This window comes from Sceloporus undulatus, chromosome 2 (genome assembly GCF_019175285.1).
Source record: "Sceloporus undulatus isolate JIND9_A2432 ecotype Alabama chromosome 2, SceUnd_v1.1, whole genome shotgun sequence".
In the NCBI taxonomy this organism is placed as follows: domain Eukaryota; kingdom Metazoa; phylum Chordata; class Lepidosauria; order Squamata; family Phrynosomatidae; genus Sceloporus; species Sceloporus undulatus.
The window spans coordinates 258,266,666-258,338,754 of NC_056523.1; the positions used below are offsets into that span (position 1 = coordinate 258,266,666).

Sequence of the window (72,089 nt, forward strand, 5' to 3'; positions counted from 1 at the left end):
GTCCCCAATATTTTAAAAAATAAAATCCAGCTGTTACTCAAACCAACACCATCCTTAGGCAAAACAAATGGGTTCTCACTATATATGGGTAAAAACATGAACACATTGATGTCAGTTGTAAAAATGTTAGATCCGGGGTAGAGTTCATACTCGTATGTGTCATCTGGTAGTGTACTTTTTATACCATAAAACATACAGTATTATACTGTTTACAGTTTACTCTTAATACCATAAACTTTTGTTTTCATAAGCATCTTTCATTGTAGCATTCAATAACATCTGGAGGGCTGTACAATTTGTATTCCTGGCTTAAATTCAATTTTTAGTCACACCTAGAGTAGCTCTACTTATGTGAATCAATTGGATTTACGTAAGTATTGGCCTAACATTCAGCAACCGAAGCAATCAATTTACTCTAGTTCAATAAAGCAGCTGGATTTAGGTTTGTATCTTTGCCATAGTAGTGCAAGCACACACTTATGCTATTGCATCTAGCATAAGAATTATTCTAGCTAGGGAGTGGAACGATATCCAATTGTAGTTTATTTGATTTTTAAAACCAATATAAGTGTTTTTAAATTATATTAACAGATTGCTGGTCAAATGGAAAAGTTGTTCCTCTGCACTTTGCCAGTCCTTCAGATTTATTCAAGTTCCTTTTGTATTTCTATACAAGAAAATATAGTTTAATCTTCCATTTGCCTTTCCATTGTCTTGACCTAATTTATTTGGAAGTACTTTTTGTTGCTTGATTGTTCTTTTTCAAAGTTGACCACATGAGGGCAGAATGAGACTACTGACAGTAATTCTTTGGCTATCTTTGTCTCTCAAAATCTCTATGGATATGTTAACTTAACAGGGCAGACTGAAAAAAGGCCATATGAGAAGAGCAAGTCTTCTCACTGAGGACACTTCAGATGGTTACAGAAAAAAACAGGTTACTGTTTTTGTTTGTTTGTGGCTTTGCATATGTGCTCCTGTATGTGTGTATCTTTTGTGATTTTGCTATCGGTTTACAGGTGCTTCAGACAAATCTCGGAACTATGGTCAATCGAAGAACATTGTGCTGTTTTATCTTTTTATCTTGTTCTGTTCCATCTTAATGGATTATTTTGCAGAAAGAAAGAAAAAAGACTGAAGAAACAGTAGGAAACTGGGAGGAGGAGATTACAAATAAAAGATGAGTCCTTCTAGAAAGTCTGTAAAATGGGACAGAACCCTTGTGCATCAAAAGCCTTGGAGCTCCCATCAAATATTACAGGGATGATGTTCTCGCTGCCCACAGGGAAAACAAGAAGGTCCACAGACATCTTTTGTATAATGTGAAATGGCTATTAAGGATGATTGGCTCCTTTGGGGTTTTAGTTATTGGTGGGTTGAAAGGACATTAATGAATTATATTTTTGTGGGTTTTTCAGGCTATGAGGCTGTGTTCTAGAAGAGTTTATTCCTGACATTTCATCAGCAGCTGTGGCTGGCATCTTCAGAGAATGCTGGCATGAATGAAAGTGGGGTATATATATATACTGTTGGTTGAGAGGAGGCGATTTGCATGTTAATCTGTGTATTGTTCTGTTGCTGAATGGCAAGGTCTCAGGGTGTCTATTTAATTAATGTTCGATTGTCTGCTGGGAAACCTCCCTCACCCTGGGTGGCTTTAATTTGCACTTGCTGGGTTTTGATTTTGGTGTTTTTCAGGACCCAGCAAATGCAAATGAAAACCACCCAGGGTGAGGGAGGTTTCCCAACAGACAACAATTCATTAATTAAATAGACACCCGGAGGCCTTGCCATTCAGCAACAGAACAATACACAGATTAACATGCAAATCGCTTCTTCTCAACCAACAGTTTATATACCCCACTCTCTTCCATGCCAACATTCGCTGAAGATGCCAGCCACAGTTGCTGTCGAAATATCAGGCCTTTAATCTGCCCTTTTTGTGTGCCTTCCAGTTGTTTCCAATTTATGGTGACCCTAACCTATCATGGGGTTTCTTGGTAAGATTTGTTCAGTGGAGGTTTGTCTTTGCCTTCCTCTGAGGCTGAAAGTGTATGACTTGTCCAAGGTCACTTCCTGAGTTTCCATGGCCGAGTGGGGACTCAAACTCTGGTCTCTAAAGTTGTGGTCAAACTACTACACCAGGCAGGTTCAATTTCTTCAGAGACATGCTTCAAAAATCAGAATTATAAGTTAAACCCAAGTTGACTTTCCAGTGACCAGTGATAAAATAAAACATGCTAAATGCATGATAGATAAGGAAAATAATGTGCCAGGATAAACAGTCATTATTTACTCCTTGTGGCAGAAACTTTGCATAGAATGGGATCATAATGTTTTCTCATTTAATCCTATTACAACAATCATGTAGATTACTACTATACCCTATGACCTATAACAATTTGTAATTCTGAAGCTGTGTTACAAGTTATTTAAACAGAAGTTTCCTGGTATTATCAGATTTCAAAGTATACGGGGACCTCAGTGTTCGCATGCTGGACTCCCCTGCGGATACAAAAATCCGTGGATGCTCAAGCCCTGTTGTCCCCAGTGGTGGCACATGTATGTAGCCGTGCCACCATTTAGGGACAAAGGAACATCAGGTAAGCTTCCATTGTCCCTATTGGCAGCATGGCCATGTGCACTTGCCACCATTGGGGACAACGTGGGTTTGCCATCTGCAAATGCTTGAATCTGTGGATGGCAAGTCCACGGATACCTAGGTCAATTGTATCTCTAATTTTTATATAGGCTACATCCGCACTTCAGAAATAATCCACTTTGATATCACTTTAACTGCCATGGTTAATGCTGTGGAATACTATGAATTGTAGTTTGTTTTGGCACTAGAGCCCTCTGACAGAGAAGGCTCTATGTCTCACCAAACTACGAAGCCTCGAATTCCATAGCATTGAGCCATGGCTTGTTAAAGCGGTGTCAAACTGCAGTGCATATGCAGCCATAGTTAGTTTGTTGGATCAAAATCAGAGCCCTTAAGGAATCAAAAATGACAGCCTAACAGATTCAACTTACAATCTGAATAACTGTAAGTTTTGGTACTTTATTATATCAACAATAGCACTTTGTGGGCATGTAACCAGTGACTGCTTGCATAAAAATGACTACAGTGGTGCCTCGGGTTACGAAATTAATTCGTTCCGTGGCACCGTTCGTAACCCGAAAAGCCTTCGTAAGCCGAATTGCCATAGGCGCTAATGGGGAAAAGCCGCGATTCCGTGCGAAAAAGCCGAAAAAAAGCACCAAAAGTTTTTTCGTAACCCGAAAAAACATTCGTAACCCGGAACAATGTTTTCCTATGGGATTTTTTCGTATCCCGAAAATTTCGTAACCTGGGTATTTCGTATCCCGAGGTACCACTGTAATTGAAATTTTTTGCTGTGCCTTCTTAAGCTGATTCCTGATACACTCTGGAAGTACAGCAGCATTTCTGAGGATTTTGTACTACCCTTGGGAGACTGGCACAAACCTGTCTAGATGGACTTATTTAATTGGACCTTTTAGAATTATTATTCTACCAACCATCTACTTGAAGTTGCTGATACTGGTTGCTTGCCAGCACACAATTAGGGTTCCATTCCTATACATATTTATTTGGGATTAAGTCCCGCTGAATTTATTGGGGCTAACTTTTGCAGGCACATAACAGGATGGCATTGTAAGTGTGCCTCAGAGCATATCCACATAGTTTCAATTTTGGCAATTAGGTGGGGAAATAGGGCAAGAGGGACCAAAGATTTTACATAACCCCTGACAAAATTGTATTGGTTGTACTGTATTTTAAATAACGCTTATTTATTGTGCTTGTACATCATCTCTCAGCTTGCTAGGCCTCCACAGATGACACTTAATGAATTAGAACATTTTAAGCTATACATAGGTAAAACCTTTTAAAAACAAAGAAAAGGTATGCCTTAAAAATATTCTAAAGTCAAAACATTTAAAACAGCAAGAGCAGTTTCAAGGACCAAAGGCCATCAAAAAAAATGGAGCAAGTGTAACTTCCCTTGGTACATTGTTGTGACTAACTGCCCACAATTTATAGTTTTTTGTTGGGTTTTCGGGCTATGTGGCCATGTTCTAACAGAGTTTCTTTCTGATGTTTCGCCAGCATTTGTGGCTGGATTTGGGCCACCTTAGATGGCCATGGCACGGCTTTGGCCCAGTCCAGGGGTGCGCATCATCTGAGTGCCATGCCCCCAGATTGGTCCAAAGGCAGCGCTTTTGGTCCATCTATTGGGCCTGGGACATTTAAAAAGCCATTGAAAAAGTGAAACAATAGATTAATTGGGACTATCCCTGCCAGATCATAGTTGAGGCGTGAGTGGCTATTGCACCTCATCAATACTCAGCCTGACATTCCAGTAGACAAAAGCATGAATTTGACTTAGCTAAAAGTGGTAGATGTACACACATCCTTTGGGACTTAGTGGCACATAAGATACTATCCCATTCCCCAGTTTATGGGGTCCAGCTGTGATAACCTGGGCTTTTCTGCCATAAATATTTGCTGCATTAATAAAACACCAATAAATCTGCTTTGATATGCACAGATTTGTCTCATCATATCATCCTTGAATCTGTTTTGGTGGATAGCCCAGATTAGGACCTGCTCCATTTCACCTGTTTTAGAAGCTTTTTATAATGAATCCTGAGCTTTTGGCTTAACTGACTTCCTGCTGTTCAGTTATACTCTTGTGCCACTATGGAGATTAAACCGCTCCTGGATATTCTGTACACAACATTTGGCAATCAACTAACACAACCATGTATTAGACAAAATGTCCTTAATATGCCAGAACAATTATGGACTTACCAAATAAATAAAATAATTTTGCAGTACCCAATATCCACTTATGTGCTACACATTTATTATTATTCACTATGATAAGTAAGTGAAATAACATATAAATTGAAGCTGCTGGGAATAAAATGATGAATAGGACCCATTCAAAATCCAATGGCTCTTCTGAATGTGGATGAGGGGAACTCTGCAAAAGGCTACTCTCAATACCCTTGACATTTGACAAGTGCTGCTGTAGTAAAAAAAAAATGCTATTCTTTAGCATTCACTAGATAAGGGTTGGGAAAAATTGCTGAGGGTCAGAATTCCCCCCTTCTTTTAGTCAAAATTCCTCCAGCAACTTCTAGGGAATGGGTGAGCAACTGCAAGTCTGAAGGCCAGGCTTATGTCCTGGGACTACTGACAAATAAAACAAAAGCTGAAAGTGGCTGGAAGTCCACTTCTGGTTGAGTATATTTTATCATGTTAAACAGTACTTGGAGGGGTTGCAACCTATTTAAAAGATAAACTGTAGCAGTTAGCGGCTTACAAAAGTAGCAATTCAGTGTTGTTTGGGTGAGAAAAAGGTTGGTTGGGGGATTCTGGAGGTGCTGAGGGATACAAAAGCATCCCACATGCTACCTAGGGTCACACTTTTTGAATTCCTACTTTAAGAAGTGTAATGTCCATTCAGCCATCTTTCTATTGCCCCCAGGTCTGAAGGAGGCCTTGTTAAACACCAGAGCTGACTACAAGCACCTTTTGCTCTTATTTTGTACCACTGTTGGCTCTGCCATAGAGTTGGAAGACACCCTGAGGGTCACCCCCTGCCATGCAGGAACTCTCAATCAAAGCACTCCTGAAAGATAGCCATCCTATATCTGTTTGAAGACCTCCAAAGAAGGAGACTTCACCACTCTCTGAGAGAGTATATTCCACTTCCAAACAGCCCTTACTATCAGGAAGCTCTGCCTAACGCTGAAGTGGAATTTCTTTTCCTGTAGCTTGAAACCATTGCCCCATTCTCTGGTCTCTGGAGTAGCAGAAAACAAGCTTGCTCCATGATCAATATGACATTCCTTCAAATATCTACAGTGCTATATAAACAAACAAACAAAGCTATCATTTCACCTCATTCAGCACTTCAAAACAGAGTTGCCAGAGTAAAAATGGGAGAGGGTTCTTGCTCCTTTAATGGTTGTGTAGAAGAGGGAATTTCAGCAGGTGTGGCTTGTCATAGATGAAAAAAAATCACCTGCTGAAATTGCTCCTTCTATACAACCATTAAATGTACAGGAACCCTCTTCAGTTTTCACTCTGGTAAAACTACTTCAAAATATCTACCTTATATGTCTTAAAACAGGGTTGGAAAACATGCAGCTCTCCAGATGTTATTGTACAGCAATTTCCATCAGGCTTGATGGACATAATCAATAGTAATGGACAATGAAAATTGCAATCCAACAACTTTGTGGAAGGCTACATATTCCCCATTCCTGTCTTAATTTAATTGGGAGCTATGCACATCTGTGACATTTTCAAATAAAAGAAACCAATCTTCTCTCCAGACATACATATACTGCAGAAAGAAGGCTAGTATGCCTTTTCTGTTTTGTGAAGCCGTGGAAACTGCTTGAGTTAGTAAATCACTACATAATGAAAAGATTGTTTGTTCTGTCTCAGTAAAGGACAGCTCTGTCTTGCAAAAAAAAAGTCCCCATATTGACCACTGGTTTGGTTTAGAATATTAATTCTTGTGTTCTTTCAGTGACTCTGAAAAGTAGAAATGAAAGGCTATGACTGTGACTAGTCTGAAGTTGCATTGGAAGATGCATACCTAAGTGACTGTGAGACTTTAGCCCCCACTGTGAGACACAATGCCTTTACAACCAACATCAACTGAGGTTTTTTCCCCCCTCAGTACAGTATCTGCTGAAAAATGAAGGCACTTTAGTTTTAAATAATATTTGTGATTCTACAGGAAAAGAGTGCACTTTGGAATAAGCTGTTCAGTGAACTGCAGTGAAAGAGGTTGCAACCTCTCCTCTTGCCTCAGATTGCCAAAGTGAAAATTGCAGGACAAACAGTTTCCGCATTTATCTTTCTGGAGCAATTTTCCCAAGTGATTGGGTAAAACAAGCTTTCTTTGAAAATCAACTGTACATTTCCTTCTATATCTCTACATAACATTTGAAAAGTGAATTTTAAAATTGTCTTTCTTCATCATGTGCCAGGGGAAGACTACTGTGCTTTTAACAGAACCTCAAGATCCAGCTACTGATGGCTGATGCAAAGACAGACCCTTAGAATTAAAGATATCCTGAAACTCATGGTCCTCTGCAAATAAAAAAAAGAAGAAGAAGCATTCCTATTTATCCCAAACTTACTTCATTTCATCAGTAACATTTAGGGCAGTGAGCAACTATAGCCCTTTGCATATTTTTGGTTTACAACTCTCATCATCCCTAGCCAGGATTATGGAGTTGCAGTCTAAAAAGCCCTGGAGGACTACAGTTGCCCAACCCTGATTTAAGGCAAGAACCATTATTTTGCTGCTGTTCTTATACAATCTATTGCAAATCAGCTAGAAATAATGATGAAGAAGAGGTGGACCATCCTGATGATTTAAACTTAAATTCAATTGCGAGTTCCAACTATAATAGACCCACTGAACCCATCAGAATGATACATGGACACTGAATTAAATTCTGTTGTTTTGATGGTCCACTCTAGTTGGGACTATAATTGGACTTAAACTTTATTGTATTATTACATGTATGCCATGTGATATAATAAAATTTCTAAGCAATCCGTAGATCCAAATCTACCCTCAACTCAGCTATGAATTTTAAAAAGGTCCCAGTACACTTTAGAAGATATGTTTCTATATAAGATCATTCTTAAGCGAAAATACCAGTAACAAATTTAGCCTTCCAAAATGGTAACTACAATGCTCTGATCCCAGGTGTAGTAAGCCAAGATACTGTGGAGGGGTACAACAAATATTCAGAGGACTGTTCAGACCAAGTGATTTGATGATTATAAAATTACAATCTGATTACACCAATTGCTGTACCACTTTGATTACTGGCTGCTAAGTGCAGTTTTAGAGACACATTTCCCCCATGATTTAAGTTAGACAGTCTGACAGTGTAATCCTAAATATGGATGTAAGGAAAACCTACTGAGTAGCCTCAAATTAAATATCTAAAGCTGGGTGAGGGGTTCTCAGTGTATCAGACAAGCCTATATTTCTAGGTGTTTTAAATTGCTTTGCCCTTTATTTGTTTATTTATTTGATAAAACCTCTCTCTGCTACTCACTATTGCAAGAATACAGGGTAGCATATAATCAAAAACAATATAAAAAGTTTAAAACAATTCCAGATAAAAGTAGCAGAATAATTTAATTAGGACAAAAGCATATTAAATAAATAAACAGGTTAAAAAAGCAGAAAAGGATAAAACAGTTAAAACCCTGTACATGTATACTTTGCAAAGTAATAGGAAAAACAATGCTTTAAATAAAAAGCCATGTTTTAATGTGGCATCTAAAAGAGACCAGTGTTGGTGCCAGCTGGCCTTCTAAAGGGTGTCCACTCCACCCAAGGGGAGAGTATTCCTTAACGATGGTCACCTCATCACCCACCATCATTTGGAAAGTCTTCTTGTAGCTGACAACTGACAACACAGCTGGGATGCCAACATGATTTCCAATCACTGAAAGGCCTTGAACTGTAGAGGAGTCCTCTTCAAGGCACAGCTGGATGTGAGCAGTTCAGGGCTGAAGCTAACAGGCATAATCCCACTCTCCCCCATTGTACAGCATTTATAGAATATAAAAGAAGAATCCTTGCACAGTGATATGTTATCCAGGCTGCATGATCAATAGTGCAAGTGGAGCAAATGTGGCTAGGTGCTACACACACACACACACACACACACTTTGACATTTTAAAAAGAGAAATATTACCGAGTAGAAGGATGCCTGTGGATAATGCTCTCTTCTGTTTACCTCAAGGATTGATAGTATTTACCACTCACCCTGATCTCATTTACCATCTGTGGAGTGAGTGGAGAGGTGAGAGGGCACATTGAGGTTGCTGTGAGACTATGGCTTTAGTCAAGCCAGTTGAAATGGAACGGTGGAAGGAGGATACCCATAATGCCACCTCCAGGGTCTGAAAGGACTGACTCTGGCCTCAGGGAAAGACCCTCTTGGCCTGGCAGCACTGCCAAGCATAATCAATACAGAATAAAGCTGTCCCTCCAATGTAGGAGTGTGAGCACAAAGTGGGGCTATTTTTGGAACTGCTACAGGGGCTCAACAACCTTAATCTGGTCTTGGTACCATCACCTACTGGGGAATCTTTAGGAACATTCAGCAGTAATAAGGTTGTACTTTATGCATTGCCAAGAAAGAGGACATGCATCACTAGAATGGAAAAGGACTAAAGGACTAAAGCATAGAGTTGCATAAAATTTGCATATGTTAATTTAATACAGGCAAATATGGAAATATTGTCAAATGTATTTCACACTATCAGAGAAGGATGTGAGCTGGTGACTTGAGTGCCTGTTCAGTCTGCTGGTAATAGTTGATGGGTAACCTCAGGACTCACACTTCTTGTGATTATTAAATATGTTTTCACTGGACTTTGGCCTACACATGTCATAGTTTGTGTTTCCCATAGAGGACTATAAAGGAAAACATCTTTCCACCATAGCAACAACCAGTCTTCAAAAATCAGGTTGCACCCCTCTCCCCTCCCTGTTTAAAATTCTTGCAAAGAATACAAAGGCTGTTCATTTTAAAGATAGTTTTAGAGGAGTTTTGTTATTGTTTGATCTGGGGTTGGGTTTTTTTTTCTTTGTTTTTAATACCGGGTCATGATGATGGGATGAAATTGCAATGAGAATCCACTCAATCTATGATACCCCTTTTCTGTCTTCATGAGGATTCAGTTATGGAGTATCAGCACCTTTGTGTATGATATTCACAGGTCATTTATAGTGATTAAGGTTGTATGGGGGTTGTTGATATGATTTACAGCACTTTCCAGTAAGGTCAGATGTTGAAAAGAAAATCGGTTCAGTAAGTGAAAGTAACTAGCATCTCCCTGACACTACCTCCTTCACTGACAGAGAAGTGAACAGGAAAAAACCCTCCTCTAGAGATTTGGAAAGGAGACAGGTAATTATCTCAGAGTTAGACATCTCTGTGCTGTTTCTAAAGTGGGAGTTAAAGCACTTGCTATAAGAAGCGTCCTTGAAAAAGTACCCTCACTTTTTGCAACACAGTTTTCATTGCATATTCTAGCAAGATCTTGCAAATGAGGCTCTTTTGTGCAGATGCAAAATTGAGAAATTTACGCCGATTAGGGCTACCTCTCTCAAATTACCTATTCTGAAGTGCTTGGGTGTAAGTAAAATGGGACAATTTCTATAGCATGCTATTGGTGATTTTAAAACACATTTCTATACCTTTTCCTTTGAACTAATGTAAAGCTGGATGGCTTGGGTGTTCGGAAATTCCTAATCTTCTTCTCAGTCATACCCCAACCCTTGGCATAGAGCTGGGCACAGTGCAGACTGACTGGGCCTTGGGTCAATCAGCAAGCAATTTCTGATTCTTCAAATTCAATTTTGAAGGGCAAAGAGATGGGAGACAATGACAGCAGTTATACAAGATCAAGTGTGTGGGATGATTGGTGCTGACATTTGCACTTACTGGGATGGAACAGTATTAGGTGTTTCTTTCCATAGTCTCAAGGCATACACTCAAGACATATATATTGGATCTTTGCCCTTCCTGTCTTATTAAAGCAGTCACAAAGGGAGAGGCTGAGTTGGTAAGCAAAGTGGTGACTGCCTCAAGCAGCAGCAAGACAGGATTCCGTCTTGCATGGAGGAAGTTGAGATGAAGGCTTTCCTAAAAAATAACAAACAAACAAAAAACCCTTTCTAAATCCCACCTTATTAGACAATTATTGGCCTGTCTCCAATATCCCCTTTTTGGGTAATGTTCTGGAGCATGTGGTAGCCTCCCAGCTCCAGAGATTCCAGGATTAAATCGACTATCTGGATCTATTTCAATCAGACCTGGCCATGGGACAGAGACAGCTTTAGTTGCCGTGGTGAATGACCTGCGTAGTGAACTAGATAAGGGGAATGTGTAACTGTTGATTCTACTGCACCTCTCAGCAGCTTTCACTGCCCTTGACCATGTTATCCTTCTGGGCCACCTCTCTGAGGTAGAACTTTGGAAACTATTCAGATACTTCAGCAGGTTCAAAATGCTGCATCTAGACTGCTGACTGGATGAATAATAGGAAGCATATAACTCCCTTGCTGAAACAGCTTCACTGGCTGCTGGTCTGTGTCCAAACATAATTCAAAGTGTTCATTATGACCTATGAAGCCCTATATAGTTTATGTCCAGACTATCTAAAAGCCCATTATCTTTCCATATGAACCTGTCTTAGTATTTTCAGGGGAAGGCTTTCTCTTCATCCCACCACACTTCCATACTTAGCTGGTAAGGACATGGGAGATCTTGGTGGCTGTTTTTAGTCTTTGGAACTCCTTCCCAAGGGAGGTTCAATTTGCCCCCTTTGTTGTCTTTTTGCCTGCAGGCAAAGATTTTCATGTTTGGCTGGTCATTGTGGAGTGATATGAAACTGGATATGCTGTTTTAAATTGCAAAGTGTATTTTAAGTTTTTAAAAAGTGTTTACTGTTTTAAAACCAATGTTTTACTTGAATGTAGTATTTAATGTTTTTAAAAGTTTTCTAATTCCTATGATTTTAGATACTCTCTTTTATTTATACTGTAAGCCACTTTGAACCTCATGCTTGGTAAAAGTGGGATATAAAATAGACAAATAAATAAAATAAATAAATAAATGCAAAGTACCTGTTAAGTTTCCAAAAGAAAAGTATTAGCAGCATGCTTAAGTTCCTCTGTCTGTTCTAAGGCCAGACTGTTTTGAATAAAGTGATAGTTGTCTATATCTCTTTATAGACAATGTCATAGAACCTGTTATCTGAGTTCTGGACTTCGTGTCCATGACAGAGTAGTACATTTTGATGTGCAGGTGCTCATAAGGACAGTTCTGCAGACATAGCCCAAAGGAGAGTCTACAAACATAAACTTCTGTGTTCTTATCTATACATATTTCTCCATTTGTATGTAGGTTTGCCTAGATACAGAGAGTGCATGCACAGAAGTATATAGCATAATATCTCATCTATTAGGATCAATTAGCAATGACAGATCAGTGAGTTGACAGCAGTGTAGTAGTTAGCATGCTGGATTTGGGCTGCAAGGGCCTTAGATTGCATAAGAAAGGGTAAGTGTGAGACCATAATCTTGAGAGTTTCCTATACTAATACAGTAAGAAGGAGAAATGCTTTATATTGCAGTGATATGTTTAGTAGAGCTCCAAAAAAGGCACAAAAACCCCTCTGTTCAATCTTCAAAAAAACCCTCTGTGCAATCTTTTTTTTTTTTTTTTAATTAGGGAAACATGTTTCAAAAACATGTAGGACAAAAAACGATGAAGGCAGAATCACAAAGTCTATGTGTTGCCTTGAGATGGTATTTGAGGAATGGTCTGTAAACTATCAAACTAGGCTCATGAAACCACTCCCCCAATGGCACTGAGCTTTTTGAGAACAAGAAAGGCTACAAAGGAAAAACAATAGAACATATGAGGATACAAAACATGCCCTTGAAAACACAGTGCTCTCTCTCTTGGGTCTAAAATTCACAGGCTCTTTTACAGGAAAAGAGCAATAAATTAATGACATAGCAATCTCTATAATACCAGGGCTGGACATGAATCTTGATGAGGGAGTATTGTTTAAGGGAGAGGGGAGTAAAGCTCATGGCTGCATGTGTCTCACCATTTATTTCGAGGGCCCTACAGCAAAACCACATCTGAAAATACACAGATATTACCTCTTCCCCAGAGAATATGGAGGCATTTTGGGGATTTTCTTTTTTAAAGTTGGGGATGGAGGCACAGGAGGGTGTTGCAGCTCTCCAAGATCCTCTGGGCTCCTTCTTAACCATTGGGATCCTCAAACCCTAGAATCTGTCACCCTTGGTTTACAGCCACAAACCAGTTGTAGGAGTTTTCATCTCCATCAGATGAAATCAGAGGAGTGGGAGATGAGCATCACCCCTGCTCATAAATAATCCCAGCACATGGACCCCAAGAACCTTGACTTTTAAAAAAATGCAATACTCATTCAAAACTTTCCTTCCCTCATTTTCACAGAAGAGCATAGGATATGGTATAACTTAGCACCAATCCCTGCCCTCTCAGAGTGTTTTATATAGTGGTGTTGGAGGGCAGTGATTGGTGCTAAGTTATACCATATTCTATGCTCTATTGCGAAAATGAAGGAAGGGCAGTTTTGAATGAATATTGCATTTTTAAAAATGCATCACTCCTATCGAAGTTTATGGGATAAAAAATATTGCCCCATGGAGTGCATGGCTGTAGACTGAATGGGTACAGGATTGGAAGTAAGTGTTGCCCGTTGTTTGCCCATGACTTCATTCTAATTTGGTTGTTCTGCTTTTGCACCTGACATTTGCCACCAGTTCTACTCAGGTTTTGCTGAGGTTCTGAGTTCCAAGTACAAAATCATAGCTTGAATAACTGTTCTTATAAATAGAAAAACAGATAGTTCTTAAAAAAAATTGGAGTATTTATACCCCATCCTTCAGTCAAAAAGGCTCCCAGAGTGGCTTACAAATTGTTAATTTGACAATTCCCCGCATTCAGGCTTATAATCCATGTATTAGATATGTGTACTATGTAGGCATGCCAAAGGCATAAATTGTACTATTTAAAACAGTGGGACTGTTCATTAGAAATGTTGCTATAGCTACTGGGAAGCATTGAAAGGAAGCATGAAACATGCTCTTAAAATATACTGATTTTCCTTTCACTATTTAGTAACAAATACATCGAAAAATGAGTCTTGGAACTTCACCCTCTACACTGAAATCAGAACTGATGTCTGGCCTTGTGGTTTGTTTTTTAATTTTGATGTACTGTTATGTACTTTTAAACCATCTTTTACTGTTTAATTTTATAGTTGGGAGGGAGGGTTGGGTCGGGGTCTTGTGGGTCTTGTTGTTTTTATTGTATTAACTTTGCTGTTACCCGCCTTGATCCTCAAGCGGAAGAGGCGGGATATAAATAAATATGAGATAGGACAGGTAACCGAAAAAACACCATTAAATTAGTTTACTCTAGAAAAAAAACTAAACAATTCATATTAATTACATCTACATTAATCATATTAATCTTGAAAATTGAGTGTTCATTTTAATTTTATTAATGCTAACCTGGTGTTTACATTAATGTTACTATCCTACAATGGAAACAATGGAGATGAAAAAGCCCATCCATGATTGTTCCCTGTCTCTTGTCTCTGTTTTAAATTTAGGAGGTAAGGAAGCAGCTGTAAACATTATAGAAATCCCATTTCCAGGCGGCGGCATCCCGGCTAGATTGATGGCAGTTTGGGTATGATAACATACCCAATGCAATAAGCTCCCTGTGGCTGTATCTACACTGCAGAATTAAAGCAGTGTGACATGACTTTGATTGCCATGGTTCAGTGCTATGGAATTGTAGTTCTGTGAGATATTTAGTTTTCTCTGTCAGAGAGCACTGGTGCCACAACAAACTGAAAATTCCAGGATGGAGCCATGACAGGTAAAGTGGGTTCAAACTACAATAATTCTGCAGTGTGGCAGCAGCCTATAAACATAAAAGAAAAGCCGGAGGTGGTGGAGAAGAAGAGGAAATTTTCAGTCTGGTAACTGGAAATATGATGAGGGAAGGAAGGTCAGAGGAAAACCACCATGGAAAAAGTTACACTCCCATTCAACATGTGATCAGTAAGACTGCCCAGATGTATAGAAGGAACTGAGAAAATGGACACACTCATGATACTATCTAACAAAATTTCTTCTTCTATACAACCATCCTTATACTGGTCACAGTGCCAGCTACAGCAGCAGCCATCTGTCTACCTTTCCTGGGCTGCTGCTGTAGCTGGCACTGTGACCAGTATAAGGATGTGCCCCATCACATGTTGAAATATAATGCATACATGAAAAGGAAAAACAAGTTCAATCCTTGTGATAAATAACAAAAATCTACTTGGATAAAAGGAAAAGAAAAGAAAATGTGAGTTGATTTGGCAAAACATGGTTTAAAGAGAGCATTCCATTTACAAGAGGTAAGTAAATCAAGGCTGCCCTGTAAACTGTTATTGATTTGTGCTTTTTAATAAAAAAAGGATAAATTAGAGCTATCATATAAATAGCAGTAATGTTTTCCTCTGCCTTCAGAGCATTCACGAAATGGCTTATTTATAGCTCTGTGCTAGGCAAAATATTAGATATTTATCGGATCTGCTTCCTGCTTTAATTAAGAATGAAGCTCACTTATCTCTAGTTCACAGTGTAATTAAATCCGTATTTGGGTGTGGGAAGTCAAAACATAGAATTAGTTCATTAGAAATTAATTCATTCACCACAATTAATTATGATTTTAAACTATTATTTTCAAAGTATCTTTAATTGTTTTAATTGTTTTGACACCAACCATGTCAATAGTTTGTGTTGTTTTGATTTGTTCCTTTGGGGAGGCAGTTTGGTTGTTAGTGGCCATTTATGGAATTTTGATTGATTTTCTTAAAAATGTAAAAGGAATGCATTGCCAAAGGTAGGAATAATTTATTAATACAATGAATTCATTTTATAATATTACAAAAATGAATAACATCAACAATAACTGACATAGACACCATCAAGTTAATGCTAACATTACGATTTTGACTTCAGGATTTCCAGTCTGCTCACAGGGCATTATCTTGGTGTCAATCCTGCTCATGTCAATGGAATGAAGGGTCAAATAAGACATGATGGAGTAATTCTGTGAACAGAATTCCTTTTGCCCCATTTGGACTTTAAATGAATAAAATAATAGTCCAAGCATATGTATGAAAGCAAGAATGTACTAAATAGCTCTACCCCATCCACCAGAAACTACCAATAGGCAAGACCATTGACACTGACTTCAGGCTCCCTCTCCCTTCTCACACATAGTCCATATACATTTATGTTTGGTAGTTTGCAGGTCTTGCCTGTTCTTCAAAGTCATAGCATGGGGCTGCTAATTAGTAAAACAATATTTAAAAATAACATGCAACAGAGATAACAGATCTTGGATTTCCCAAGTTGGATTACTTCTTTGACAGCACTTTGTGAGAATGAAGCAATCAGAACACAATTGTGTTACTTTGATCTAAAGACAAGGCTGAACTTTGAGAGACATTTCACACACACAAATATAGCACAGATTCCACTTTAACTTCCATGGTTGCATCCTATGGGATCCTGGGGTTTGTAGTTTGGTGAGATACTGGAACTCCAAATTCCAAATACCCCTCCCTAAACTGCCAATCCTAGGATTCCATAGGATTCAGCTATGGCTGTTAAAGTGGAATCACTTTGATGAAGATTAAAAGGTTAGTCAAATCTCTACACATTCAGATAAATAGAGTAAGGGATTACTTTACAAGAAGACATCAGCTTATCAATTTGGGTAGCCAAGAAATTCAGCTTCCTGCATTGAAGTGCTATTGATTATGGAAAGACTGATGCTAGAAAATAAGCATCCCTCCCAAAACGCAGCTATAAAAAAGAGGATTTCTGACATGTCTAGGGCCCGTTACAGACGGGCATGAAAGTACGCACGGAGCGCGTACTAGGGTTAGAAAGGGGCGGTGCTTCCGCACCCTAACCCTCTGCGCGCACAAAATGGCAGCGGCCGTTCCGCACAGCCGCTGCCATGAGGACGTCATGACTGCGCCGCCTCTATACGGGGCGGCATGGACGTGACGTCCTCGCTCCGCGCCAGGGCGCATAATGCGCCCTTTCCGCAGAGCAGGAAGAAGCTCCGTTTCGGAGCTCCTTCCTGGTTTGGTCCGCTGGGCGCAGCCTTCAGATGGGGCTTGAAGCCCCAGGGACACCCCTTTTCAGGCTGCGGGGAAGGGGCCTTTTGCCACTTCCCCGCAGCCCGAAAAGCGGCAGATTGGGGCCTCAGTGGCTGCCGCTCTGGACGCTGAGGCCCCGATACACCAGGGAAAGGGGCGGGTACAGCCCGCCCCAAAGAGGCTGTCTGTAACCCGCCTAAATTTCCAAAGTAAGAATAGAATGTCTTGATGTGATAATGTTGAGTTACTAGGAGCTCCATATATAAAATGCAAGATGTTGGTGGTTTGGTGCTGTGAAAAGCACCACATTTTAAAAAATTGGGATAAATAAGGCTCATCTTGCCAAAATAATAAATTAGCACATCTCATTCATCAAAACAATGAGATTTTCGTTTGTTATATAATAATCAGAAGGTTTAAAAATCACAGTTCCCTGTCCCCCATTACTCTGCTTAGGACTCCAATTGTGTCATGCTATTTCTTTCTGTACTAGTTCTGGTACTTAAAATCCAAGCCTTGGGTGCAGTATTGGCATTATATTATTGCTTTCAGAGCATTCAGCAACCAGACGTCTGCAATATTGATTTATTTTGGGTATAACAAGCCAGTTTTTGAATGGAAATGAAAATTAAAATTCTTTATCAAACACAACAAAAGGGTCCCAGGGGAAATTTCTATGACGGATTTCTTCTGAAGGAAATGTTTTCTATTTAATTATTGGGTTACAAGCCAGCCCCCCAGACTTGCTGTGCCAGCAAATAGAAGCTTATGTTGGGTTATATTGATTCCTGAGTTGCTGCAATGCCCAGGACAAACTAAATAATAATATGAAGGGATACTGAAAAGTTCTTGGCCTGACCAAGAAGGGATTGACCTAGAGCTATGAAATTTACATGCTATTCCACACATTCACCCTGAAGTTTGACGCACATGACACATCTTTCCTCAAGTTTATTTTGATTTTTTAAAATAAATTTTATTCCCAAAAAAACAAGGAAGATAATGAGGGGAGTTACTAAACAAATGAATATGGGAGAATGTAAACAATTAAAACATTGTAGGATAATGATGAAAATCATCTTGGACTAAAGCATTTTTAAATCACAAAGTACATCTTCCAAAGATTGTAACAGTCCTATAACTGTAATGTTGTTTGGGTAGACTGTTGCCATGCTTTAGGAGCAGGGACCATTTCCCCCTCAGTGATCTGTTTCATGCCCGTAGTGTGTTCATTTTCATTGCCAATTTTTCCATTAATAAAATATCCCATAAATTATTTCACCATTTATCTAGAGTCCATTATCCTGATTTCCAATCTTGGGCTATTTCTAGTGTTGTATTAGCTAAAAGGGAACAGATTAATTATTTATATTTTAGATGTACATTGTCCTACTTAAAAATTGCTAACAGTAAGAAAGATGGGCAAAAGGCAGTATTTTGGGAAGTGATACTAGAAATAATGTTAAGGATGGTCCTCCAATAACTATAGACATAATCACAAGAAATTGACATATGCAAATATGAACCTTCCCTGAGACAACCACTCCGACAAAGAGACGAGACTTTTTTTAGTGATGCTCTTGCAAAGTGGTTGTGCTGTCAGCAGCCAAGAACTCATGGTGCACTTTGGTATTCAACATCAGTGGAACTGGAAATTTTTTCAACTCCCCTTCCTACAACAGCCCTCCATAGTGCCAAAACCATGTTCCAGGGAGCTTTCCAGTCCTCTAGAGCTGGTAACCCCTTGGACAGAACAGGTTTTAAGGTGCCAAGAGGAAGGAAGCATTGCTGATTTAAGGGACTAAAGAATGGAGGAAGAGTGACTAGTTTTGATGGAAGCAGTGCATCCTGGCCACCAGTGCATTGGCACCTGAGACCTTGGGACTCTTCCAGAATATACATCTGGCCAGAATAACTGGGTTGCTGAGGCAGGGCTGGCTGAAGCAGTGTAGCTACCACTTCTTTTGGGTGGGGGTGCAATGTAAGTGATCAGAATAGTGTGTGTTTGTGGGGTGAAGTGGGGTGCTCCCTGAGAAAGCATCTTATTCAGAGCCCTCTGAAAAATGCTACTGTTGCCATCATCATTCTTCTTAATGGTTCTGGAGAAGACTCCCCTCCTGCAGCTGAATGCTTGAGACAGGGAGTAATGCAATCTTCTCCTCCCTGTTGGCCAACTGATAGTGGAACCCTTTGCTTCCTAACAGGAGGCAGTGGCACTAACTGAGGCTGCACCTGCATTGCAGAAATAATGCAGTTTGATACTACTTTAACTGGCATGGCTGAATGTTATGGAATTTTGGCAAATGTAATTTGGTGAGGCACCAGAGCTCTCTGAGAGAGAAGGCTAAATATCTAAAACTAAACAAATCCAGAAATCCTAGAATTCCATAGCATTGTGTCATGGTATTAATGTGGTGTCAAACTGTATTATTCATACAGTGCAGATGTGACCCAAGAAGTCAACTAGCAACTGTAGCATCAGCATTTAATTCCCTAGTATGCCACAGCCACAGAAACAATGAAAGAGAGTTGTGTGCATTCACAGCATTATGAACCTTTATTTAATGAACGGCTGTCTTACTTCATCTTGCCAGCACATAGGGCTGCAAAGTACATTGGCTGCCCTTTAAAAATTTGTAGCTTTAGATGTCACAGCCAATTCTTTCCAATTCTTTATTTCCTTCCCCTAGAGTTCACAGCAGCTTAAAACGAGTTTATGGCAATTTCTGCTTACTCTTGGGCCAGATTCGAAAGCATGTATCTACAATTTATTCCTTCAGAAATACCTTCCAGATAAATAGAATCAGGGAAGATTCCAGAACAGCCAAGGACTGAGTTATTGAGATAAGTGAGTGCTGGTTTTCCTGTTTCTTGAGGCAATATGAATTGTACATATTACTTCACAACAAAAATGAATGAATTAATGAATATTAAAATAGTAGGGCAGTATGGATTGCATTTCGGTATTCTCAAGTCACTTTTTTACAAAAGCTGAGTAAAAATCATATTAATTAGGAAGAAATAGATTAACTTTTGAAAATAATGGTTTTTATGCCTAATAAAGAAAGATTTTTTTCATGGGAGCTCTGTGTGGTCTTATATCTGATCACACTATGTATTCATCTGATAAACTTCTGAATGCATTTTGAACTGTATGGAGAGACTTCTTGACATTGATGGCTAACAATGAAGAATGATAAATTACTATCAAGATGATAATGAAGAATATGAATGATGATTCAAATTGGCTCATTAGTTTGGAAAACTGTGACAAGTGCCAGTCCTTGTCCTTTTCCTGTTGTCACAACAGCTATATTTTTGTCTGAGAGAATAAACCCTTACATAGCAGTAGTTACTCTCAGCCATAGAAAATTTGGGTTTGAGCAAGCTTCATTTTCTGCTTCATTTAAATTTTAGTGTCCTGTCATTGCAATTATCACATGAATCATTGTATGACTGTGTGTGTGTGTGTGTGTGTGTGTGTGTGTGTGTGTGTGTGTGAGAGAGAGAGAGAGAGAGAGAGAGAGAGAGAGAGAGTGTCAAAGAAAGGTAGGGAAGGAAACAAAAAGAGGCCCATGGCTGAAAACTGATGGAGTTTCCTTGTCACTCAAAATGTTGCTGTTTTTCTTCATTATGCAGCACGAGGATGCTCTAGCAATGCTGATTGCACTTTGTTCTCCTCCTCTTTCTCACCCTTTCTTCCTTCTTTTCCCATAGCAACAGTAAAAGCAGCCTGACAACCTCAGTATCCATGCTCAAAAGGGTGTATTTATAACTATTTTCAAACAGTCACATAAAAGGAACAGACAGTTAACAGGATTTATTGGCTGAGATCCTGCATCAGGAGACGTAGCTCTGAAGATGATGTTGTAGTGTATCCTGTTAGTGGGAGAGGACTGGAGGCATCCTCACTTACCACCCCATTTTCCAGCACCTTGGAGATTCCTCTGGGGCTGCATGGCTTAAAAGATAGGTTTGGGGGGCACATTTGTTGCTATGATTGTATAAGTGAATTGTAAATAAATTAGAATGATTAAAATACATTATGAATTATGTCAATGGACGATGCAGGAAGGGGCATAGCAGGAGATCAGAGCAATTTATAGTGGTCTCAGAGAGGAGACAGGTTGGCATTTCTAACTCATATTTACCTCCTTATTGGAGTTAATGCCACTGGTGCCCTGCCAAATTATGAAGGAATTTTCCTTGGTTTACTGCTTCCCAGCCTTTTGGTGAAGCTTAGAGTGCCATGCCTGCTCCTTTGTTCTTCCCAACCAGGTGTCTGAAGACGAGGGGTGATGTGCTCATCAGTGCAACAAATGGATAAGTTCTTCCTGCTAAGTGTGGGATTGTGTCCCAGTGACCTAGGCAACTGATCAAGATTCTATCTCAGTCTAGGACCCTTTGAAAAGACACTGTTATACCACTTTGATTCCATTTTAATTGTGATGACAACACCCTATGGGATCCTGGGATCTGTAGTTTAGGGATTTAAAATTCTCAGCCAAAGAGCTCTAGCACCTCATCAGACTACAAACCCTAGGGTTCCATAGGAATCAGCCATGGCAGTTAAAATGGAATAAAAATATAACAACTATGTAGTCTGGAAGAATCCTTAGACTATTTGCCATTGGGTCCCGTTCTCATGATGGATGGTTTATGGTCAGGCACATGGAGGATGTCTTATCTCACTCTGTGAAATGAAGCACTTCCCCTTGGACCACAGGCTGCTAGTGGCTGCCACCCAGCCAAGGAGTGCCTGGAGTTATCTCTTGAGGGCTTGTCTATATGGATTATTTACTTTGAATTCCCCCTGGTCTTGCTGTATCTTGTTTAAATAATCCAGGGCCAAATCCCTGAATTGGGTGAGGACTGTCATCATGATATCCACACCTAATTCAGCCTTTCCTCCACTTAACCCAAATTTAGAAACCTTACCTTTTGCACCAGGTTTTCCATTCTCTCTGCAGTGACAATTGATGGCTACCTTTCCATGTGGTTCCTACGAGCCACCCTGTGTTGCTGCTGTGGGTACGAGTTGCTCTGAGGTCAGAACAAGGTGCCCAGTTTTGATAATATGGCCGGGTGATTCTTTGTGACCTCAGTGGAGGCACTGGCTGACAAATGGGAATCACATTGGAAGGCAGCTGCCCATCTTTGCTACAGAGAGAGCACAGGTAATGGGGAAATTCAGGGAAAGTTCAGGGCCAGAATACTCCTGGGGCAGCCCAGAACATTCTGGCCAGTGAAGACAAGCCCTCACTTGTCAGCTATTCTAGCCAAACTGCCTCAGTCTTCTTTGGCGAAACAGTAGCCTACTGCACTGTTTCTGCAGCCACCCCTATATTGTGGAATGACCTGCTGGAAGAGATTAGATAGCTGAATACACTGTCTGAATTTAAAACAACATTGAAGACTAACCTCTTTTGGCAGGCCTATCCAGATGATTTTTAAAACTATAAATTTTAAACAATGAATTTTAAATGTAGATTGTTTTAATACATATGTGTTTTGTTTGTTCTTTTGAACTGATGCATGTTTTAACAAGTTGTGTTTTTATTGAAACATATTTGTTGTTCTGTTGTTGTTCCCTGCTATAGGGAGAGACAGGTAAAAAATGATGATGATGATGATGATGATCTGACACACATTGCTTGAGGCAATGGGATAATTGCCAGCAGCAATGCTCACTGTAAGATTGTGCATACTAAGTTCAGCTTGACTACGATTCTTAGAAGCCCCCACTGGCCATGATAGGTGGGGCCATCTGGAAGTTGTAGTCCAAATAAATAACTTTTTGAAAGCTCTGATATTGTTCTGTATGTAGTTGTAGTTGTTTGAGCTCTTCCATTGCCAATGTTTTTGCTTGCATTTTGGTAGTCTATAAGAACATACAGCATGATCATGTTTTTCCAGTGGGATGCAGTAATAATAATAATAATATGCAGCTTTAATTTATATCTTGCATGCCAAGATTTTCTTTTTCTCCCCCAGGACTATCTGTTTGCTTGACCTTGATAAAGTTAATAGCAGAAGCATGATTTGCTGATAATAGCAAATAAAAATAGGAGAGGTGTACATTTAACAAGTGAGAAAGCCCCCCCCCCTTTTAATTTTATATAAGCCTAGTCACATTTGGACTACAGTATATCATGTCTGGACTACTGTAATGTGCTCTACATGGGGCTGCCATTGAAGAGTGTTCAGAAACTTCAGCTGGTTCACAGAGCTGCAGCCAGGCTGCTAACAGGGGCAGGTTATAGAGATCACACAACACTCCTGTTGAGACAGCTCCATTGGCTGCCAGTCCATTTCCAGACACAATTCAAAGTGCTGGTGATGACCTATAAAACCCTATATGGCTCAATTCCAGGCTATTTGGCAGACTGTATCTCTCTATATGAACTGGCCCAGGCTCTGAGATCCTCAAGGGAGGCCCTTCTCTCCATCCCACCGCCATCACAAGCACGGCTGGTGGGAACATGAGAGAGGGCCTTTTTCGTGGCTGCCCCTAGACTCTGGAACTCCCTGCCTAGGGAGGCCAGAATGGGCCCTTCCCTGTTATCCTTCCGCCGGCAGGCTACGACCTACTTGTTTAGACAGACTTTTATAACAGAAAGTTTTTAAGGCATGTCATGGGATATTGTTATATTGTTTTAATGTATTTTAAGCATTTAATTTTTTTAAAACTTGATTTTAGCATTGAATTTGTTTTAATTATTGTAGTAATTTAATTGGTGGTTGCTCCTGAACTTTGGAACTCCCTTGCTATGGAGGCTAGGATGGCTCCTTCCTTGCTGTCCTTCCACTAGCAAGTGAAAACATTTTTATTCCAACAGGCTTTTAGGAATTGAGTAAAATGGGCTGGTTTAATCTTCTGTCTTTTCAACTATTTTAAAAATGTGGTTAATTCTATAAATTGTTTCATTGCATTTCAAAACAACTTGTTCATGTTTTTATTCATATTTATGTATTAAACCTAATTTGTATTTATTTTGTAAGTCACCTTGAATCCCAGTATTGGGAAAAAGGCAGGATAGAAATTAATCTATCCTCCTCTTACTCTTCTCTTCCAACATTGTACCCAATTGCTGCAAGGCTACCTTAAGAGGCAGAGTCTAGATAACATGCAGAATCCGGAGTAAAAAAGTTACTCTTCTGATGTACAGTTCCAGTGGACACAATGGTTCGGAGATTCTGAAAACTGTATCCAAAAATGTAACTGTGGTTACATGGCACATACAACTCTCTCAGCTATGCTGCCCTTTAAACCTGCTGCCTGATGTGACAACTTCATGTCTAGGGTGACTATGTACCTTAGCCCAGTCATTAAAGAAGTACAATACATTTTCAATCATAAAGACATTTGCTGTCGGCACCACACCTTTTAAAAGAAAATATTTTCTTAATTTATGTCCAAAAAAATAATTCTATTGGGTAGACAACTAAGCTGTTCACTATTCATATTTGTCTTATTTATTGTCACAGAGTATTCAGACACCAACAAACATTGATTATTGTGGGATGGTGGTGCATTTCTGATGACTAAAAGAAATAATAAACTTCAGAAAAACAACACAAACCAGAGTCTGGTAAAGTTACTGTTTCTACTACAAACTCTCATCCGGGGTTTTTTTGGTTGCTATCTAGAAAAGTAGTTTCCCAAGCCTTGCAGCACAGAATATAGCTCCTTAATGGAATTCCAAATCTCAAATTGAGAGGAATTTAAGGAACTGAAGGGCTTTTCCCCCTTCTCTTTGGCCCTGTATAGATGGGCCCTTTGCAGCATGTCCACAACGTGCTAGGGTTGCCTCAGGGCGGCGCGTGCACATGCCCCGCAACCCTAGCACGTCATCAGTGTGCCGCAGTTGTAGATAGTGACTAGCTATATAAATTAAACTATGACATCTCCAGATAAGGCTGGAATGATATATACAAAACTAGACAACTGCTGGTAAATGCTGTTGAGTTGGATGGTGTTGGCCTTACCATTAGTTAAACTGAGGTACTCACCTCAGAGAGGAGATGCTGCAGTACCTATTACTTTGTGAACTTCCCAGCCTTTTCCTTCTGCTGGAGGAGAGAGCTGTGTCTGGCCACTTGGCCTGCCTTGACCCTCAAGACAATCTGAGGCCTGGCTTTGCATCTGGAATAGGTAGAGGGCAGCAAAACATCTTAGGCTGACTCTGGGTGGATGGATCAGTACTCTGGGTATAAGGTAACCTTGTATGTTCTTCATATTTTTTCCTCAGGGAAGTCAGTAATTCAAGCTAAACCATGAAACAAGAGAAATGCCTGAGTAAAGAAAGAAAAACATTTTCCAAAACCCCAACAGATTTTTTGTCCTTCTGCCATTAGCCCAAAATATATTAATTGGCATGACTAAAACGTCTGCCACTTTATTCCCCATGGAACAGCAGGAAGCCCTGCTTCAAATTGCTATACAGGACAATAAAAATCAAAGACAAAATGACAGCAGGCAATAAATTGTGTTTGGGTTTAACAGGTATCGTAACTAAAAGGTAAGGATGCCAGATGCTGGCTGCAAACAACTAATAAATACTATGTGACACACAAAGCAGCATCTAATAGATCAGAAAGGCACTCTATCAGGCAACAAAATCAGTATGCTGGAGAAATGGATTATGGCATATTATCCTTCACAATTTGTCACTCAGCTTGAGGGGTGAACTGGATATGGCTTTTGTAGACCCTTTCCAGAATTGGGATGCACCTGGATCTTCAAAGCAGGTGTAGAAGTGAGTTCTGTTATTTAGCATGCATAAATAATGATAAGATACATATGGACCCAGAGAAGGATTCTAGCCTGGTGACCTTACACAGCTAGCTTCATATGTCAAGACTCCTGGAAACATTATTTTTATTAGATATTTGCTTTTAAACAGAGGCTGGATGACCATCTGTCGGGGATGCTTTGATTGTGAGTTCCTGCATGGCAGGGGGTTGGACTGGATGGCCCTTGTGGTCTCTTCGACTCTAAGATCACCACCACCATATTGGATATCAAAGTGTGTCTCCAACATGAATATATAAGATGGTGGGGTGTGGAATTGGAAAAGGGAAGTGCAGCTGTATTCATTCACAGCTGTAGTGTGCAGTCTAAGATGTGAATCTCACCACCACTCTCCAATCAGTGTTAAGGGGCGGGAGAAGATCTTTGATGATGTACAGTCAGCCTCCTCCAGTGATATTTTTTTATGTGTCATTAGTAGATCATGAAAGAGCTGTGGGGAGAAGTGGGTAGTAGTTAATTTTGGTGGATCTTTCTTTTCTTTTGTTGAACAGCCTGCCTTAACCTCTTGCTTGTCTGTCTTGTTAATGTGACTCTTTAAAGAGTCCAAGTGTGTTTTATGTAGTGAAATTCTCTCCCCACCTCTCAATTGTTCCTTGGTTTTTTTTTGCTGTTACTTAGATGTTGGATGGGAAGCAGATAGTCTGAGCTTGGGAACATGACATGGAACCATTCTGAAGTGGGAGATGATCACAGGATTGCTAACTGCATTCACTGTTGACAGCAAATGACTGGGATATACAATATTACAGTATCACCAGCCTGTTACAGCACTTTAAGAAGTAACACCTTGTACTCTTGCTCTTGGCATAGGCAGAGGAAAAAGCAACCAGGTGGCACAGGCAAAGTTTCATAGAGAAGGATGATGGCAGTGGGAGCAGCTATCAGCCCCCCCCCCCACTCATGTGTAAGAATTTTATGCAGGCAATTCTAGATGAGATGGGAAGGAGGAGTAGAAAAGCAAGTTCCAAACATCAGCCTTGCTCACCTAATATCTTGAGGAGAAGAGTGAAATAATCAGGGGATCTCACCACTTGTACTGCTGGTAATAATAACTAAAGCATGTCACAATTATCTACCTTCTTCTTTATGCTGTGCCATTCTGTCTCACTAGTTGGTGTGTTGGTAGATTAAAACAAACATGTAGCCTGTTTTAAGTATTCTGTCACTATTATCATGGTCATAATCATATATATTGATAAAACTTTAACAGACTTAGCTGATTGCTCTAGCAAGAACAGTGCCAGGCCAAAAGCAGTATGAAATGAATTGCCAACCATGAGCAGTCAATAATTTCTTTTAAAAACTGTTTTTTGGTGTTTGAAAACAGAACATTTTTACCAATTCTTAGCACAAGGAACCACCACCACCATCACTACCACCACCTTGGGATTATATGTCTGAAGTTGGGTTGGGCTAATTTCCTCTTTAGGGTCTACTGTTCCTTCCAATTGTATGCAGATGTGTAATATTATTTCTTTAAAAAGTTATATTCATCCCCCCCCCCTCATAGAGAGGATTAACAATCTGGATTCCTGAGTCTTGATTCAGATTAGAATGAATTGGATTTGGATCAATCCATTCTCAGTTGTGTTCAGATCCATTTTGCCAAGTTGGGCCCCTGTTGAACAGCCCTAGTAAACAACATGTGTGAGATGGTTACAGGAACAACACAAGGAGGCCTTTGGGACATTTTGCCAGAAACAAAGTATGTGTGGACTGTACATTTTATTTTAAAGGGGGCAAGGGGAGATACCTGTGTGTTTGTTTGGTTCTTTGTTGTGGGGATGGGAGAGTCATGTTTGCCAAGCATATAGCAAATTAGGTAGCAGGTGGTGGAACTCATAGGTAGTGCATATAGGTCATGGGCCATAGTTAACTTCTTGGCTGCCTATATGAGTAGGGTGACATAACCATTGACATGGTGGAGAAGGATGCTGATTTGCTAAATGCATGACATTTTAGTTTTGTTATATTTGTGCCAAATGAAATATTTTTCCACTGTGGATAAATACTGCTATAAATGACTATATACCATTTGTCAAAGGGAAAATGTTTGCCTTCTTTGACTAATACACATCTTTTCTGCTGTTGTAGCTATGGCATTGCTTTGCCACAAAGATCTCTTCCATTAATCAACTTTTTAATGAGCTCTGAATGGAATATAATTTGGCCAGACTTTGTCTGCAAACAAACAGCTTGAAAACCCTATCATTAGCAGGAGGACATACTACTTAACAGGTGTTTGTTTGTATAATAGAAAATCTTTTGTCCTTCACCTCTCCTTGTCTTTCCTGGGGAGGGAATGGGTTATTCACTCTAATTTGCACATCTTTACTGTCTCTAAATATGAACAGGACAGGTGTCCAATACCATATACCCGCACACCTCCTCATGTTTGTTTGGTCATTTGTCTGTTTGAAGCATTAATTCAGAGCTATGTTTCTGAAAGTATAAGATGGGCCTAAGGATGGGTAGGCAGTCCTGTTGACCTTTTCATCGGACCACTTTCTTCAGTATGTGCTGATAGATCAGCATACTTAGTCCTAGAGGGCATCAGGATTTTTTAAAAGGCAGGACAGATATCTTTATAACACATTAGGTATATTCATAGTTGTTAACTTGCTCCATATGCAAGTGATAAACATTCTCTGGAAATGGCGAGGCCTAATGTATTATCTCATTTTTCTTCAGTCTCTTTGGAGTTGACCCAACTTTCTTGGAGTAATGCACTTTGTGCTTTCATCTCCAGTTTTGGAGAATATGGATGAGGAACAACCATATGCCCAGCTCGGAGGATTTGTAAGTCCAGTTTGATTATATCAGAGGCACTCCAAACATATGGCAACTACATACTCATTAAATAATTCTGCTCTTTTTCATCCCACCTCTTCTTTCTTTAATAGCTTGTAAAACTGTTGGAGAACCAGTGTGGCATAGTACTTTGAGTGTTGGACTACAATTTTGGAGACCAGGATTCAGTTTGCAGCTTGAATGTAAGAGCTTTATACCACAGTACTCTTAATAAAAGTCTGTAGTTTACTAGCTAATGGTCCTACCCTTAGACTTGCTCCACTGCAGAGAAAACTGACATTCTTGCCACTACAGAACCACAAGATTACTAAGTATGATCTTATAGCACTTCAGAGACAATTCAGCCTATGACACAGGCATGCACATCATCACAAATCTTATTTCTTCAGTTATTGCATTTATAGTCCACTCATCACCTAGAACATCCTCCAGAATGGTTTCTGGATCAATAACACAGTATACCAGTTGTAGCAGTGGGGGAGCTTGGGGATGCCCCACCTTAAGAATTCTCTCTCTCCCCCAGAAAATCCATCAGTTTCAAAATTTCTAACATAGCAATGACTTAAAACTTCACTTGAGCATTTAGAAATAGAAAATTTAAATATGTTCCCCCCATAAATGATTATTAATAAAAAAAATTAGAAAATTTAGAAATAGAAAAGAAAAAGGGCAGGCAAAATTACTATGAATCTGGAGAACAGGGTTCATTTCCCAACTCAGCCGCAAAACCCTCTGGGTGACCTCGGGCAAGTCACATGCTCTCAGCCTCAGGGTAATGCAAGTGTAATGCAACCTTCTCTGAACAAATCTTGCCAAGAAAACTCCATGACAGATTCATCTTAGGGTCACCATAAGTCAGAAACAACTTAAAGGCACACAAGAACAACAACAACAACAACAACAAAACAACAACAGCTGTAAGCTGCCCAAAAAAAAGGGATCTGCTTTTCCTACAAATGGGTGGACCACTTTGGTTTCATCAGTGGCAGTTGCTGGGTCCTGTGTCAGTGGAGTAGTGTATCCACTGTAGATTTTAGTACTGATTTGAACGTATTATCCAAAGTGCTGAACTTTTTTGAGTATGGGTCAAATACCTTGGATAGCTCCTCTAGATGACCAGACTAAACCCCAGGAGAATCCATCATGCCACTGACATGGAAGCCACTAGCAGTCACTGGGTTTCACAATTGAAGCTGTCCAGCAAATCCAGAAATATACTGGAAAGTTATCTAGAATTTCCTTTCACTGTCTGAGAGTTTCCCGAGAATCTAACACCTTCAAGTGGCTTTTGGAGCTTATACTTAAAACATTCTTGCATTGATGTGACATCACAGAGCATTCCAAGACTTATGCATCCTAACAGATCCTCAATCCAGTCAAATTCTGTTTTGAGCAGAGCTACAAGTCTGCTGACAGATCTATTGATGGCTTCTCTGTTTTGGATATGACAATTGTGATGTCTGTTGTTGCTGTTGCTGTTGCTGTTGTTGTGTGCCTTCAAGTCATTTCTGACTTAACAGTAACCCTAAGAAAACCCCATTGGGTTTCTTGGCAAGATTTGTTCAGAGGTCTATTTATTAGTCACACTGATAGCCTACTACAGCTAGAAAGGCACTCAAAGGCAGCTTGAAGTAATAGCTTTAATATAAACAGTAACTATTAGTACTGAATTAATCATCTTAATGAGAAGCTTCCAGAACACATGTTCTGCAAAAGTGTTGTTCCTGTTATCATTGTTGCCCTTGCACATAATATGGAACAAAAGCTTCTTTCATAGGCAAGTAAATATAATCTGGGAACTAATGAATGTTCTCTTCTCCAGTAATGAATTGTGGTGGAAGAGAAATAAATTAAATTCACAAGCCCCTCCACTTGGTTCCTTCCAAGTGTGTTGTTAAAATATGCCTACCACCGCTTTTTTTTTTTTTAAAAAGGGAAGTAATAGGACTCTACACAAAAGCAGTGGCCGTGTCTCTTGTTTTAGAAGTCACTTCTCTTTTTGAAAAGCTTTTAGAAGACAGTTATGTATTCAGTTGTGCCCTTTATTTGAAGGTTTCTCTAGTCAAAGTCTGGATAAATGAGAACGAACCAAAAATAAATAAATAAATGGAAGTGCAGAAGTCTTGAAAGTGGGTAGCAAACTCAACAGGCACATAGTGTGTAGTTTTTCCCAGTATGGTGAGCTGTAGGAATGGCAAAGCCAGATTCAACCTGCAGTGAACCTGCCCCCCCCCCCCCGCCACTGGCCAGCTCGGTTTGTCAGATTTTTCAAACAGGAGTAAGGACAGTGATGCACACTGCTAGGCTGTCTTAAGACTGGCCTGTGTGTGTGAGGCAGCCTACCTAAACCCTGCTTCAAGTGCCTCAATATGAGTTCCAGTCTCCTGGGTCATTAGAGATCTTGTAGAAGCTGGGAACTCTCTTCAGAGTCCCTCCTCGTGTGGAACTCTATATAGACCTGCCTGAGGTGTTACTTACTTCAGCCCCCTGGGTCTGTAGAACTGAGGACAGGAAGAGAAAGATAGACCTCTTTATATGGAATACAATCTGAGGTGGTTTTCCTGCATGTAAAATGCCCACAGGTCAGTTTATTGTAAATACAGTTGGCACCCACTCTTCGTACTCTCACCAGTTCAAAAAATAATAATACATGATTGGGGGCTGTTCTTTTCTAAAAACAAAAATATGTACAACATAGTTGGATTCCAAGTCCCCTTCTGGATTGCCTGGCTCTGATTATTTGTACCATCTTGTTACTAGCCCTTGCCATAAAAATTATACACCCATAAACTAGCAATATAAAGTAAATCTCTGGCTTTTTAAATCCCCCTTTTTTGGTGTTACACAAATGGCCACAACACAGAAAAAATGAAGGAGCTGTGATCTTCTCCCATGTTACTTTAAGCTTTGCTCTTGTCTTGCCTTTCACCACTGACCTTCAGCCACAGATTATGTCTTCATGCACATTGCTTTGGAAAGTAATGGACACTTGCCAGATGCTCTAAAACATGTCACGGGCTCTTCTTAGAATGGACAGTAAGCATCATTACTGTGGGTAGAAGTGGCGGAATACCTGATTTAGCCTTTGAGTTTGAGATCTTTCAGTCACTGATTTGTCTGAAAAAAGCAAATAAACCAGGCAGAGCAGCTGTAGGCACTTGATAACTTTCAGGGATGCTTTTCAGACCCACCCATTTTGGTGACAAGCCCAGAAGCAACAAGAAAGTATGGCTGCTTTCCAAAGGGGTGGACTTACACCTGCTACCCACTTCTGTTGCATGGAATATGCTATTCAACTGTTATTCATCTCTTCTGTTGAGAGGGAGACAGAGCCACAGGCTTGAGAGTGGAGTGGGAAAAACATGCTTTTCATTTTTATCTTCAGGGTAATGCATGTCTGAGAAAATACATGGGTTTCACATTTCAGAAGAGGCTTTTATTTTCTTCTCTTCTTGCTATGAGCCTTTAAATCATTTTTGACTTATGGCCACTCTAAGGAGAACCTATCTTGGGTTTTTCTTGGCAAGCTTTGTTTAGAGGAAGTGTGCCTTTGCTTTCCTCTATGCCTGGGAGAGTGTGATGGGCTCAAGATCACCCAGTGGGTTTCCCTTGCTGATTAAGAATTTGAATCCTGGTCTCCAGAGTCATAGTCAATGCTCAAACCACTACAACATGCTGGCCCTTGGTAGGCAAAGGCAAACCCTCTCTGAACAAATTGCCCAGAAAACCCTGTGAAAGGTTCACCTTAGCCTCACCATAAATCAGAAACAAATTGAAGTTGCACAACAACAATCTGCTGGAACAGTTTATTGGCTCCTTGGCAGTAGAGGACCATGGTCATGAAAACCAGCCACACCCCAGCATTCTATGTGCACTGAATCCTTCTCCTTCAGTCCCCAAACTCTTTGAATGGGGAGGTCTGCAGTGGGTTTCTACTTGAACAAGAATAGAATCCTTTGCATAACTGATAATTTATTTGATAAATTATTTGATAAAATGACATTCAGTCTTATCAAAGCTTCTGCTCACTTTCAAGTGACTGAAGTGACTGGCTTTCTTTCTCGACTAAGAGCAATGGACTTCCCAGGAAGGGGAAATAAATGATGTGGTTCATGTAGAATTCAACACTGATTCTGAAGATAAGCCAGCATTTCTCTTTCTCTCTCCCCCCCCCCCCAAGACTTTTAGTGGCCTCCCGATGTGAAACAGAGCTGCCATCTGGTGCTTTGGAACTTGCACTTTGCTACAGGCATAATAGGATATAAGTGAGCAATGACAGTAATATTTTGGGAGCAACAGTTAAAATGCCATTGTATTGCAGCCAAAAAAAGACTGACCAATCCTGCTCTTGCCTCGATTAGTTAAAATGACTGCACTTAGCAAAATGGTGCATCTAGCAAAACAGGCTGACAGTCCATGAAGGATTTTTGATTAGTGGAAGAAACAAGTTTCCAGCATCTGAAGTCTAGCTGAGTTTTAAACATTTGTAAATCTAAGGTCCTGTACAGTGCAAAGTAACTGACACCTAAGATGGCAAATACTCAGAATGCTTTAGAAGCAGGTATCTACACGTGTTTCTGAATATTGTGAGGTAATTCCACAGAAAAGTAGAGAGGTTGAGGTGGTACTAAGCAGAGCTTGGAAAAATTACTGTATTGGATGGCAACATGCAGAATTCTCCCACCTAGCTTGGATTCTGAGTTATAGAATTTTCTGTCTGATCAGTGATCTCATTCACATAAGCAAATTATTGGATGCCTGAACCAGAAACAAAAAGGGCAGGTGGCTGTTGACATTAAATACAAAATGACAATATTACGCGAATGAAGGCCAAATAAGAGTCATGACATTCTTTTGGGAAATCAAATTTGATGGTTACTTCATGTATTTTCAAAATGTATTTTATAATGAAGAACCAATGTGGAGTGATTTGAGTGCTAGGAAAACAGGATTCAAATTCTTACTCAGCTATGGCTGAGTAAGAGTATGAGTATGACTGGGCCAGTCACTCTCTGTCAGCCTCAGAGAAAGACAATAGCAAACTTGAATAAATCTTGACAAGAAAACCTTTCAACAGAGTTACTATAAATCAGAGGAGATAATCACACTGGCTTTTATTCTGGTGCCAGCCACGGGATATTCTATCGCATAGCTCCGTTCCCGGACAGTACTCATCCCGTACCTGATCTGGGCTTCTCCCAGACCTTTTAAAGAAACAGGAAAATGGTTGTTATTTTGGAAGTGGGTTGTTATTGGGATTAGGAGACAAAGGGGCTCTACAGACTGCCCCGATAGAGCGGTGTCCCACTGCACCTTTCAGTACCAGATCAGAGCCATGGCAACTGCATACTGTTGCTCTGATCTGGTGCTTTGCCAGCTCTAAAAGAAACGGCAAAATGCCACTCCTTTTAGAGCTGGCAAAAAGTCACTCTTGAGGTCATGGCGACACTTTTCAGTGCTCCTTTTGGTGTGTAGTACATAAACACCACCCCAAAGGAGTGCCATGATGACACCCGCCATGCAGATATTTGGGTAGTGTGATGCCATTGACCAAACACCATACCCCCATGCTGCCCCCATGCCAGTGCTTCAAGCCAGTCTGTACAGAGCCAGGAATCAAGGAGCCCACCAGATGTTGTTGGGGTGCAATATCTACCCAGTGTAGGGAATGGTGTGGAACTGTAGACTCATTGAATCAATGGGATTTAACTTCATGTCAATTACTACTCAGCAGTTGATTCAATGGATCTACTCCAATTGGCACTAGCAATTCAATTTATACCCATTACAAAATATTAGAAGTATTTGACTGTGTGGGCTACATGCAGTTGCATGTTTCATTCTTTGAAGCAGTTAAAAAACAGCCAACCAAGCAAAACAAAAGCTGAAGCTGGGAGTGGAAAACAATGGTAGGCTGACAAAAATGGAGTAACCCTTTCCCTTTCCAATTTACCTATTCAAAACTATCCATCTAATCTGTACTAACAGGGATATAGATATAAATCAAAAATCCAGTTCTAGTTGAATAAAGATCCTTGCTAGGATAGGTAACTGGAATATGCTTTTACTCAAGCAGTTGTGCTTTTACTCAAGCAGCAAAGAAGTTGCACAACTTGGTTGTACACATGCTATAGGAGACCTTAGTACCACTAAACTCTTGATCACATACTGCAAGAAATTTCAGTTAAAATAGCAGAGAAAAAGAAACAGGCAACTGTATGTAAGATGTCATTTAACCTCGTGACTGGACTATAAAGAAATCTGTGTAACTGGTCTGAAAGGGCTCTCTTGTGTTGCAAGAGTGATAAAAAATTTCAAGAGATTTTGGGCTATTGTCTATGAGTCATGCCTATTGAATTTGACAGGGAAGGCACACTTCCTTAGAGACTTGACTTGAGATTGACTTTTTTTCATTACAGAGTCCTGTCATGTCATGCATATTCTGCTTTTCACACAGAAAATAGCCAAAAGCAGTATCAAAATGCTGGGGTATCTCTGTGTGAACTCAACAGAAGATTGGAAGCATGGGGTGAAATGTTTCCCTGTTATCAGAGAATAGCTGAATGTCTTTTCTCTGCTCTCATGGCTACCTGGAGCCTGTAATATCTAAAAAGCAAAATGTGTTCTGATTTGAGACTTGATCTTTATATAATATCACATTCCTGCCCATAAATATGATAAAGGGCTCTCACTTCATCACACATAATTTTTTAAATTAGAGGTTTAAAGTAGTCTCAACAGAGCTAAAATGTGAAGTCCATTGAAAACAACAGCAGCAGCAAAGAAAGATTTTTGTGACTATCAATCCAATACGCCAAAAATAAATTAAGAACATGATGGAATGACCACCATTCACTAAATTTTTCCAAAATATCTCACCTCTTTTAAACTTAATGTAAAAGGGATGGAGTGGCATAGTGGTTAAGATGCTGACTCAGATGACTGTAAGGTCAGCAGATCGGCAGTTCGAGATCTAAGCACCATGTGACAGACTGGGCTACAGTCACTAGTACATAAAAGTACATGTAAATAGGTACTACTTTGGTAAGATGGTAACGGCATTCCATGAGCCTCAGAGTTTAGTCATGCTGGCCACATGACCACGGCGTCATCTTTGCCAATGCTGGCTCTCTCACCTTAGTAACAGAGATGAGTACTGCCCACTACAGTTGGACATGACTAGACAAACATGTCAAAGAGGAAATCTTTACTTTTTTAAAATCACTTCCTATCTAATGTGTTCATAGATTCATACATTCTTATTCCAGTAAAAGGATGCCTATTTTAAAAAGACTTTCATCCCACTCTACATTTTTTTAAAAAATAATAATTTTATGTATCAAGGTTGTTTGCTACATGTTTCTTACTTTGTCTTCTACTGAATGCATTTCCAGGTTTTAGCTGAAGGCGTATCCAGTTTTTAGCACATAGTATGTGATCAGTTATCAAAGGGTGAACTAATTGGCAATTCAGGATCTCAAGGAACACAAGGGCTGTGAAGACCGGCCATTAAGACCAGTATGGGGGCGGAGTCAGGGCATGGCATCCATATGATGCACAGCCTGACTCCGGCCCCATTATAGTGTGATGCCACAGTGCGTGGCATCATGGCATTCCTCTGGTGCTACGTTTACATGATGCAGTGCCAAAGGAGTGCCTTAAAGCCATGGTGCTGTGGCTATTGTGCCCTTTCCAGGGCACAAAAAGGAGATGCTTTTGTGTTTCCTTATTGTTCCCTGAAAAGGCCAGATTGGGGCCGCTGCATACGGTTGCCACAGCCCCAATCCTGCTCAGGTGAAGGCAGTTGCAGGCCGCCCCTTAGGGGTGGTTTGCACAGCCTCTCAGTCACTAGAAGGTTTTTGCTTTGCCTATTTAAGACAGCCATTGTTGAAGCTCTTCCTACACTGAATCCTGTATCTAATTATCTAAGAATCCGGAAGCTGCACCAAAGCTGCACTCCAGTGCTTAGGAATGGAGTGTGGCTTTGGCGTGACCTCCAGACTCTTGGGACCCATGCATCATTTAAATAGCATACTTCCAAAGAGACCCGAAGCAGCTTTATTTTGGCAGTCTGTAACAGGCCTATGTCATTGTGCTAGTGCAAGGTAGCTGTGGATTTTCAGAGTTAGTGCAAAGAGATACTGGTTTTCAGTACCATTTTTGAAGAGCATACTTTTGTGCAAAATGATTATGAAACTGGTTATACAAAAAGCTGTGTAACCAATTGCACAACTGTTCATGTAAAAGATTAATTCAGCACAACTATGGTTAACAGAGATTTAGGACATTACTGTGTGAGCCTTGTTCTCATCACAATCACACTTGTCCATGAAAATAGAATTATACCTGTTTGTGTAATTGCCATTATTGCACTTCTTATCAGTTGCATGACTGGGGCTGCTGCCTTTCAGGGTTATTAATTTTCATTTGTTTTAACTTTTGCTAGCAATTTCAGAGCGCTGTTACTTTGCCTGAAGTTTTAAAAGAATGAAAGAAAATAAATAGGGGAAAAAAGGCAATCAGAGGGAGGGGAGACAGGGGTGTGGAGGAGACACTGACACCATGAGACTGTAAATATCACAGCTTCCCGAACAGCTATGTTTTGCATTTGGAAACCTGTGCAGTTTTGAGCTCATTGATGGATTTTCCCCATCAATGAAAAGGGACTCTCTAACTGCACTTGGGGAACATAGCAGCTATGGATTGGAGGCAGTGGCTTGTAATAAGTACCACTAAAGCAGCTCACCACTCCAGGTCTAATCATGTTTTAAAATCTGTGTGTAGTAATCTCCTTAAATTTCACTTGGATTTAGGCCAACATATGTAGCAGCAATGTTAGGAACCAGAAGACCACATACTGCTGCAGAAGATGTGAAGTGTTTGTTTTTTGTACTGCTTGGAATTGGCATTAGAAACTGTTCAAAGTATTAAAAAAGTATTTATTTAGAAAATTACATATCAGATAAATAGAAGATTGGGTCTGTTGATGACAACTAAATGACTAAGACAAAACTGAAGAGATGGGATGATTTAGACAGTGTTATGAGAAGGACACTGTATAGGCCGGTAGCAACAGAACGGACAAGATAAGAAGGAATGCAACAAGGAACCTTAATGTTCACTACATTTCTCTTCCTCTCTTCAGGTACACAACGGATTGAAAATGTCCAGTTAAACACATCTCTTTACATCCAACAGGAAGAAACACAGGTGGCTTTTTGGAATAGCCATTAAGTTCCAGGATGGAGCCCGGGGTTTCAGGGCCCAGAATTATGCTGGTCAGTGCTTCACGAGCAGACGTAGAGGATCAGCATTTGAAAAAAAAATGTGTCAGATCAGTACAATACTTTTGTCCATTGGTTATAACACTTTCTTTCTTTTCCAGAAAAGCTCTGTAGATTGATAGCTGATGACTCACATTTGACACTGTTCCAGGGAGGACCACTTTGAGTATCCCTGCTGTTGATTCTACTCAAAGTGGTGTAACTCCAGTTGAGCATTATGCAAGGACATATTTAGTACTTCATAATTAAACATATTTATCCAGGTATGCAAGGGAAGCTAGATGGCACCTTGGCCCGGCTCTGTGCCTTCACCAATGATTGGCTTTGGGACTACTCCCAGGTACCATCTGACTGCCCTTTTGCACTTGGGTGGTACTTTGAATCACCAATAAATTCATGCTGGTGGAAATGTATATCCCACCAGTAGTCCGATATGAGTTTATTTATTTCATTCCATGTTCTCATTTGACTACCAATATCATAACTGCCCCAGCAGCAATGTTTTGCATCTGGAGATGAACTTCCAGTATGGCTGCAACTGAGTCCTGGCTCCTATTTCCATCATTGGATATTGTTGGTGTGAACCTTGTGGCACATCATCTCTTACACAAAGAGTAGCATATTGGGGACATTGGCATGTGTAGTTTTACTTACATTTCCTGCTGTCTTTCTTTCTTTTCCTTTTTTGGACACTGCATAGGTTTGTATTCTTTTCCTCCTTCCACAGTGCCCAAAACCCTCAGAGCCACCCCATACAGTCATTCCATGCTTCAAGACAAGCAGGCAGGATTGCAGAAGTGTCTGGCGATATCTTCATAGTCAGACATGAGATGATGATGTTGATGCAAGTGTGAGCGTGCAGAGTAAACTCGGAAGCTTGTGTGAAGATAAACAACGGCAAGCTGCTGGAGCATGCCAGGAAAACAGCTGCTAGATGAAAGCACACCGAAGCCTGGCTTATCTCCGAAGAGGCACTTTGTTTATTTGTTGCATAGACACACGTGAGAACAATTATCAACACTATACACCAACTACAACCTCCAACAAACTGTACAAAGGGACATCTGGGCTTATATACACATTTGCCATGCGGTGACCTTGCCCAGCCCATTCCTGAACAAGTTCCTGTGCATCTTGGAATACTTCCCCCCTTGCAAAGATGACACAGTATATTTACATCTTGCTTCTGGCACACACTGTGACCTTGGACATCACCTGCTGGTTTGAGTCCCAGCTGCAGCCAATTCCAGGCTTCTGCAAAGTAAATGACCATTTCCAATATATTACATCTGAACATTTTCATACCACTCTATACATTAACAATGACATCAGTACCTACCAGGGTCCTCCAAGGTCTCAGTGCTGCTGAGGATCTAAGGGCTCTAGCAAGTTCCTATGGGGAGATAGGGTCTCTCAAATTTGAATTGTGCCCAGAAACGAACAGTAGCCAATGAAGCTATTTCAATAAGGGAATTATATGCTCCCTATAACATTGCAGCCAACGATTGCAACCAACCTCTTTCTTCTCCATGCTCAGCAAGGTTCACCAAGTGGAAAGGTGGTAAAACCTTGTTTGCAGCAAAATTTTACAACTATCACAAATGCAATATGCTATCAACCCAACAAAGTTCAACAAAGGAAAAATGAATCTCCTGCTTTTCACATTATTCTCATATTAACAAGACTGCCAAGAATAAAGCTAACCTGTAGGTGGCACCATATGGTAAGAGACATTCAGAATGGCCTTTACTCTTGTTTCAGTTCAAACATTTTTGATGATTTGCTGTGGTGTCATGACAGAAGACCGCTTCACATGGTAACTGGTTGCAGATGAATGACTCAACATCTGTAGTCAGCCACCATAGTTTAAAGGAACTTTCATAAAGCCACTCATCTGTCATGGAGTTAACATACTCAGAAGCATGGTATCTGTATGATTTGGTAATAAATTATCTAGGTTTGTGTACAAACAATTTGTTTATCAGTAGATGCTATCCAGTGTAATATATCTATCTATAAAATGTATGCTCATGTCGCAAATCTAATAGGTATTGACTATATGCTAAATATTTGGCTTCAATCTGCAATAGTTTCTTTTTCACAGAAATGTGCATCACCTCAGTTATCAGAGACAGTATGCATCTGTATATCAGTGAAATGTGAAATGAAAAGTACAGCTTCTCTCAGACAACCATTTGGCCATTGAATACTGCACTATAAAGGCCTTCAATGTGATCCAGCATGGCTTTTCTTATGTTCCCTGAAATGTAAAAATGAATTTTAAGTATAAACAGAGTGTAAAAACACTGTGTGAAAAATGTCAGTGCTCTGGAGAGAATGTTCTATTTCAGAAAAGTTTATTTCCAAAGTTACTGGAAACTTTCCTATTTTGGTATTAGAATAAAAGGCAATACTGGCAATTAATTATTCCTTCTTCCCTTTGGGATAATAAACGTATGCTAGAACAATTAAAAGGATGTTCAAAGAACAATCAGTCATAATCTTCTGTTGAGATCAGTAGAAAGCTATAGGTTGACTGAACCCATGAACAGGAAGTCTATTGTAACTTATAACATAGGAGCCTTGGAAAGTTGGACAGATGAGCTTGGGTTGGTTGGATTAAAAATCCGCCAGAACCAGAGAGTCTTTTGGGAGAGTTGTTGGGTCAAGGATGAGGATCAGTTGGGTTAAAGCTGTTTTGTTTGAGTTTAAATGGGGCATGATGTATCCACGTTAATTCTGTTATGTTCTGTTGTAGTTTGGTGATCTTGTGACCATTTGATGAAGGCCAATTGTTTGTATAAGCTGAGAGGAGGCAGTAGTCTCTTCCACCTCTATGATGCAACTATTATATGACACAGCATTATCTGTTATGGCTTCACCCTATAGAATGGGATTTGTAGTTAATTGTGGCACCAGAGCTCTCTGATAGGGAAGGCTAAGTGTTTCACAAAACTACAAATCCCAGATTTCCAAAGTTTAAGTCATGACAGTTAAAGTGGCATCAAACTACATTAATTTTGCAGTGTATATGCAGCCTAAAAGAATCCAAATTCTGGAGTTAACAGCTGAATTCAGCAGCTCTGGAGAAAGGGGACTGAGTTTCAGAGATACCTTGTAGGAGGGGTGAGAACTGTGTATTCCTCCAGATACTGTGGAAATGCAATTCCCATGATCCTTCCATTCACTATTCTGACAAGGGTTTCTGGGATTGGAAGTGCAACAACCTCTAGAAACTTCCATTCTTATCCTTATAACTCACATATTGGGAGGTGGTGGTGATGATACGTCCTAGCCAATAAAGTATATGTCCTTGGGCAACTTAAACTTCAGTTCCCCAAAACTGGGAAGGGGAGGGCCAGATGTTTCATGTATTTCTTGAACTATCTATACTTTTCAGGGTAGGCAGTTTGCTTTGCAAATCTCACATTGCCAAAACACAGGAAGCTAGTACAGAAAACACTGGGATTTGGTGGGCATTGCATTTAAAGCACTTAGTTTACCTGAGTCTAATTTGTTTGCCAGCATGATTCTCTGCTCAGTTATAGAGTAATGTGGACTAACAATTGACAAAGTCCAGTTTCTCATTAAGAATTGGACCATTTTAACTCTTCTTTTTAATCATTCAAACTGAATTTCTCTATTTCCATCTTTCTCATACTCTTCACTCCCCACCCTTCTTCATTTATCCACATAGCTTCCCACTGGTGTAGCCATAATGAACGGTTGGCTATTAGCTACTCTGATGAAGGAACCTTAATGTAACCATTATGAATTTCTTAAGCATTCAAGCTTATTTGCTTGAAGCTGAAAGTTGACCTTTTAATGTTAATGTCTTCTTTTTCTTCTTCTTTTTTTTAAAAAAACTTTATAATTGCTACTTTTGTTTGGATTGCACACAGAGGAAGATTTGTTCAGTGGATATTTGCTATTGCCTTTCCCTGAGACTGAGAGCATATGACTTGCCCAAGGTCACCTAGTGGGATTCATGGCTCAGCTGGAAATCGAACCCTGGTCTCCAGATTCATAGGCCAACACTTACATTGACTACTTATTCTTTGGATAATTTTGCCTGCCTTTTTTCTGTTCCTAAATTTTCTATTTCTGAATAAAACGTGATGTATCACATGTGATTGCTTTCTATGGGGGGGGTTATTCCAAGGCAGATCCACTGTCAATCTGAAGCGACTCCTCATTTTTGTGAATTCGGTAACAAGCAAATTCACAAAAATTGTTTCCAAGCTCACTTTGATTTCAATCCGAATTGGTCTGGTGTGGAATGCAACTTTGCTTCCATCCTGGTACACCCCCCCCCCTCCCAAACCTCCAAGGTCCCACATTTCCCATGATGTGGTGCTGCAATTTTGCTCCATTTGCTTTCGGTGCTCCTTCAAGAATGGAGGGCACATCTGATGTAGCTGACAACGGAGGGGGTGATCGGAGGCTGGGGGGAGAGATGAGAGCAATAGAGGGGGCAATCTGGGGCTGAGAAGGGATGGCAGGAGCAATGGAGGGGGCGATCTGGGGCTGGAGGGAGAGGTGACAGGAACTCCAACTCCCAGAATTCCATAGCATTGAGATGGGAGCAATGGAGGGGGCAATTGGAGCCTGAGGGGAGAGATGGGAGAAGTGGAGGGGGCGATCTGGGGCTGGAGGGAGAGGTGACAGGAACAATTCACATGAGGGTTGCATTCATGTGAAACAGGAATCAGGAAATGACTCCCTTCTTCCCCCCAGAAGCATAAATGGTCTCAATGCATTCAGAGCCCCACTGAGCATGTGCAAGGGTGCCAATTCGAATTGTTGAATTGGCATGGTATGTACCAGTGTGATAATTTAATGTGCACTCACTCCGCTTTGACTCAGGAATGACCACAATTTCGTTCTTCACGTGTGATAATTCATCATGTGAATTGCCTTGGATTCGAATTGACTCTGCTTCCCCTTCAGTTTGAATTGGCTCTGGATTGGAGTTGCAGTTTCATGTGTGATAAGGACCATTGCAATGCAAGAAATTTTGGAACTGATGGATTTTAGTGGGACGGGGAGAATTTTTTGAGGGAGAGAGCGTTCCCCAGCTCTCTCATAGCTACAGACTGCTATACTGTTTTATTGATCCAGAAACTCTGCTGCAGCATGTTCCATTTGATGAGTGGACTATAAATGCAGTAACAGAAGAAATAATATTTGTGATTATGCACATGCCTGTTGTCATAGATTGAATCTTTCTGCAATACTATGAGATCATACTTAGTAATCTTGTGGTTCTGTAGTGGCAAGAATGTCAGTTTTATCTGCATTGGAGCAAGTCTAAGGGTAGTAAACTATATTTTATTAACAGTACTGAGGTATAAAGCATCCACATCTTATTTTTTGTCAGCTAGGAATTTATAAATGCATACCCCTCCTTTCTGTGGGAGTCAGTTCAATCAGAAATGTAAAACAGCAGTTCCCCATCTGCTGATGACTACATCCCATTGTTCATTTGCTACCCGAGGTGAATCATGATCAAATGTTATCATTTAGCATATTTCCTTTGTTTGCCAGACTTTTTAAAAAGCAGAAAGCTCAACATTTAAAAAGACTTAATTGTACAGGTAGTTAGGGAGTATATTAACTGAAAATGATCTACAACAAATGATCTGACAAACAGAAAGAAAGACAATTTAAGACCTGGGGAAGGGGGAATAAATTGCCACACTACTTGATGTTTCAAATAAGCTGATGTGCATATAATTTTACTAATATTAGGGATACGCTTCAGATTTGACTGAACTGAGAATTGAATCTGACTGACATGTCTGAACTTCAAAGCAAACTAAATACTTCTGGATTTTCTTTAGCAAATTTGTTGCAGATGGACACAGAGAGAATGTGTTTCTAAAAATTGGTATATTTCTTCTCAAGCTCTTCATATACTGAAAACATCAAAATGAGGAAAGATGGGGGAAGAGGAAATAATGTACCTTTGTGAGTGGCAATTCTAACTTCTGATCATGGTGAAAGGTTTCAACAGTGGTCTTTGATACAAATGCTTTGGTGGAGGGATAATGTAATAACCTATTTATTGATTATTATATTTGTATTCCTTCTTCCTTCCTAAATGGGGCCCAAAGCAGCCGATGGGATCCAAATCTATCAAGGAGTGTTTTGGTGGAGGTGTGAGAAACAAGAGACGCTAGCATCAGATGCTTACTTGGAAAATGCTAAATATCTAAGCCTCTCTGCTTCTCTGTGCTCCACATCCATTACCCCTCACACACACATTGTGTTGCATTTTCTTTGACTTTGCTGCCAGCTGAACAGAAAACAAAGGGAAAGCCTTAAGCTCTTCCTCAGACATTAAAATTCCCTCCTAAAATCCTGATTTTTTTTCTTATATGAGAAGAGACAATAATGTTTATTTACAACACCCTTTCCACCAAATGGTAGAACATCAAACATATACAATTAAAGACAGAAACAAGAAGACATAACACTAGAAATACACACAAAATCCTCAGTATCTCACCAGCCACTATCCATTTCAGCAGCCTCAGGCACAACTCAGTAGTTTAATCAGGTGAATAAAAGAAAAAGGTCTTCAACCTTTTATGATAATAGGTGAGATCCTCCTCCAGATGGAGGTTCAAAGGAAAACCATTCCACAGATGCAGACCAAGATCTTGAAAGGCTCACAGCCTTGACAGAGCTGTGCCTGGTGGACAAACAGATTATAATCCTTTGGCTGCAGATCCAAAATTCCTAGACAGTGCATGACATGGTGGCTGAGCTGCCAGTTTCTGAGGGACTATAGAGTGCAGAGGCCTAAATGCAAGAACCAAAATTTTAGAATGGGCCTTGGCCCAAACTGATAGCCAGTGAAGGGATCTGTTTGGAGCAGACAGGAAACATGGGAATATTTAGGGAGATTTAAGACAATCCACATGGTTGTGAATAAAAACCAGGAGAAGAAGAAAACAAGAAAGAAAATCCCCAGTAGGCTATTGCAATAATCCAGGCATGATATAACCACAGTCTGAACAAGCATGGTCAAGAACCTACAGATTCGTTGTTGTTGTTGTTGTTTTTAATGGACCTCAAATGGACCTCTGGCAACACTCCTTGTCCTCAAGTTCCTGCAGACTTAGGGCTGTGTCTTCTTTGACTGAGTCTATCCATCCGGTGCATGTTCTTCTTCTCTTTCTATTTTTTATCGCTGTTTTTTCAAGCACTATTGTGTTTTCTAGTGAATGATGTCTTCTCGTGATGCAACCAAAGTATGACTGCCTCAATTTAGTCATCTTGGCTTCTAGGCAAAGTTTAGATCTGATTTGCTTTTGTACCCATTTATATGTGTTTTCAGCCATCCATGGTATCTGCAGAACTCTTTTCCACTTTGCCCTTTAGGATCTTATCGAGTTCTTTTATTGTTCCCCTTCTTAGTCTTCTGATTTTGTGACTGCAATTTCAGTTCTGTCTTTCAGGCCAGTCTGTACAGGGCCTTGGTTCTCTAGACTTCATTTTCTATGTAAGGAAAAAATGTGTTAGTTTTGCTCTGAAGAGGCACTTTTAAAAGATGTTAGAAGACTGGAAAGACATCAATTTCCTGGAATGGACAAAGGAGATCAGACTAAAATGCTAAAAGTTGGACAATTGAGATAGGGGCAGAAAGCAGAGCAATTCAATTGGAGATGGGTCAGGAATGTGGCATGGAATACTTAAGAGTTCCTTTACATGTTATTTTTGTGCTTTGATTACATACAATTACTATTGTGCTGACTGTACAATTACAGTTTTGTTGTGCTGACAGTTAAATTCTGGATTACTGTGTGTGCACAATGCAGCACAGATTAGGCAGCACCAGTTGAATATTAAAAACCCAACATAAAACATGAAGCACCTTGTTAGCATTTCACAAGGGCAGATCTGATAATGATCCAAGCAAGAGGGAATGATAAAATCAACCCATCTCAGACTATTATTATTACTACGTAGGGAAACTATATTCATTTTGATCTCAAAGTATGGGAGTGCAGATAAAACTCATATCTTTTACTTAATCAAATTGTATGTTTGCAAGCTTTGAGTTACAAGCACAGATATTCAGAGTAAAGTAACATAAGATGGAATAAACTATTAAAATGTCCAGTCATAGCCGATGGTTGCCACAATGTCTTAGTTGATATTCATTATTGCAGTTAATTTATTCTCAGGCCTTCTTGGGTCTATACACCTATAGCACTTTAAGTCCACTTTATGTAGCATGGCTCTTTCCCATCGGATTCTGGGATCTGTAGTTTCATGGATTATTTAGAATTCTCTCTGACACAGAGATTAGCAGTCTCCAAATCTCAGGATTCTGTTGGGTGGATCCATGGTAGTTAAAAGAGTATTAAAATACTATTCTGTAGCGTGAAAGCAGCCTCAGGGGATTAGAGAGCAGAATTAAAACAGCCCTCACCAGCATGAATAATAATAAATACATCTTGTGTTATGTGTCTTCTGGGGTATTTTTCTGATCCTGTGGGAATTCTGCTATATTTCAGGGAATAAAAATACTCCACAAGCACAGGAATATTTATGGTTAGGATTATTTCACTACAACCAAATACCCAGAGACAAAAAACAAAATAGGTTTTGTTGCATCACAAGGGGGATGCAGGAGGTGCAGACTACACTGTACTGGGTGACAACCCAGAGGGAGGATGTACACCTGGTGGTGCAGTACACCCAGTGGGACTGGTATGGCTGCTGGATGAGTGAGAAAGGGTGTCACTCCCTTTTTCACTTGCCCAGCAGCTGTGCCAGACCTGGAATGGGCTGTCAGAAGGCTCAGCACTGCTTCATCAGCCACCACACACCCATCAGTGGCCACTGCACCCCCGCCCCTAGTGGCCACTGATGGGTGTGTCGTGGCGTGCTGTGTCTTTGGTTCTAGGTCTGGCATGGTGAGCAGCCACATCAGACCCATAATGAGCTGCCAGGAGGCTGCAGAAGAAGAGGCATATGCATGCCCATTGCAGCTTCTCTGCTGCCATAACTCTCAAGGCAGCAGAATAGACTGAATGAGAAGCCTTACACTCCCTTACATCCAGATTGTACTCTGAACTTTAAAGGAGATTGTGGATACTTCCTCTACAATTCAGACTGAACCTGCAGCAGACTCACCACTTTAGTGGCATTGGAGCTATGAACGTCTACTTTGGTGCTATTTGTTTACCTTCAACTGTTTTAAAGTTTTGGGAAGCAAGGTCCCAAAATATTATTGGAAATGCAAAAGTGCCAGATGGCTCATAAACCAGCAATTTACAGCTGCAATTCACAGAGTCTTAACAGAGTCCTTCAGGGATAATGATCAAATATAATTGGACCTGGGCCTCTGGCTATTGTTATGGTCTTCATGATGCTGTCCCTCTTAGGACTTTATCACACATGACTTTAAACTGCCATTAAAGTTAGATAATAGTACCTTTGGCAAACACCATTCCTGTGTCATTGCTTCCTTGCTGTACAAGTGCTGTTAGAGTGAACCTTGTCATTGACAGGGAAAACCCATCAATAAGTTCCCAAATGCATGCCTTAGCATTTGTCCTCTGATGCAGAAGATAGCGCCAGTACTGGGCAGCCATATGGTATCAATGTCTCTGTTGGGTGGGTGGGCAAGTGGTTCAGAAGCTAGCTTCATTTTCTCCCCCTCCAACCACCACCCAAAAAAGAAATTAGAGGTTCCTCCTTGCAATGAAAGAATTGCATTTCTTCTTTGCTTAGTGGAGTGGGGTGGGGGCACAAGCTGACTTCAGCTTCTCCCCATTCCCCCACCAGTCAAAGAAATTGGTTGTGATGTTCACCTGTATGCCTTTAAAATGCTAAAGAAATTGTGTTACTGGAGTGAGGCTCAGTGGGAAAAGAAAGGAGAAGCCTGAGGTTTCTTTGTTAATTTTTTTTAAATTTTAATTCTTTTAAAAAAATATTTATCTTTTTAATTTTTTTAATTCTTTAATATTTACTTTCAAAACATCACATCAAACCAAAATTTAATTTTAACAACATGAAACAATGTTTATGTAAATATATTTAGACTGTGTATTATATTGTAATTTAAAGGTATAATTCTAATTTTGCTAGCTGCTTATGTCACGGAAATTGCCATTACATTTAGTGATATACACAGGAATTATGATCTATGAATAATATTAGTACAAAACATTACTAAGGATTCTATATGATGTGGTGGGGGAAGAGTCAATGGATGGATGGCTTCATGAGTTATCACACTGGGTGATGGCAACACTAGTGACACCACTGGCAAGAAGTCCTTGTTTCAGAAGATCAATATTACTATAAGAGCAAATATTATGGTTACTGAAGAGCATGAAGAGATTTATGAGCCTGCTTAAAATATTTAGAAATACAGAACTAAGAGGTAGTAGTTCTATTGTACTGCCTAGATGGATTTGTTCAATGAAGGGGAACATCCTTGACAGTGAAAGCATTTGGCTGTAGCATGAGTGGTAACTGATATTGTTGATATCAGACCATAGCTAATGTAAAATCTGAGACCATGTACTGTTTGGATCAGTCTATGGAGATTATTGCATTGACTAATAATCTGACTGCTCCCAATGGGATACAGTCGGGTTGCTGGTGGGTATTATTGCATGTAATTCCCCACCACTGCCACTGGGCGATTGCAATCCGGCTGCATCCTGGGTCCCAGGCATGCTTCGGGGGCCGCTTTTCCAAGATGGGAGCTTGCTGTTTTGGAAAAGTGGCTTCTGAGGCACACCTGGAACCCCAGATGCAGCTGGGTTGCAATCACCCAGTGGCAGTGGTGGCGAATTATGTGTGATAATACCCACCACCAACCACCAACCCGACAGCATCCTGTTGGAGAGCAGCTGGATTATTAGTCAATGTAATAATCTTCTATGTCTGGCCCATTATCAGGTTTAGCATGTAATTCGATGTTCAATGTATCTGTTTCAAACAACATCTTCAACACATCCTTTTAGAAGCATAAAAATGCTTTCTTTTCAAATGCAATTATTCTAAAATAAGCATTTAAAATGCCAATTCACACATTTTTGTGTGCATTTTTGTACACTGAGAACTGAATTGCATTCTTTAGAGAAGTGTGTCATTGAAAGGATTATGATGTTATTATCTGCATATTTGTCTGGGAAGTGTGAATTAATTTGGACTAAGACCAAATAAAATCATACCACATACTTAGTGACAGAACTCATACTTTGCCTTTGCTTCATATTCCTCTTCACGTATTTTTATTTTAGTACATAATAATCACACACAAATTCACTTCATATTTCATCCATGAAGACTGCTGGAGCAGGGTTTTCCTTGATGCAAGCCATAGGGATTCTTCTTCAGTAAAGCAGTTTCTTCAATGTTTTTAGAAATACTAGCTTTAACAATATAAAAAGGAGGAAGTGGCGGAGGGGGGAAAGGAATGTAGCAGTACCTAAGACCAACTGGTTTTTATTTTTGCATGAGCTTTTGTGACTATAAACCCACTTCTTATACGTTCAAAATAACAGAGTTTATCAAGCATAATGAAAAAAACATACATCCTAAAACGGTTTTCAGCTTGTAGCACTCCATACGTAATTTACGCCATCAGGTGTCTACAAAAAATTATATATAGGAAAAACATCTAAAGCCTTAAAAATCTGCATTGGGAAACAGTAATATCAGGAACAGAAGATCAGGTCCCTCTTTCATTGACTATTTCCTGGAAAATTATAACTCTATTACCACATTATCAACTTTGCTCCACAACACACTGCAGAAATAATCCAGTTTGAGACCGCTTTAATTGCCCTGGTTCAGTACTAGGGAATCCTGGGAATTGTAGTTTGTTGTGGCACTAGATCTCTCTGATAGAGAAGGCTAAATGTCTCACAAAACTACAGTTCCTAAAATTCCCTAGCACTGAGCCAGGGCAGTTAAAGCAGTCTCAGATTGGATTATTTCTGCATTGTGTTTTGGACCATTATCACAAAGCTCTGTAGTTTTTGGATGCTTGAGAAACCTTTTTCCCAGAATGAGAGGACCCTGCTTTAAAGGCTCAACTACTTTAAAGCTCAGGTTTTCATATTTCATCCAACTCTCCACTCTGCTGTAGAATTTCTATTATAAGGATGTCCTTGGTACATGTTGATGAAATTGGGACAGTTAATACTCTACCTACCTCATGCCATCAGTTGGCAGGCATATGCTCTGGAAAAACTTTTTGGAATCCCTGCAGGTGGTTTTAAAGTTCCACTGGAAGTAATACTTTGTACTTGTATAGGTGACCTTAGGCAAGTCACATGCTCTCAGACCCAGGGGAAGGCAATGACAAACCACTTCTGAACAAATCTTGCCAAGAAAACCCTGTAATAGGTTCACCTTAGTGTTGCTATAAGTCAGAAATGACTTGAAGGCGCACAACAACAAAGTGAAGCAACAATTAAACTCCAAAAATCCAAAATACATCTAGTCCTCATCATTTTGGATAAGGGAGACTCAACCTGTAGCTGATAAGAGATTATTATTATTATTATTATTATTATTATTATTATTATTATTATTATTATTATTATTATTATTTTACTATATTGTATATGGATATAACTGCTGAAAGGAAAGTCAGAAGTCACCTTTTGTTTCTTTTATATTTCCTTTTCGAGCCTTCCTTCCTTCCTTCCTTCCTTCCTATCGTTTTTCCTTGTTCCTTCCTTTTCCCCTTCCTTCATGTCTTCCTTCCCTTCTTCTTCTTCCTCTTCTTCTTGCTCTCCTTCCACACGGAGACTAGTTTTTTCTGGCAAAAGCACAGAGAAGGAGGAGCAGAAGGACTCAGAGACTGAGTGAGGGAAAGAGGGGAAATCCAATTCATTAATAAAGATGTTGAATAGCACTAGGCTCAGGACAGACCCCGGTGGGACCCTACTGGTCACTTCTCTCCAGGATGAAAAGGAGACATTGTTGAGCACCCTTTGGGTTCGACCAGTCAACCAATTACAAATCCATGTAACAGTTATCTTGTCTAGCCCACATTTCACTAGATTGTTTACAAGAATGTCATGGGGAACCTGTCAAAAGCCTTACTGAAATCAAGATATACTTGGCTAATATTTTGATGTTTGTGTAAGCTAAAGGGAAGGAGATTGGGAAGAAGGGAATAGAAGTAAAAACGGAAGTTCATGGGGGGGATGTAAGTATGTATGGTTTATAAGAAATGAAATTGTGATGTTAATTTGTATATAATATTGTACATGTGAAAAAGATAAAAACAATAAAATAAAGAAAAAAAAGAAATCAAGATATACTATATCCACAGCATTCCCTTCATCTACCAAGCTGGTAATTTAATCAAAGAAAGAGATCGGATTTGTCTGGCATGACTTCTTTCTCTGAAACCCATGTTGACTTTTTGTGATTATGGCATTGCCATCTAGATGTTCACAGACTCTCTGTTTAATCATCTGCTCAAGGATCTTTCCTGGTATTGAAGTCAGACTAACTGGATGATAATTGTTGGGATCCTCTTTTTTTTTCTTTTTTGAAGATGGGGATGACGTTTGCCCTCCTCCAGTCTGCTGGGATTTCTCCTGTTCTCCAGAAGTTCTCAAAGATTATTGGCAATAGCTCCAATATTACATTTGCCAGTTCTTTTAATACCCTTGGATGTAGTTCATCTGGTCCTGGAGACTTATATTCGTTTAGATTAAGCAAGTATTTCTGTACTATCTCTTTACTTATTCTGTGCTGAAATCCCCCTAGTCTGTCCTCTGCTCCATTATCCTCAGGCTGATCACCCTTTTCCTTTTCTGAGAAGACTGAGGCAAATAAGGTGTTGAGTAATTCTGTCTTTTCTCTGCCCTCTGTTAGCATTTTGCCATCTTCTCCACGCAGTGGCCCTACTATTTCCTTCTTCTTCCTTTTGCTGTGGACATACCAAAAAAGCCCCATTTGTTTTTCTTAACCTCTCTAGCAAGCCTGAGTTCATTCTGTACTTTAGCTTTTCTGACTTTACCCCTACACATGCTAACTATTTGTTTGAATCCCCCTTTGGTGATTTCCCCCTTTTTCCATTTCTTATACATGTTCCATTTAAAACTTAGCTCAGTTGAAAGTTCCTTAGTCGTCCATCCTGGTTTCTTGAGACATCTCCCATTGGAACTGTTTGAAATTGCAACTGTTTGAAATTGTGCCTTCAGTATCTCCCTTTTTGAGAAATTCCCATCCATCTTGAACTCCCTTCTCTTTTAATATTGCTTACCATGGGATCACCCCCAGTATTTCTCTAAGTTTACTAAAATCAGCTTTCATAAAGTCTAGAATGCATGTCTGACTATGTCTGACTTCTCCTTTCCATTGTTTAACAAACTCCAGGAGAACATGGTAACTTCCACCTAAGGATCCCACCACTTGCACTCCATTAACTAAGTCATCCCTGTTGGTTAGGATCAGATCTAAAACAGCTGTTCCCCTTGTTGCCTCTTCCACCTTTTGGAAAATGAAATTGTCTTCGAGACAAGTGAGGAATTTGCTAGACCTTGAGGATTTGGCTGAGTTTGACTTCCAGCAAATATCAAGATAGATGAAGTCCCCCATCACTACTACATCTCTCTTTTCTGAGTGTGTGGTCATCTGTTCTAGAAAGACATCATCCAGTTCCTCAGTCTGACTTGGGGATCTGTAGTAGACTCCCACAATAACATCCCTGTTGTTTTTCTCCCCTTTAATTTTTATCCAGATGCTCTCCACCTAGCTTCCAGGATTGATGTCCTGGATCTCTTCACTGGTGTAAATGTCCCTGACATATAAGGCTATTCCTCCTCCTTTCCAGTTTGGCCTGTTTCTCTTAAAAAAGGTTATACCCCTGTATTTCTACATTCCAATCATGAGATTCATCCCACCAGGTTTCTGTGATGCCTATTATGTCATATTTGCTTTGTTGTGCTAGGAGTTCAAGTTCATCTTGCTTATTCCCAATGCTCTGTGCATTAGTGTAGAGACATCTTAAACCATCTTGTTGGGCCCACAGACCACTGGTTCAGTGCCTCTCAGCAAGGAGTCCCCTTCGACCACCACATGTCTCCTCCGAGGCTTAGTAGCAGGTGTTCCCTTTGATGGTACTCCCAGGGTCCCCTGCTCTGTCCCTGAAGTCTGCTCCTGCTGCTGTTCCTCATCATCCTTGATAATTGAGAGAGGTTCAAAATAATGCTGTAGCTGCAAGCTCACAGAAAGTTCCCTGGTTTCCCTATTTCTGTGTGTGACATTCCTCCAACTATCTACTTCTGTTATATGTGAAGTGACTTCCTCCTCTCCAGCAACTTCCTCTGTGTGTTTCCCATCCAGGACTGTTTGATCCGTTCTGGTCAGGAAAACCTCGTGCTCTCTATGATGCTGAAGTGTAGCTACCTGGGTCTTCAGCTGCTGTACTTTCTCTTCTAAGAGGGCTACCAACTTGGACTTGGTGCAGGTGAAGTTCCCCACATCTGTAGGCAAGAAAACAAACATCCCACAAGTGTTGCAGGTGACTGCAGCAGGTCCCTCAGTGCCCATACTGAAAATTCTTAAGGAGGCACTGAACAAGACTGTGGACTTCCCCTGTTAAACTCCAGCATAAAGAACCCCTCTAGGCCTGGCCTTTGTCCCCAAACTCTGTTAGCAAGCTCAGTCAACTGGGACTCTAGTTATGTACAGAGCTCCTGCCTACTAACTAGTTCCAGAGGCAAATCTCTGAGTCACTTCCTCTGAGCAAGTCCCCACAAGCTCCTTAAGGGAGTAATGAAATGTACAGTGTAAAATTGAAGGAGATGTCCTCCAACACTGTGCCCAGGTGACCGTCTCCTCTGTACTCCAAACCCTTCTTGACTATAAAAATAAAAAATGAATGTGAAAAGAAAAATGTGTGTGCGCCTCTACCAGCAGTTCTGTAGGATGAGGCTTCTAGCTCCTCCTCCTCCCAGTGACCAAAAGAAATGGCTCCCACTTTAAAATTTTAAGCTCTTACCCAAATAAAGTAGACACAGAAAACTAGGCTTCCCTTTTGAGACACATGATGGGAGAAAGTGAGGTGCAGTGAAAGCTTTTTAGGTGGCAACACCTTTGCTTGCATCCTGTGGATTATTTGTTATTTCTGTAATTGCAAACAATGTCGCTAACGCTTGCATTCTGCTCAAGGTTTTAAATGCTTATGGCACTAACATGATACAGGCCTATCTGAGATTTTCTTTGACGTCCACAAAAATGAGTTGAAATAACATGAACCAAATTTATACCAAATGGAAGAGAAATTGTGATGTCATATAAACTAGTTTCAGCTTAGTCTTGAAGAGAATACTATTTCACTGTTTCAGACCACAAATCACGCCTTCTCCTCCTGTCTCCTCCCAATAATGAATATAACTTGCTTTTGGAAAATTGCTTTTCTGCTGTGAGTTTAGAACCATGCTGTCTTTATTCTCCTCCAGTTTTATGACTTTATTGAATGAGTTTCTCAGTCATTTTGGGACTGGCACAAATATAGAACTGTTGACAGAAAATATAAAATCAACTTCACTATTCTTTAGACCAGACCGCTAAAGTCATGTTATCAAGGTCTCATTTCCTCCTGGTACTCCCCCTGCTCTCTGTGACTGGCAGTTTGAAAACTCTAATACAACACGAATGGTTCAGCTTAATCAATCCTTTTCATAATGCACTTCAGTGCTACCCTTTGGAAGATTGACTTTGCCAGGTATAATTTCATTGGGATGTAACCTGATGCATACAGTATGTATGCAGACCCCATAAAACGCCATCTTCATTTAATTGCACAGAGTAATGACCACAGATTGTCAGCACTTTAGTCAAAATACTTATGGGGAACTGAGTTTAAAGAGACAATACTAAAAATTTCAGAATAGTTGAAATCCACTAGTGGCAAAATGTGATGGGTTGTCTCAAGGTATATCTTCAGTTCTCTGTGTCCTCTCTGCATGCTGCATCTTGCATGGGATAGTTAGTTTTGAATGTTTGTGTGGGTAGATTTTGGACTTGTAGAGCATAATTAACATTTGGATTTTTCTAATGATAAAAGATACTTTGATTTGCATTGTGTCTGCAGGCCTGCCAATTGCCACTTCTCTTCTTCCAGGAAATATGACTGGTGCAGGTATGATGCTCATAATGTGCTATCACATTTCATGCAGCACTTGCAACAGCTATTATTTGGGAGAAAACCAGGATCTTTTCAGGAAGGCCAGTGGGTACACTGCTTTCTGTTTGGGTGTTCCCTTTCCTTAGCTTAGTGTTTTGGAAGTGTCAAATGTGTAGATGACACCAAACTGGAAGGAAATGCTAATACCTCAGAAGACAAAGTGAGGATTCAGGATGACCTTAACACATTGGAGGTCTGGGGAGAGATAATAAAAATAAATTTCTGTCAGAATTAATGTAGCTGTTCAGCATTTAGTGTATAAAACTCAGATGCACAAATAAAGAGTAAGTGACATATAACTTGGTAGCAGTATATGTGAAAAGGATTTAGAGGTACTGTATTATTAGATTACAAGGTAAACATGAGTCAACAGTGTAATTACAGTTGTAGGTTGCCACAACAGTAGTGATCATGGGATGTAAGAGTACCAGATTACTTTGCTTTTGTCAGACCTCACTTGGACTGCTGTATTCAGTTCTGGCCTCCATAGTTTAAAGATAACGACAAGCTGAACATGTCCAAAGGAGAGTGACTAAAATGGTAAATAATGTGGTAGCCATGACCTATGAGGGAGCTATGTGTTTTCAATCTGTAGAAGAGAAGACTGAGAGGTGGTACAATAGCCAGTGTTAAATATTTGAATGTCTGTCATATGGAATATGGAACAGGTTTGTTTTCTCTTTTGGTCTAAAAGGTAGGACTTAAACAACTTGATTCATTTACACAAAAAGAGATTTTGACTAAATGTTGGAAGAATTTTGTAACAGTAAGAACTGTTTGACAGTGGAACACACTCAGTGGTGTAGCTGAGGGAGTGAGGTGATAGCATTGCCCCTCGAAAAAAAAAAAACTATGCATATCCCAGACCCTGAGGTCTGTCCCCTTCCCAATGAACTTTTCAGTTTCCAAATTTTTAGCATTTCTAATATCTCCAAAGTGGAGTATTTGGAGATAAGAGTTTAAGCGTCCAATGAAAAGGGGGAAGTCAAAATTACCAAAGGAATGCAAGCAAAGCAAATCTAAGATAGGTATGAAAGATTTTCAATGACTTGCTCTTTACAATGCTGGAAATTTGAGTACTGATGGCAAATTTAATTTGGGGAACAAAATTCTTATTTGGAGGCAATGTCCTCATTCCCTTCTCAGCTACTCCCTTGAATGGACTACACCCATTGGAGATTTCTGTTTGGATGGCCATCTATTAGGGCTAATTTAGCTGTGGATTTTGTACATTGATGGGAAGTTAGAGAAAGTTTGTCCAACATTGCAGGTAGAATTTATGATTCAAATAGGTGACCATGGTCCTGCCATCAAAGAATCCTGACAGGGCCTTTAAGGAATCCTTACCTATAGAGAGTTTCAGCTCCCTTGCAAATGACTTCTCTTCTCCCAAAGACTAAGGTCCGGTACAGACTGGTGCTTTGTGCCATCCTGGGGCTGATTTTAGGGATCAATAGGGCTGGGTGTCCATATGAGCTCAACCCTAATTTTGGCACCCATGAACCATCTTGCTGTGCCCCCATCCACACAGGGTGCGCGACGATGACACATGGGTGCCATTATGACACCCTTAAAAAGAAGCCGCCTAGAGCGGCTCCCTTTTAGGGAGTGCGTCAGTGCTGAGCCATGTGGCTAGCATGGCACCAATGAGGGGCAAAAACGGGTGGCATGGAGCCACCCATCTATATCCACCCCAAGCTTCCAAAATAGAACTCCATTTAGCTTCCCTAAACTACATCTAGTTTAATTACTGTTTCTGTAGTTCTGACTAGATTATTGTCTGAAGAATATTCTGTTTCAGATTTAGTTAAAATAAGGGCAAGGTAGATGGCCATAAAGGAGTGGCCAGAGGCCAGACTGCAGTGACTGCATGGCTGGTTCTCAAAGCGAATTGCTGCCTGCAGTCCCAAGCCATGAACCATAGGAACAGGATTTAAATGGCTCCTTTTTGTGGTGGCTTCGGATTACATTTGGCAACCTCTGAGTGGCTACTGGCTGGTTTGTGTGTGTGTGTGTCATGTAAATACCATGCTCCCAAAGCAGCTGGAAGCTACTTCTTTTGGCCCATGTGTTTCAGGCCATAATCACAATGTCAAGTTACAATTACATATAGCAACTAACTAATTTAAATCAATTAAATTAAAAATTAAGTAGGTCAAATCAATTAAATTTAAGGAGAAAACACAATTAAATTTATTTTTAACTTGATTGACTAAAATTAGTATTTTACCAGTAACGTAATTCCAGAATTTAGTTATTAGTCTCTTGGATTTTTGGAAACTGTCACTTGCTGTTTGTTAGCCCCCACTTTTGTCCATTTGTACAGTGCTTTGTGCAATGGGGAATTACATTGTTTAGGTCTCTCCATACAGATGGCTGTAGCAATCTTTAGGAGCCTAAATACTCTAAAAGCACCAGATCTTGTCAGATCTTGGAAGCTAAGTGAGGTCAGCCCTGATTAGTATTTGGATGAGAGAACATTAATGAATACTAGACACTGAAGGCTTTATTTCAGAGGAAGGAATTGGCAAAACCACCTCTGAGTATTCCTTGGACCTTATCACACATGGGGGGGGGGGGTTTTGCAGTTCAGATCCACAGTCACTCCTGTTCTAGCAATGCAAATGCAAAGTGTGATGTTTTTTCACAGCAGATCCAGAGTCACTCCTCTCTAGCAATATGGATTGAGGTTAAAATGTCATGTTTTTCCACACCTGGTTGCCTTTCTGTTGTCCTTCTGAAGTGAGGGGCAAGCGAAGTCAGTTCGATTCCAAGCAAGTCATGTGATGCGGACTCAAGCAAAGGGGAGTGAGTGCACATTGTATTACCCCACCAGAGCATACTTTGAAGGTTCAAAGATTTGAATCAGCACCCTTGGGCATGCTCAATGGGGCTCTGGACACTGTCCTCCTTCCCTGCCCACTCCTTAGCTGTCATCCTTCATCGAGGTGAAGGAGGAGGCAGGGGATGATGGGATCCGTGGCAGATTGAAGGAGAGGAGAAGATCGGGGTCTAGGAGCAGTCAGGGGATGATGGGATAGGTTGCTGGGGGTCCCTGGGGCCAGGATCAGGATGCAAGAGCAGTCAGGGGATGGTGGGATAGGGATTTTTTTTATTTTTTTTTGGGGGGCCCTGGGGCCAGGATCGGGATGCAGGAGCAGTCAGGGGATGATGGGATACCTCTCTGGGGGTCCCTGGTGCCAGGACTGGGATGCAGGAGCAGTCAGGAGATGATGGGTACCTCGCTGGGGGCCCCTGGGCCAGGATCGGATGCAGGAGCAGTCAGGGGATGTGGGATAGATGCTGGGGGTCCCTGGGGCCAGGATCAGGATGCAGGAGCAGTCAGGGATGATAGGATACCTCTCTGGGGTCCCTGGCGCCAGGATCAGGATGCAGGAGCATCAGGAGATGATGGGATACCTCGCTGGGGGTCCCTGGGGCCAGGATTGGGATGCAGGAACAGTCAGGGATGGTGGATAGATCGCTGGGGGTGCCTGGGTCCCTGGGGCCAGGATCGGGATGCAGGAGCAGTCAGGGATGAGGGATACCTCCTGGTCGGGTGCGCGCTGTGCGCCAGGATCGGGATGCAGGAGCAGTCAGGAGGATGATGGGATACCTTGCTGGGCCCCAGGGACCAGGATCGGGATGCAGGAGCGTCAGGGGATGATGGGATAGCTCGCTGGGGCCCTGGGGCCAGGATCGGGATGCAGGAGCAGTCAGGGGATGATGGGATTGGTGGCAGGCTGAAGGAGGGAGCAGATCAGGTCTAGAGGATGCAGGGGACGCAGGGGATGATGGTCGGCTGGTTGGCAGAGAGGAGGTGATGGCATGAAGGAGGAGGAGGGGGATGACGAGCAGCAGGACGCAGGGGCCAAGAAGAGTGATATCGAGTGCTTTTCCACACCAGACCAAATCACAGTGCAATCGAAGGCAGCCTGGAAGCGAATCTCTGAGTCACTTTTCCCCGTTTTCCATATGAGGGGTGACTTCGGAAACACTGCTGAAGCAATTCGCAAGGGGCTCCCATAGAAATCAATGGTGTCTGATAAAACGTCCCTTTATGGACATGAAACCGCATCATTGGAAGTGCAATCACTTCGGAAGGGAGCTGGAACTGAGCTACAACACCACTAAAAAGCTCCGTGTGATATACTCCCTTGCCTAAGATGAAATTCATGAGTTTCCATAAAGTCAACAGGATACTTGACAGCACATACATGTACATAGGAATCTTCCTTTATATTTGTTCATAGCTAAAATATGACAGATTAGTGGAAGTCTAAGGTTAAGAGATTGGAACAACAAGTATTAAGTGCAGTTTGGAAATGGTGTGGAATTCTTTGTATCAGGTGGCCCTCAGATTTTATCACTGGACAGTGATTAGAGGCACATCGTATGTCCCAGAAAATGGAATTTTGAAGCTTTAACTCTAAGACTTTTGCTGATATGATGTGGAATCAGTAAGGTTAAAAAAAGCAGGTGGGAGGTGTGATGAGACAAAATGGTAAAGAATGAAGAAAGGGAAAGCAAGAAAAGGATGAGTAGTGGATGGAAATGAAGTTTTCCAAAAATCTCCCTGGAATCAAGATGATAAAGGTGAGGCTTTCATGCTTTGGTCACAACATGAAAAGAATGACTCATTGGAAAGACAATAATGCTAAGAAAGGTGGAGGATGTAGAACGAGGCAGACCACATGCTAGATCTATTAAAGAGCTGACAGGCATGAATTTACAGGTAAGCAAGAGCATTGGAAAATAGGGAGTCTTGGAGATGTCTCATCCACAGGGCCACCATGAGTTGGGATCAGTTTGGATCAGTAAACAACAACAAATTCTCTCTTATTCAATCAAGAGTTTTCAAGAACTTAATAGGACTGTTCATAGGAGAGTGCCTGGAGGGGGTTGCCATAGCACGCCCCCCCCCCCCGTGACCAGCACGGTTTTGGGGGGCCCTCCCGGTCACGGTCGGTTTGGGCCCCCACCCGTGCCTGGTCCTGTTTGGGGCCCGCTCCGGCCATTGCGCTGCTGCTAATGCGGCTGCTGTGGCGCCAACCCACCTCCTCCTCCAGCTCGCCTTCCTCGCCTCCAAGGCGAGGGCTTGAACACTGCCCAGCCCAGGCCTCAGTGGGGCCAGTGGCAGGCCGGCGCGCGTGTGGAGGGAAGTGGGGCAGGGAAAGCGAGGCCCCATTCCCTTCCCTGGCTTCCTCCCTGGCGACGGAGAAAGCAGGCAGAGGTTGGGGCTTCGCTAGCGAGGCCCCATTCCTTCCCTGGCTTCCTCGTCGCCGGCGGAGAAAGCCGCAGAGGTTTGGGGCTTCGTTCAGCGAGGCCCCACCGGCTCCGTCGCCGGGGAGAAGAGAGAGGAGGGGGAAGGAGCCTTTCCTCTTTCTCTCCTTCTGCTCTCCTCCTTTTCTTCTTCCCTCTTCCTTTCTTCTTCTCCTCCTTTCTTCTCCATCTCTTCTCCTCCTCCTCCTCCTCTTCCCTCTTCCTTCCCTTCTTCTTCCTCTTACTTCCTCTTCTTCTTCTTCTTCTCCTCTTCCTCCTCTCTTCGTCCCCTTTTCTTCATCTTTTTCCTCTCTTCTTCTTCCTCCTCTGCTCCTTCCTCCCTTCTTCTCCTTTTCCTCCCTTTTCTTCATCTTCCTCCTCTCCTCTTAGAATCATAGAATCATAGAATCGTGAGTTGGAAGAGACCACTAGGGCCATCCAGTCCAACCCCCTGCCATTCAGGAAATCCAAATCAAAGCATCCTGACAGATGGCCATCCAGCCTCTGTTTAAAGACCTCCAAGGAAGGAGACTCTTCACCTCCGAGGGAGTGCATTCCATTGTTGAACAGCCCTAACTGTCAGGAGTTCCTCCTAATGTTAGGTGGAATCTCTTTTCCTGCAGCTTGCATCCATTGTTCCGGGTCCTGTTCTCTGGAGCAGCAGAAAAACAAGCTTGCTCCTCTTCAATATGACATCCCTTCAAATTTAAACAGGGCGATCATATCACCTCTTAACCTTCTTTTCTCCAGGCTAAACATCCCGTCCCTAAGTCGTTCCTCATAGGCATGGTTTCCAGACCTTCACCATTTTTGTCGCCCTCCTTTGGACACGCTCCAGTTTCTCAATGTCCTTTTGAATTGTGGCACCCAGAACTGGACACAATATTCTAGGTGGGGCCTGACCAGAGCAGTACAGTGGCACTTTACTCTCTTGATCTAGACATATACTTCTTGATGCAGCCTAAAATAGCATTGGCTTTTAGCTGCCGCTCACACTGTCATCTCATGTTCAACTTGTGGTCTACTTGGACTCCTAGATCCCTTTCACACGTAGTTTCATTCAACCAGGTGTACCCATCCTATATCTGTGCATTTTATTTTCCGCCCTAAGTGCAATACCTTACATTTCTCCGTGTTGAATTTCATTTTGTTGCTTTGGCCCAGCTTTCTAGTCTATTCAGGTCATTTGAATCTTGATCCTGTCCTCTGGGTATTAGCTTTCCCCTAATTTGGTATCATCTGCAAATTTGTAAGTATGCTTCCAATTCTGTCATCCAGGTCATTGATAAAGATGTGTAGCACTGGGCCCAGGACAGAGCCCTGTGGGACCCCACTGGTCACTTTTCTCCAGGATGAAAAGGAGCCATTGTTGAGCACCCTTTGGCTTCGGCCGGTCACCCCTTACAGATCCATTTACAGTTCCTTTGTCTAGCCCACATTTTAAAGCTTGTTTGCAAGAATGTATGGGGAACCCTGTCAAGCCTTACTGAAATCAAGATATACTATATCACAGCATTCCCTTCATCTACCAAGCTGGTAATTTTATCAAAGAAAGAGATCAGGTTTGTCGGCATGACTTGTTTCTCTGAAACCCATGTTGACTTTTTGTGATTATGGCATTGCCTTCTAGATGTTCACAGACTCTCTGTTTAATGATCTGCTCCAGAATCTTTCTCGTACTGATGTCAGACTAACTGGACGTATTGTTGGGATCCTCTTTTTTCCCCTTTTTGAAGATGGGGACAACGTTTGCCCTCCGCCAGTTCTGGGTCTCTCCTGTTTTCCAGGAGTTTTCAAGATTATTGCCAATGGCTCCATATTACATTTGCCAGTTCTTTATACCCTTGGATGGGTTCATTTGGTCCCGGAGACTTAAATCATTTAGATTAATAAGGTGTTCCTCTACTATCTCTTTACTTATTCTGTACTGAAATGCCCCTATCCTGTCCTCTGCTCCATTATCCTCAGGTTGAGCAACCTTTGCCTTTTCTGAGAAGACTGAGGCAAAGAAGGTGTTGAGTAATTCTGCCTTTTCTCTGTCTTCTGTTAGCATTTTGCCACTTCTCCACGCAGGGCCCTATCGTTTCCTTCTTCTTCCTTTGCTGCGGACATATTCAAAAACCTTTTTATTGTTCTTAACCTCTCTAGAAGCCTGAGTTCATTCTGTGCTTTAGCTTTTCTGACTTTACCTAACATGCCTGCTATTTCTTTGTAATTCCTTTTTGTGATTTCCCCCTTTTTCCATTTCTTATACATGTTTCGTTTCAAACTTAGCTCGGTTGAAAGTTCCTTAGTCATCCATCCTGGTTTCTTGAGACACCTCCCGTTTTCTTTCTCACTGGAACTGTTTGAAATTGTGCCTTCAGTATCTCCCTTTTGAGAAAGTCCCATCCGTCTGAACTCCTTTATCTTTTAGTATTTCTGACCTGGAATTGCCCTCAATACTTCTCTAGTTTACTGAAATCCGCTCTCCTAAAGTCTAGGATGCGTGTCTGACTATGCCTGGCTTCTCCTACCTCCTTCTTCTCCATTTCTTCTTCTCTCCTCCTCTTCCTCCCTTCTTCCTCCTCTCTTCTTCTTCTCTCTTCCTCCTCCTCTGCTTTTCCACTCTTTCTCCTCTTCAATGCCCAAATATGCTGTTTGGAATGGGGGGGGGGGGGAGGTTAGCCAGAAAGGGAAGTACATTTCTGCCCATCTGTCTAGGAACAATGCCAAAATGTCCTCCATTTTGATCATGCCTAAAAACATGCATTTATATAACATTTTTAAAAAGAAATCATCATTTTTGAGTGTCCTCCATTTTTACAAAATATGCCGTACATTTGAAAATTTTGTCCTACTTTTGTCCTACATTTGTCCCAGTTTCGAGGTCCAGAATTATGGCAACCCTACTTGGAGGTCTCCCATATATTGGGTCACTGTAAGACAAAGCTGACTGAATGAAAGTTAACAACAAGTTCAACTCAAGGACAAAAGGAGGTAAGAGTAAAATCACAGAAAGCATTGATCAGTACCTTTCTCCAGTGGTTTCAGGCAGGTTTTTAAACTGAAACTTAAATAGCGATTTAACATAAACACAATCATTATTTTTTCCTCCTTCCAAAATAAGTGCAATTGAATTAGATCATTTAAAATTTATTAATGGCTAATTAAATACCCCTTTCAATTAGATTGTTTAAAGCATATTAATGGCTAATTAAATGCCCCTTTCTGCTATTTTTTTTCTGTTGCTATACTTTGCAAGTGTGATCCTGAAAGCTATATGAGGTCGTTGAGCCGTGTCTTTTCACAGTCTACTACTGTACTTGGAAAGCCAAGCATGTAAGTTTGTTAACCCTCCACATGGTTATTTGATGCAGCACAAGAGGTATCAAATGAAAGTGAAAGCAGTCTGTCTCCAGAAGCACAAGTGAACGCACTCTGTCTCCAGAAATGTCTTGGCACATGAAGACAAGCAAGGCTTAGGATCCTAGCCTGTGCAAAATGAATGGCCCTCAACAGACCAGTAAGAAACGCTGGTGTGAGGGCAGAGTGGGAATGTGGCAACCACCCACTGTCCGCTCCCACACCGGCATCACGTTGGTATCATGCCATGCACGCCACCGCAGAGCGGGTGGTGTCACGCTACGTCTTTGGCACAGTGTGTAGATGTGCTGTTCCAAAGAGCTGTGGAAGTGCCATGGCAGCAGCTATGGCACCCTTTCTGCAGTGCACAAAAAAAAAAAAAAAAAAAAAACAAACCAAAAAAACCTGCCTTTTGTAGCTTCTTTTTGTGCCACAGACCTGCTGGGTTGGGGGCATGGCATGTGGCTGCCAAGTCCCCAGTCAAGCACCTCCAGGGGTGCCACAGAGCTGCCTCTTAGTGGCAGTCTGTCCAGCCCCATTGTGAAAGTATTACACTTTATTCTGGAAACAAAATATCTGTTTCTATGATTTTGCTCATGTGTGGGACACAGAGAATGCTCTCTTGAGATGTCATCCCTATTATGAGTCAGCTGATTAAAATGGAATTGAGTCTGCTGACGTACAGCCTAATGCATTATGCTTATGATACTTATGATACCAAATGCTATTGATGCTGATTGTCTTTAAATACCAATCTTTATCTCCTTTTGTAGGATGAATAAAGAATTGAGAATAGAAGCTGGTGCTGCAGAGAATTGCTGTTGCAAATGACAATCTCCAATACAAATCAATGAAACACTTTTTTCTATCCAAATCCTCATTTGCCTGTGGTATCGAATTCTCCACTGCACCATAAAATCAGTAATGAATCATCATCTTTGGGAGATTCTGCATGTATTCCCTACCCCCCTGTGTTTAATTTAAAAGACTAGCAACCATTTTGGGGCCTAAAAAGAAAAATAAATGAAGGGATGATGGAAGTCTTTCTCTCTTTATCTCTCACACACTCTTTGGCAAATGGCCAGAGACTGTTAAATAATGAAGGCTTCTGATCATTTGAAATATTCTTCCCTTGGAACATTAGGCAGATGATGATCTCTCTCTCTGTCTCTCTCTGGTCAATGTGGTGATGACACACATTTACATTTACTTGATTCATTTCATTTCTAAAACAAGTGAATCATGTAGCTCTTTGGCTCTTTCAATTGCAAACTTAAATGTTCTCTTAAATCCTATCTTTAGCTTAAACTGTAAGACACAGTTGCCAAGGACTGTTACAGAAACCACCAAAAAACAGCAGCAATTTTCTTAGCCTTTTCCAGTCATTCAGCAGATGTCCAGCCCATGCACCTTTGTCTGTGTGCCTGTTTGTACCTGTATGCAAAAGGATCTTATAGTACCTTTGAGATTAATTGTGGGAAAGAAGGAAGTTGGTAATATGCTTTCTTAGACTTAAATCTGCAAAATTTTATGCTACCAACAACTTTCTTTCTTTGAGTTAGTCTCAAAGGTGCGTGATTTTGTTATCTTTTTTAACTTTGGTATGTCTTTATGTTAATTTTATACACCAAATGATTTTACTTGTTTTCAATTTTTTATTGTAAAGTTTTAAAAATATTTTTATTCCATGAATCACCTTAGGTCTCTTTCTTGGAGAAAGGCAGCATAAAAATGAAAATAAATAAATTAAGGTGCTACAAAATTCCTTTGCATATAGATCCAGACTAACACTTTGTCTTTGAATTCTACCACTGTGTGTGCCTGTCAGTATATGCACAAATGAATTAGTTCCACTGAAATGAACAGAGCATGCTGGTGTACTGATCTGACACCTATGAGAGATCCATATGCCCAGATCTAGGGTTACCAGTTAAGGATCAACTCAGGCCTGTGGTTTCCAACAACAAACTTGGAATCTGGTGATATCATTAAGTATTATGCATTAAGTACCAAACACAGTTGTGCATAGCTTGTCATTCAAATGCACACAGAAATGGAGAACACATTTTCTTGTTTGGAAGTGAAGACAGAAATCTTAGCTAGAGGGGCTAGCTTGTTTGCAGAGCAAAGTAAAATCAGATGATTGTCCTTCTCATCTATGTAAGGAGAAGGTATTAGAACATTTAACCTAGCTGACTTGAAGGAACACAGTAACAAACAGAATTTGCTTCTAGCCAGAAGATGGACATGGAGCAGAGTGGAAGGTGAATCCTGGTGTGACAGTGACTGGGGAGAAGGAAGAAGCTAAGTAAGTAAAGATATACCCCCCCTTGCAAGTTTCAGCAAGAAATAAATTAATCCTCAGATATTATGCAAACTACTGCTGTGCTGAGCTGGAGCTTTGGAAATAGCCCTTTTCTCTTGCTTGGAGCTGATCTCCCCCAAATAGAAGAATTTGTATCCTTGTTTCCCACTTGGAGATGACCCCTGAAAAGTGGAAATTTAGGGCCAGACCTTTAGATGTGGCAATCCTAGTTCATATCAGCTCACATTCAGAACAAAAAAAAAGAAAAGAAAAAGAAAACCAAGCCATTATATATCGCTTTGTTTCATTAAAGCAGGCACTGAAACATTTTCTTGGTAGAAAGATTTTAACTTGCAATGCTTTCTCTGGTTGAGTACTGGAAGATACTTGATTTCCACTAATGAAGACAATTCATTTCATTGCCTATGGATTAGATGAGTAAGTACCTTGTTTTCTTCTGGATGGAAAGCCCATTAAAGTGTGCCATAAACTTACTTCTTGGTCTTATCTGAAGAATGAATTCTATATTGGAACAATTTGCCTCAGTGATATGGTAATGATATACAAATAGCCTGTTGGTTCTCTGTTGATAGTCTTTGTGATGATACATGGCACTAGGAGCTGAAAACAGGGTATTGTAGCATGCTATAAATCCTCTTTGCCACTCCAAGGACAGTCACATCACAAACACATTTTCACCGAGTTTATAGTTTTGAAAAATGGCACCGAAGCATGCAAAAATATATAGGAAGACTGGTACAGACATTCATCACTTTTCCTTTTTGTGAGCTTTTGTCAGCACAGAATAGGTCACTGGAGCAATAATGAACACATGCAAATTTTAAGTGCAATAGCAAAAATGCAATTATTTCATCATCCTGAGACAGATAATATTTTCAACCCATGTATACAATTCCTGAAGCCCAGGAAAGGTGACAAAGTTTAAGTTATATGCTGGGAAATCACAGCACACCTCTCTGCATTGTTGCTAACTGCCATCAAGTTGACTCTGGGGCCATTCAGACTACCTTTTACCCTGGATCAGAACCCGGATTAACCATGGGAAGTTCATATTTACCCCGAATCTCCCACAAGTGAATCCGAGGCTTGCACACCTGTTGAGGGGCAAATGCTCCTTAGCATGGGTCTTTTGGAAGCAGAGTAAAAGCTGTATGTTTTGAAAAAAATGGGTCTGGTGAATATGAACTTGTCCCCGATCATGATCGGGTCATGTTCAGGGGAGGGATTTAGGTAGAGGGAGGGCAGAGGGCAGAACATTCCTCCCCTTCATCAGAGAAGGAGGAGGAGAAAGAAAGAGCCGGGGGAAAGAAGGGTGCTTTGGAGGGCAGCATCGGAAGGAGGAGGAGGAGGAGGATGAGGGAAGCCAGGGGAACGACAGGGTGCCTTGGAGGGTAGCATCGGAGAGGAGGAGGATGAGCTGGGGGAAAGAAAGGTGCCTGGAGGGCAGCATGGGAGGAGGAGAGGAGGAGGAGGAGGAGGCCAGGGGAAAGAGGTGCCATGGGGGCAGCATCAGAGGAGGAGGGAGGAGGAGGAGGAAGCCGGGGGAAGAAGGGTGCCATGGAGAGCAGCATCGGAAGGAGGAGGAGGAGAGGAAGCCAGGGGAAAGAAGGGTGCTTGGAGGCGCATTGGAGGGGAGGAGGAGGAGGAGGAGGAGGGGAGGAAAAAGCCAGGGAAAGAAGGGTGTCATGGAGAGCCGATCGGGTGACGGGAGGAGGAGAAAGAAGGAGCTGGAGGATGAATGCCAAAGCGGTGATGGATGGAGATGGGGGTGCCAAGGGCAGAATCGGGGTAACAGGGGGAGGAGGAGGAAGGAGCCGGAGAAAGGGTCAATTCTGGGCAGGGCAGAGGGAGGGCAGGGAATGGAGCAAGCCTCCACTCTCTCAGGCAGCTCTCTCTCTCTCTCTTTATTATTATTTTTTATTTTTGACAGATTATGTGCATGCTTTTTTTCTATATAGATAAAATGTGTGTCTGCTTGTGTTACTTTCCATTTCATTTCCTTGCTCCCAGCATGGCACTTTGCAAAAGGCTTTTTTTCTAAATTATTTTTTATATGCGAATGCTACAATGTGAATGTTACAAATGTTTCTCTTTCAATTTGGCAAATTGATACAGAATGCTTTTGCTACTGTATGTGTTTGTAAGGAATTCTGGGGTGGCTGAGGGAAAGCAAAGGATGCAGAGATGCCATTTGGGGTACGGAATTAATTATTATTGTTAATATTATTATTGTATATGTATGAGGCATTCTGGGGTGGCAAGTAGGAAGGATGCAGAAATGGCATTAGATTGCATTTTGGGGTTGAAAATGGAGGCAGGGGAAGATCTATAATCTCTTGTGACCCAAATCTCTGGCTTTTCTTCGTGAACAAAGATTCAGGAAGGACTCATCGCCTGGTTTTTTTTAAAAGGAGGGGGGGAAGCACACATCCAGTTGCACAATGGCTGCAGGAAACGTCACCCATCTTTCATCCACTTCTTTTTTCTTTTTGGCTGTAGATAGTGTCTTTCTGCATTCCTCTCTGACAGTGTCCCTGGCTTCAGTCAGAATTCTTCTGGCTTCCAGTAAATTAGGCTCAATACTGCAAATCTATTTTTCACATTATCTTTAAATTCTATAGGGATGTCCTTCAGTTTGTATATTGGCACAATGGTTAATTTAGTGTTCTTCTTTAGTTTTGCTCTAATTTTTGATATTAGCAGTTTGTGGTCTGTGGTTCTCTGCTTCCAATGATGCAGTGTATTTGATTGGCCATCACGTGATGTTCATGTATACAGTTCATGTATACATTTACCATCAAGTGATGTTCATATATACAGTTTCGTCTTTGGTTGCTTGAAGAATGTGTTTGCAATGAACAAACTATTGATCTTGAAAAATCAATCAGTCACTTTCCCGCTTCATTTCTCCCTAGGCCAAATTTTTCCACAGTCTTTGATTTCACTTTCTTTCCTACTTTTGCATTCAAATCACCTATGATTAACAAGTCATGCTTTGGTGTGTGATCAATTTCCTCCTGGACTTCAGCCTAGCATCTTTCAATTTCTTCTTCTGCTTCTGTAGTTGGATCATAAACTTGGATTATGGTTATATTGATGGGTTTTCTCTCAAGTATTATTCAGCTCAACAGGGAAGTCTCAACAGAGAAGACCTCTTTACATCCTCTCTACATGCTGAAGGCCTATTTTTGCATCTACCTCAGAGACATAAACCCAAATAAAAAACAATCATGATATGGCAGGAGATCAAGATAATGTCTGCAGGCTATAACTTTATTAACTTAGATGGGGTGAGCAACTTCTAGTGGCTGGGGGTACAACACACTAATCCTTCTATTCTCCCCCTCCCCGCATCCACCCTAAATTTAGGTCAAAATGGGGGGGGGGGGAATGGTCCATCCAGAAACCTCCAGTGGATGCAGTTGGTTGTTTGGGGCCTTTAAAACAAACAAGACAAACAAAGTGACTTGAAAAGTGTTAGGCATAATGTTGAACAGTCATATCTGAGAATAAGATAGGCACAAAAATGTAGGTGCTTTTACTATAGCCTGTCATCTGACTGAGCAATAGAGAGGGTGACTCCACTCTTGGTTTTATGGCCACTCTGCTCCAAGCAGCAGCTCTGGGTTTTACAGAAACCCTTCCAGTGCTGAACTACTATTGGGAACCTAGTTTTTGCACCTAGATGCCCCTAGTGCAACCTGGAAGAGCTGCAGGAGGAATGGTTGTAAAACCAAGAGTGGATTTATCCTTCCCGTGGCCTTGGACCACCAACACCCCCTGATGAGCAGAAAATGTAGTACTAGCAAATCTGGACTCTTGTACCTTGCTTTATTGTGTAGGCCACATTCTGTACTGATGTTGTATAAGTATACAAAGGATTTTATCACATGGGTTAAAAAACGTGAGCATAGTGGCATGCTCCCATCAATATCACTCAATAGTGTGAAGATTTTCACTTGATGTTGCACAATATTGCAATTATCTTTGATTATCGTGTGAATAAAGAGGAAATCTAGTATCACTTTTTATTCATAGATTTTCCCGTGAATAAAAAGCAGCACTAGAATTCCCTTTATTAACACAATAATTGTGGGATAATCATGATATCATGCAGCGTTGTGTTAAAATCTTCGTGCTGTTGCATGATATTGATGGGAGAATCCACTATGCTCCTGTCTTTTTTGTCCATGTGATAAAGTCCATAGTGTACATCCTGTATTCATGACATGAGGATGAGCATGTGGAATGGCACCACTATCTGGTGAGCAGATTTTATGATTGTTTGGATTGGATCCAACAATTGGATTTTCTCTTAGGAGCCTTAAGTGATCACACTTTAAAAAAAAAATCACACGACACATGAAAGATACTTAATGTTAGAAAAGACATTGAATTTTGGAAGCAAAGATGGCCTTATTGATAAATATATTTCATAGCATGAAACCATGGAAATATTTTGATATTGCTAGATCCAATTTGGCAACTGCAAGAATTGATTTAAACAACAAGCAAGTGCTCAAATACCCCAAAGGCATCAGATCTTGGAAGCTTTTGATCTTGGAAGCTAAGCAGGATCAGTTTGTTCTTGGATGGGGGTCCACCAGTGAATAATAGGCTACATTTTAGAGGAACTGGATAAACCACCTCTTGAGTATATTTTGCCCAGCAAAACCCTACGAAATTCATAATGTTGCCATAAGTTGACAGGTAACTAAGGTGCACACACAGAGTTAATTACTTAGAGAGGTTGACAATTGCACATAAGAATATGGGACACTTAACTAATACTTAGTTGTTTCTGTTCATGAAGGCCAGGAATGGGCAAAATATGCCCCTATGAATGTTATTGAATGAACCCCATCAACCCTAGCCAGCATAGACAATAGTGATGGATGCTGGGAGTTGCAAGCAATCCAACAACATCTGGAGGGCCAGGTTTCCATCACTGCTGGTCTCAGCCCATTGTGGCACCTAGAACAAAAATCAAAATGGGAAAGCAACTGTTCATGGCATAAAGAAACACAATCATGATTCATGACAGTGCAGATTACAATTAACTTGATATAATCAAGCCAATGAACAGAATGATGATGAACAGAAAGTTCTTTCTTATGAGTCGGACAAGATGAAATTTCATTCTTTCCAGTGTTGTGAAGTTAGATTAGGGCCTTCTGAAACCAGGGTAGGTGCATTTTTGCTTTCCTCTCTCATCACTAAGAGATACCATGGAAGCTGCTAAGCTTGCCCATTGGCCAGTCTTTTCAGCCAGCTATCAGGAATGTTGTTCTGCCTTATTGAGAACGCATTCTGCAGCAACAGATTCTTTGAAAATGCACTTCGGTTTGCATTCATTCATCTTGCTGACAGGCTATTCACATAGCAAGTAAAATAGCGGAGCCAGCAAAATGGAGGCCCCAGGTGGCAAGAATGAGAGAGCAGAGGGGATGTTAAATATAACCAGCCCTAATGACCATAGTGAATAGGGACTGTGCATTAGCTAGAGGGATTATGATTCTATATATGCCTCTTTAAAATTTGTCTGTACAACAAGTGTGCACATTCCTTGCCTTTGTAAAAAAAGGAAGGAACCACAAAATAGATATTAAACTCATTTGTTATTTCTGGCAATTGATAAACACCATAACATCCATGCAGTGGGGTAGTTATTTATCAAATCCTGAATTTGGAAGCATTTTGTTGCAAATAGCTAGTGACTGCTAATGAGTTCCTTTCTCCAGTAACTATGACATAACTATATTTATTATTGTAACATAATGAGGAATAATTTCATTCTTTTTGTGACATATAGCGAATAGTTTTGTTACTTTTATAATTATGTGGGTTTGGTCTCACATTGTTCTAGCACTGGCTTATGCTGTGTCACTTGCTACTGCTTTTTATTTTCTGTTTGGTTATTGAGGTGATGTTGTGGATGGGAAGTATATGCTTTGTACTGGAGCTACTGGTTTGTAACATTCAAGTGTGGTTTTTAAAAAGTAACTAAAATGTAACTGTTTTAGTTATTCTTGAAGAGCAAGAATATAAAGTGTTACTTTAATTTTTAAAATCCATCAAAGTAAAAAACAACTAAAATTGTTGGGCTTTTAAACAGTAAGTAATTATTTTTATAAGTACGTAGTTTCTCAAGAGTTTAAATATTTTTTCATGCAGTGTTCTTAGGGTTTATGTGACTCATGAAGTTGGATTTTATTATTATGTAGAG

General features: G+C 40.7%; 1 long non-coding RNA gene across 1 annotated transcript; it reads left to right on the top strand.

Annotated features, from left to right (window-relative positions):
• The first annotated feature begins 13,776 nt into the window (after positions 1 to 13,776).
• Positions 13,777 to 38,936, top strand: LOC121922836. Its single transcript, XR_006102239.1, has 5 exons — positions 13,777 to 13,846; positions 28,336 to 28,443; positions 28,548 to 28,637; positions 37,601 to 37,733; positions 38,467 to 38,936. It is a non-coding gene; the product is annotated as an uncharacterized LOC121922836 (long non-coding RNA).
• Positions 38,937 to 72,089: the final 33,153 nt, after the last annotated feature.